Source organism: Rutidosis leptorrhynchoides, chromosome 2 (assembly GCF_046630445.1).
Source record: "Rutidosis leptorrhynchoides isolate AG116_Rl617_1_P2 chromosome 2, CSIRO_AGI_Rlap_v1, whole genome shotgun sequence".
In the NCBI taxonomy this organism is placed as follows: Eukaryota; Viridiplantae; Streptophyta; class Magnoliopsida; order Asterales; family Asteraceae; genus Rutidosis; species Rutidosis leptorrhynchoides.
The window spans coordinates 58,608,312-58,680,400 of NC_092334.1; the positions used below are offsets into that span (position 1 = coordinate 58,608,312).

The 72,089-nt window shown below is 35.5% G+C and overlaps 2 protein-coding genes across 2 annotated transcripts; one reads left to right on the forward strand and one right to left on the reverse strand.

The window, feature by feature from the left end:
- Positions 1 to 30,799: 30,799 nt before the first annotated feature.
- LOC139890905 (uncharacterized) lies at positions 30,800 to 33,960 on the forward strand. Its single transcript, XM_071873830.1, has 4 exons — positions 30,800 to 31,078; positions 32,382 to 32,605; positions 32,692 to 32,799; positions 33,631 to 33,960. The coding sequence occupies exons 1-4, from the start codon at positions 30,895 to 30,897 to the stop codon at positions 33,757 to 33,759; spliced, it is 645 nt and encodes a 214-aa protein (XP_071729931.1). The 5' UTR covers positions 30,800 to 30,894; the 3' UTR covers positions 33,760 to 33,960.
- Positions 33,657 to 39,260, reverse strand: LOC139890904 (amino acid permease 6-like). Its single transcript, XM_071873829.1, has 7 exons — positions 39,131 to 39,260; positions 38,799 to 39,032; positions 35,677 to 35,770; positions 35,371 to 35,585; positions 35,128 to 35,270; positions 34,508 to 34,735; positions 33,657 to 34,423 (listed from the first exon to the last, which is right to left on the reverse strand). The coding sequence occupies exons 1-7, from the start codon at positions 39,216 to 39,218 to the stop codon at positions 34,013 to 34,015; spliced, it is 1,413 nt and encodes a 470-aa protein (XP_071729930.1). The 5' UTR covers positions 39,219 to 39,260; the 3' UTR covers positions 33,657 to 34,012.
- Between the last annotated feature and the right edge of the window lie 32,829 nt (positions 39,261 to 72,089).

The following is a 72,089-nucleotide window of genomic DNA, read 5'->3' on the forward strand; positions in this document are numbered from 1 at the left end:
CGAGGTTGAGTGAGTTCATAGGTTTGTCATAAATAATGATTTCAGTAATAATGTTAGACCACAAGATTTGTTTTCATAAGTAGATCACTCAGATCCAGTCAAGCTGATCTCTCGCAGGATCAAAAAGTTATGCCAAAGCGTGATATTTAGACTAAACGTTCAAGTTTGCCCCATGACAAGTTGTGTCTGTCCTTGTCAGTTTAATTTCATTATCAAGTAATACAAAGACTTAGTCAAATGTATCGGGGACGTTACTCCCGATAGGCCTATCCTCAATAATTAAGAATGCCGCATCAATTAAAAATATCACTGTAGGGACTTAGTCGGACATAGCCGGGTATAGCATAGTTTAACAGTTGGTACTGATATTTAGACTAGACTTTCAAGTTTACCCCGTACAAGTTATCGTTTATACTTGTCGGTTGGGGACTTGCTGGTCATAGCCCAACATATCACAGTTTAATAGTGGGTACTGATATTTAGACTAGACTTTCAAGTTTACCTCGTACAAGTTATCGTTTATACTTGTCGGTTGGGGACTTGCTGGTCATAGCCCAACATATCACAGTTTAATAGTTGGTACTGATATTTAGACTAGACTTTCAAGTTTGCCCCGTACAAGTTATCATTTATACTTATCGGTTGGGGACTTGCTGGTCATAGCCCAACATATCACAGTTTAATAGTTGATACGTGTAAAACAGTTATAAAAGTTGCGCATGTATTCTCAGCCCAAAAATATATAAAAAGGGAGCAGATGAACTCACATTAAATAGAGTTGAAGTATTCCACGCAAGAAGGAAAGTAAAGCAAGTAAGTGATCTGGATATCAACCTTGAGGTATAACGTTTGATTAGTTAATGTCTAACTTGACATAAAGTATGTTTATTAATATAGCAACTATATTGACAGTGACGGTTTTCGAGAAAAGTTCCTATTTCTCAAAAGTTTCTATTTTTAGAAACCTACTATTTATGAAAAACTTTCACTTATAGTAAGCTTCTAGTTTAAGAATGTTCGGGTTATAATTATTAACAAAGATGTTGTACAATCTCGCCCAAACTTCGTCGCTAACATGCAAGTCACTCGAATGATCTATTGTTACCGAGCGACCCAGGATCTCTTGACCAGAATCTAAGTCTTGGCATTCGAGATCCACAAGCGTCCTATAATGGTAACAAGGATCACCCTAGGCCACAAGTAGCGGTGATGGTTGTAGTCTTTGTACGCTATCTTTAATTATAACCTTCACGTTAGGTGCGAATATACATATATATTCATTAATTCGATTTTAATTATAACTCCTATATATTAATTCATAAAAATACTTTTATAATTTTTAGTAACATATATTACTAATTATAACATGTTATTTATTTTAATTTTAATTGCATATAATTTATAACATTATTTACATGTTTCGGAAAAAAATAATAAACCGAAGTAAAAAGTAAAAAGTAAAAAGTAAAAAGTAAAAAGTAAGAAAAGAATACTTACTAGTAGTAATTCTTCAAAGAGAGAATGAGAGAAATTTTGGTGTGAGTTTGAATGAGAAATTAGGGGTATTTATACTTGAAAAAATTAGGTAAAAAGAATAAAATAATTAAAAGAAAAAGAAATATTTTAATTTTTAATGTGATTTTAAAATTCAAAAGTATTAAATGTTAGGTCATGGGATAATGCACAAAATAAAATAATAAAAGTAGTTTTCCATTATAATTTTTAATTAAAATGTAATTTATTTATTTATTTATTTATTTTATTAAAAAAACCATTTATTTTAAGGATTTTTTTATATATATATATTTTTAAAATAAACAAATTGATTTACTACTTTTCCAAGAATATTTGTCAATATTTTTTTATTCATAATAACAATACTGATAATAAAGATATTAATTATTGATATCTTGTTTAAAAAGGATATTTGTGATGACCCGAAAAATTTCGACTTATTTAAACCAATTCTCTATATGATTTAATATTTTCGACATAATAAGCAATGAATTTTGACAAGTTTTAAAACTTTTGAAAATGATTTTTTATATAACGGTTGACCACCCTGTTTGTCCAACGATTCATGAACTTCATAACATGTATTATATACATATTTTAATAGATATAAGAGTTTTCGATATATACGGAATCATGCGAATAATATTTATATACGAAATGATTAAAAATTTACTATTAAACGATGCTATTTCAAATTAAAAATTTTACTTATTAAGTCATTTTATTTTTATGATATAATTTTTGTATTTTTTTTAAGAAACGAAGTTAAATTAATAATGTACAATTTGTAAAGCACAACGTACAAAGTGTAGCTTAAATAGTTGAATTTAAATTAATTCATTTACTATTCACATGAAAACGACATGATAGAAATTATTAATTATAAGTTACATAGAATACCCCTGAAGTATTTAATAAATACGACTTTTTAAAATTTTAAATTCGATTGACGTATTATATTATTATGTCGACAAGCGTAGGAAAAAAAATGATGTGAGGTTTAAAATGAAGCCATGCGATCGAATGGCCTACACACTAAAACCCCATGCTATCGCATGTGGACTGATTCCACAAAACATCTATAAAGTCGATCAGTTTTGGCTTCGAGACACATATACAAATACATCTATCTCTCTCTGTAAACATATATATATATATATATATATATATATATATATATATATATATATATATATATATATATATATATATATATATATATATATATATATATATATATATATATATATATATATATATATATATTATTTATATTATTATTAAGATTAATATTATTATTAATCTTATCATTATTAGTAGTATTAGTATTATTATTATTTATACATAAAATACTACGACGAGGTTATGAGCGTGTCATTTTCAAAATGGGTTTTCAAACGGGATAGAGCTAAGGAAATTATGGGTTATAACTATGGAAGTTATGGGTAATATTCATGGGTATTGTTTGCAAATCAAACCTAGCGTTTATCATCTCTGTTGCGTCTACGTACTTTCCTGGAATATTGAATCACAATATTGATACGTAAGCACTCATATTTTATCTTTTATATATTAATTGTGTATCCATGTCTAGTGTTCGAGTATATATATTTATGCATGCTAGTATGCTAAATTTCGTCGTTAAACAGGTTATGATGAATCACAAATTAAATACATATATTACTGATAAAAGGTATATGATATGCATGTTTTTGGAAAGCTGGTGAAAAATCAATAACTTTTCATTTAGAAATCGCGTAATTTCGATGAACAAATCAAAAGATATGGTCAACTGAATTATGATTGACGTTAATCGGAATTGCTTTTGAATCTGCAATTAATATTTAAACAACTTGTTTGTAAGATTGATAAATTGGATTTTTGAATATTACCAACCGAGTAAATGAATCCTTATATAAGGTACGTCTCGTTTTGTTAAACAACTTTCAAAATTGACTTTTTGAAACGACTTTGGATAACTTTTGTATGTCGTGTAACAACCTAACCCGTTAACCAACCAAAAACGCGAAAAAAAAAAAATTTAAAACTGATCTGGAGGGTGCGCGGCGCGCACCACTGCCTATGCGCGGTGGGCACAAGGCCTGAGACAGTTCTGACCAAAATGTCCATTTTTCGCGAAAAGATCTTCGACTTCCCGACACTTTTAGACCGAACGCTTTTCACAATAAACTTATATATGTAAAACTAACACGAATCAAACATAAAAACGATGTTTTACAAGCGGGGCCCACACGACCCAAAATACAAGTTTAATACAAGTTTAGAGTTTCGCCCACCAAAAAGTTTAAGTTCCAAACTACACAAAGAGCATGACGTTTGGGATTAAACTACCCAACTACCAGTCAAACTCCAAGAGCTACTAGAGCCAAAAGTGTCCCCTAGTATCAAGCGGGATCTCTAGTCCAAAACAATGCCCTTACCCTTGTCTAAAACCGAACCTATAAAATGGTAAACAATGAGAGGGTAAGCAAAGCTTAGTGAATGCAATAATTATACGAATACATATATAATTATACCTACTTGCATACACATACACAAACCGCAAACATGCTAGCAACACAATTAGCTTATCGTCATATTAACAAGCTATAATCTCCAATACCACAAGCTAGCAACAACCGCATAATAATATAACTCGAAATGATATAATATGCTTACAACACAAGTAACCATGGTCGACCAATAGTACAAGGGAACGGCGCTCGCAAAAACGCCATCGGTGTTCATAACACCCATTAGGGCACTTAACACCTCGCACCACTAACCCCTAGGGTGGCACCTTAACACCTCGGCACATCACCCCGAGTGGCATCTTAACACCTTGATGCAACACTCATTATTTTACGGAGTGGTGTCTTAACACCTCGACACTATACTCCTAGGTGGCATCTTAACACCTCGATGCTACACCCGAGTGGCATCTTAACACCTGGATGCTACACTCTTCACGTGAAACGTGGTGTCTTAACACCTCGACACTACACCTTTCACGCTACAACAAATAGATACATTATATACATACGCATATAATTATTCCACTCACCTCAAAGTCTTGTGAAAAGATACCCGAGCTTGCAAGACCTCAAAGTAACGTACCTATCATATTATACACATAATCAAATGCAAACTCAAGTCGGTCTACCAAACCCTTTCACCATTCTAAGCCATTTTGACCCAATGGTGCAATTTCAACCCATTTGCACCCTTAACCCTAAATTGGGTCAACACACACCAAAACCCTAATCATTCGTCAAGATGGGTTTAAAACACATTTAGGTCACAAGGCTAACTCGTTTTCATAATTGCTAGGCCACTTAGGTCATTAAAGACTCATTTGACCCATTTCAAGGTCAACACACCCATTTGGGTCATCCATACCCAATAACACCCATTTACATATTATTAAAGTGTTCTAGCACTAACTAACTAAATTTAAGACTCAAAAGTCCAATTAACACATTCAAACCCTAGGTTAGTCATCAATGAGCCTTCATAACCCATATTCACCCAAAATCCCCAACATACTAACAAAATGGGTCTTTGGTTCATCACTAGCCCAAACCCTAACCCTTAAAGCAATTAAAGTAAGAAATTGGGTTTTATAACTTACCAACACAATCACCACGTAGCTATCGACTAGATGAACGACTTTATAACTTGCACCAAGACCCGATTCAACCTCTTTCACCCTTCAATAGAGCTTTCTCTCTCAAGGATTGCACTCTCTCTCTAGTGTTTAATTGGAGAAGATGAGGTTGTTGTGGGAGTAGTAAATGAGCTCCCCAAAACTGATCTAGGATATTAAATTCGGCCCCAAAGTGAAATTACACAATTGCCCTCAAAATATCTCATTAAAACAGCAAAAACCCGGCTACAGTAAGGAGTGCGCGGCGCGCTCCCTTTGGTGTGCGCGGCGCGCACTAAGCTCAGATTGCTCTCTGACTTCTGTTTAACTGCACAATCATTCCCACACTTTATGTACTCTATATACTCTGCTGTACAATGAAGATTAGGGTCTTACAACTCTCCCCCACTTGAATCGGAGCGCGTCCTCGCGCTCCAAGCCGCATGACAAGAGGGAAGATAAACTAACACGAATTCTTCGGGCTCCCAAGTAAACTCGGAACCCTTACTACGAAGCCATTGAACTTTAAAAGTCCTAACCTCTTTATTCCTCGACCTTTTGACCTTCTCATCGAGTATGGCAATCGGCTCCTCAATATACTCTAACTTATTGTTTAGCTCAATTTCGTCTAACGGCACCCATGATGAATCATCCGCAAGACACTTACGGAGATGGGAAACATGAAATGTATTATGAATCCCCGCAAGCTCTTCGGGTAATTCCAAATGATACGCGACTTCACCAACACGAGCTAAAACCTTAAATGGCCCAATAAACCGAGGAGCTAACTTTCCCCGTTTTCGAAACCGAATAACACCTTTCCATGGTGAAACCTTAAGCATCACCATGTCACCTTCTTGGAATTCGATCATTCGCCTACTTTTGTCGGCATACGAATTTTGTCTATCTTGAGCCTTTTTCAAATGATCCCGAATAATATCAATCTTGTTATTCGTCTCTAAAACCAAATCGGTACTCCCGATTTCTCTTTGGCCCACTTCTCCCCAACAAATGGGAGTTCGACACCTCCTCCCGTAAAGCATCTCATAAGGTGGCATCCCGATACTAGTATGATAACTATTATTGTACGAGAATTCCACCAAAGGCAAATGCTCATCCCAACTACCACCGAAATCAATAATGCACGCCCGTAACATATCTTCCAAACTTTGGTTCGTACGTTCGGTTTGACCGTCCGTTTGAGGATGATACGCCATGCTCAACTTCAATTGTGTACCCATATCCTCATGAAACTTTTCCCAAAATCGAGATGTAAAACGGGTATCTCGATCCGAAATAATAGATATAGGAACCCCATGTCGAGCGACCACTTCCTTGATAAACAACTTAGCCAAGGTCTCAGACGATATCGCTTCTTTAATGGGAAGAAACAAAGCACTTTTCGTCAACCGGTCAACTATCACCCAAATCGTATCAAATTGGGTTCTCGCCGTCTTAGGTAACTTTGTTATGAAATCCATGGTAATGTGCTCCCATTTCCATTTCGGAATTTCTAACGGTTGCAATTTACCATACGGCTTTTGGTGTTCGGCTTTTACTTGCAAACACGTGACGCATTGCTCAACATACTTCACAACATCACGCTTCATGCCCGGTCACCAATAATCTTTCTTCAAGTCAAGATACATTTTCGTCGCGCCCGGATTAATGGAATATTTTGACTTATGTGCTTCATCAAGTAGCACTCATCGGTAATCACCCATCTTAGGCACCCACACCCTTCCTTGGAAAGACAACAACCCACGCGGACCCATAGTAATAAACTCCGATTGGCCCACGATTCGCTCCGTATGCTTGTTGTGAACATAAGCCTCTATTTGAATCTCACCAAGTTTTTCAAGAAAATCGTTGGTAATAATCAAACGTAACGATCCAACTCGTATCGCCGGATGTTGACTCTTTCGACTCAACGCATCCGCGACCACATTCTCCTTACCCGGATGATAAATTATTTCACAATCGTAGTCTTTCACCACATCCATCCACCTACGTTGGCGATAATTCAAATCTCGTTGATTAAAGAGATGTTTCAAACTCTTATGATCCGAATAAATCGTACACTTGACACCATACAAGTAATGGCGCCAAATTTTCAACGCATGCACAACCGCCGCCAACTCAAGATCATGAGTCGGATACCTCGTTTCATGTTCCTTTAATTGTCGAGAGGCATAAGCGATGACTTTACCTCTTTGCATTAGAACACACCCGAGACCATTTAAGGAAGCATCACAATAAACCACCATGTCTTCAACACCTTCCGGTAACACTAACACCGGAGCTTGACACAACTTCTCTTTTAACAATTGAAAAGCAATTTCTTGCTCGTTCTCCCAAACAAACCTCGCATTCTTCCTTGTCAATTTCGTCAACGAAGAAGCGATCTTAGAAAAATCTTGGATAAACCGACGATAATAACCGGCCAATCCGAGAAAACTTCGGATTTCCGTAGGCGTAGTCGGTCGTCCCCAACTCTTCACCGTTTCGATCTTCCCCGGATCTACTTGAATACCATTTTCATTCACAATATGACCAAGGAATTGAACTTCCCTTAGCCAAAATTCACATTTGGTGAACTTTGCATACAACTTCTCCTTTCGTAGCGTCTTCAATACTTCACGCAAATGATGTTCATGTCCGTTCATACTTTTCGAGTAGACTAGTATGTCGTCAATGAACACTATTACCGACTTGTCCAACATAGGTTGGCACACTCGGTTCATAAGATCCATGAATGCCGCCGGTGCATTCGTAAGACCAAAGGGCATAACTACAAACTCATAATGCCCGTAACGCGTTCGAAAAGCCGTTTTCTCTATGTCTTCCTCACGGACCCGCATTTGGTGATAGCCGGACCGTAGGTCGATCTTAGAGAAATACGTTGCACCTTGAAGTTGATCAAATAAATCGTCAATCCTAGGTAATGGATAACGATTCTTGATCGTCACTTTATTCAACTCACGGTAATCAATGCACATACGCATACTACCATCTCTCTTCTTCACAAATAACACCGGAACGCCCCATGGCGAAGCACTCGGTCGAATAAAACCCTTCTCGAGCAACTCTTGGGTTTGATTTAATAACTCATGCATTTCCGTTGGTGCTAAACGATAAGGAGTTTTAGCAATGGGAGTAGCTCCCGAAACCAACTCAATACGAAACTCAACTTGTCTTTCCGCCGGAACACCCGGTAATTCGTCCGGAAAAACGTCTTCGAATTCACTAACAACCGGAATTTCACGAATGGGTGGTGGCTCATTGCGAGTATCAACAACATGAGCAAGGAAAGCCATGCCACCGGTAACAACAAAACGACGTGCCCGCGCAAAAGTGCATATCGGCACCGGTCTCCTTCGCTTATCACCATGAATAATTAACTCTCCCCCACTTAGGGTCTTCACACGAATAAACTTATCATGGCATGCAATATCGGCTCTATAACGATCGAGCCAATCCATACCAACGACAATATCAAAGTCGCCCAAGGTCATTGGAATAAGATCAATTTTAAACGTTTCGGCACCAAAAACAACATCACAATTTTCACACACATCAACCACTAGCACCGTCTTGCCGTCCGCTATTTCGACTTCTATCGGATGACTTAACTTAGCTAACGGTCTATTAAGTTTAGGCACAAATTTAGGAGACACAAACAACAAATTTGCACCGCTATCGAAAAGAATCCTTGCCGGATTAGAATTAACCATGTAAGTACCTGAGACAACTTCGTGCGATTGTTTGGCTTCATCATTTGTCATCAAATAGTTGCGACCCCTAGCCGTACCCGCCGCCTTCTCTAACCGCTTCACATTGTCATTTCGCAAGTCGGGACACTCCGACTTCTTATGCCCTTCTTTGCCGCAATTAAAACAAGTGACTTTGTTTCCGGAAGATGGTTTCGGACACTCACGAGCCATATGACCCGGTTGCCCACAATTGTAGCACGTATAAGAAAACCCACCGGTAGTGCCCTTCTTTGCACTATTGACACTTTCGGCCCCCCTCTTGCCCTTGCTCTTCTTGCTTGAGGCGTTAGAGTAACTAAAACCTTCAAACTTTCTTTTGGAAAACATGAAATCACTCTTTCTTGGAACCTCCGGCTCAAAACCCCGAGCCAACTCAAACAATTCATCAAAAGTCTTAGCCATACCCCAACTAATCTTCCCCTTGTACTCATCATTCAAAGTACGGTAGAAATCCTTCATGAGCTTATGATCATCACCCACATATTCCGGGCAAAAACGAGTCTTTGCCAAGAATGTAGACTTGAGGGTAACCAAATCCATGGAACCTTGTTGCAAATGGTGCAACTCGTCCCGGATTCTATCGAGGTCGGAAGAAGTTCAGTATTCTTTGAAAAACTCTTTCTTGAAGTCTTCCCAAGTCAAACCCATACATTGTTCTTCACCATACAAGTTGATTTTATCGTCCCACCACAACTTAGCTTCTTCGCGTAACATGCTCGAACTATACCTCGTCTTCTTTTCGGGAGGACATTCCGCGGTACGGAAAGCTCCCTCAATATCGGAGATCCAACATGTACTTTTCAAGGGATCTCGCACCCCATTAAACATCGGGGGTTGAGCATCCTTGAAGTTCTTGTAGTGGAAGTCCCGCCTTCCTTCGCCTCCTTCACCGCGAGGATAGATATTCCTAGCGTCAAGGGCCTCTTCGATAGTGGCCTTCATTCGTTCATTTATCAAATCGGTCACCTGCCCATCGACCAAATCTTGAAAGACCTTTCGGACGTCCGTAAGAAAATCCGCTTTTAACTTTTTAAAGACGGCCTAAACCTTGGCCGAAAACTCGGCGTCCTCGCTTGTACTTCCGTTATCATGATCGGGACCGTTTCTCGTCTTCATTCTATAAAACGAAATAGGTTAAACCACAAAAACGAAAGGACAATTACATGTGTATATACATATATGCCACACTACTCCATCTCGCACAACAATCGTCGTACATTACTTGTTTGACACGATTTGCGCCCGTAACAATGGTAGCTAATCATTGTTACGCGAGCACGTCGCATTAACTTGCTAGTACAACGTCCATCTCGCTCGATGCTCGCTAAACATACATAACAAATAGCGCATGATTAGTTTACATAAACCTATGTACAAACTAATCCCGATCCGACCCAAGGTCCTACAAGTCCCGCATAGCGCACACACAAAAAGTCTAAGTCTAGGCGCCTATCTCAAGTCACCTAAATCCCTTAGACCATGCTCTGATACCACTTGTAACAACCCAACCCGTTAACCAACCAAAAAAGCGAAATAAAAAAAAAATTTAAAACTGATCTGGAGGGTGCGCGGCGCGCACCACTGCCTATGCGCGGCGCGCACAAGGCCTGAGACAGTTCTGACCAAAATGTCCATTTTTCGCGAAAAGATCTTCGACTTCCCGACACTTTTAGACCGAACGCTTTTCACAACAAACTTATATATGTAAAACTAACACGAATCAAACATAAAAACGATGTTTTACAAGCGGGGCCCACACGACCCAAAATACAAGTTTAATACAAGTTTAGAGTTTCGACCACCAAAAAGTTTAAGTTCCAAACTACACAAAGAGCATGGCGTTTCGGATTAAACTACCCAACTACTGGTCAAACTCCAAGAGCTACTAGAGCCAAAAGCGTCCCCTAGTATCAAGCGGGATCTCTAGTCCAAAACGATGCCCTTACCCTTGTCCAAAACCGAACCTATAAAATGGTAAACAATGAGAGGGTAAGCAAAGTTTAGTGAATGCAATAATTATACGAATACATATATAATTATACCTACTTGCATACACTTACACAAACCGCAAACATGCTAGCAACACAATTAGCTTATCGTCACATTAACAAGCTATAATCTTCAATACCACAAGCTAGCAACAACCGCATAATAATATAACTCGAAATGATATAATATGCTTACAACACAAGTAACCATGGTCGACCAATAGTACAAGGGAACGGCGCTCGCGAAAACGCCATCGGTATTCATAACATCCATTAGGGCACTTAACACCTCGCACCACTAACCCCTAGGGTGGCACCTTAACACCTCGGCACATCACCCCGAGTGGCATCTTAACACCTCGATGCAACACTCATTATTTTACGGAGTGGTGTCTTAACACCTCGACACTACACTCCTAGGTGGCATCTTAACACCTCGATGCTACACCCGAGTGGCATCTTAACACCTCGATGCTACACTCTTCACGTGAAACGTGGTGTCTTAACACCTCGACACTACACCTTTCACGCTACAACAAATAGATACATTATATACATACGCATATAATTATTCCACTCACCTCAAAGTCTTGTGAAAAGATACCCGAGCTTGCAAGACCTCAAAGTAACGTACCTATCATATTATACACATCATCAAACACAAACTCAAGTCGGTCTACCAAACCCTTTCACCATTCTAAGTCATTTTGACCCAATGGTGCAATTTCAACCCATTTGCACCCTTAACCCTAAATTGGGTCAACGCACACCAAAACCCTAATCATTCGTCAAGATGGGTTTAAAACACATTTAGGTCACAAGGCTAACTCGTTTTCATAATTGCTAGGCCACTTAGGTCATTAAAGACTCATTTGACCCATTTCAAGGTCAACACACCCATTTGGGTCATCCATACCCAATAACACCCATTTACATATTATTAAAGTGTTCTAGCACTAACTAACTAAATTTAAGACTCAAAAGTCCAATTAACACATTCAAACCCTAGGTTAGTCATCAATGAGCCTTCATAACCCATATTCACCCAAAATCCCCAACATACTAACAAAATGGGTCTTTGGTTCATCACTAGCCCAAACCCTAACCCTTAAAGCAATTAAAGTAAGAAATTGGGTTTTATAACTTACCAACACAATCACCACGTAGCTATCGACTAGATGAACGACTTTATAACTTGCACCAAGACCCGATTCAACCTCTTTCACCCTTCAATGGAGCTTTCTCTCTCAAGGATTGCACTCTCTCTCTAGTGTTTAATTGGAGAAGATGAGGTTGTTGTGGGAGTAGTAAATGAGCTCCCCAAAATTGATCTAGGATATTAAATTCGGCCCCAAAGTGAAATTACACAATTGCCCTCAAAATATCTCATTAAAACAGCAAAAACCCGGCTACAGTAAGGAGTGCGCGGCGCGCTCCCTTTGGTGTGTGCGGCGCGCACTAAGCTCAGATTGCTCTCTGACTTCTGTTTAACTGCACAATCATTCCCACACTTTATGTACTCTATATACTCTGCTGTACAATGAAGATTAGGGTCTTACAACTCTCCCCCACTTGAATCGGAGCGCGTCCTCGCGATCCAAGCCGCATGACAAGAGGGAAGATAAACCAACACGAATTCTTCGGGCTCCCAAGTAAACTCGGAACCCTTACTACGACGCCATTGAACTTTAAAAGTCCTAACCTCTTTATACCTCAACCTTTTGACCTTCTCATCGAGTATGGCAATCGACTCCTCAATATACTCTAACTTATTGTTTAGCTCAATTTCGTCTAACAGCACCCATGATGAATCATCTGCAAGATACTTACGGAGATGGGAAACATGAAATGTATTATGAATCCCCGCAAGCTCTTCGGGTAATTCCAAACGATATTCGACTTCACCAACACGAGCTAAAACCTTAAATGGCCCAATAAACCGAGGAGCTAACTTTCCCCGTTTTCGAAACCGAATAACACCTTTCCATGGTGAAACCTTAAGCATCACCATGTCACCTTCTTGAAATTCGATCATTCGCCTACGTTTGTCGGCATACGACTTTTGTCTATCTTGAGCCTTTTTCAAATGATCCCGAATAATATCAATCTTGTTATTCATTTCTAAAACCAAATCGGTACTCCCGATTTCTCTTTGACCCACTTCTCCCCAACAAATGGGAGTTCGACACCTCCTCCCGTAAAGCATCTCATAAGGTGGCATCCCGATACTAGTATGATAACTATTATTGTACGAGAATTCCACCAAAGGCAAATGCTCATCCCAACTACCACCGAAATAAATAATGCACGCCCGTAACATATCTTCCAAACTTTAGTTCGTACGTTCGGTTTGACCGTCCGTTTGAGGATGATACGCCGTGCTCAACTTCAATTGTGTACCCATATCCTCATGAAACTTTTCCCAAAATCGAGATGTAAAACGGGTATCTCGATCCGAAATAATAGATATAGGAACCCCATGTCGAGCGACCACTTCCTTGATAAACAACTTAGCCAAGGTCTCCGACGATATCGCTTCTTTAATGGGAAGAAACAAAGCACTTTTCGTCAACCGGTCAACTATCACCCAAATCGTATCAAATTGGGTTCTCGCCGTCTTAGGTAACTTTGTTATGAAATCCATGGTAATGTGCTCCCATTTCCATTTCGGAATTTCTAACGGTTGCACTTTACCATACGGCTTTTGGTGTTCGGCTTTTACTTGCAAACACGTGACGCATTGCTCAACATACTTCACAACATCACGCTTCATGCCCGGCCACCAATAATCTTTCTTCAAGTCAAGATACATTTTCGTCGCGCCCGGATGAATGGAATATTTTGACTTATGTGCTTCATCAAGTAGCACTCGTCGGTAATCACCCATCTTAGGCACCCACACCCTTCCTTGGAAAGACAACAACCCACGCAGACCCATAGTAATAAACTCCGATTGGCCCACGATTCGCTCCGTATGCTTGTTGTGAACATAAGCCTCTATTTGAATCTCACCAAGTTTTTCAAGAAAATCGTTGGTAATAATCAAACGTAATGATACAACTCGTATCGCCAGATGTTGACTCTTTCGAATCAATGCATCCGCGACCACATTCGCCTTACCCGGATGATAAAGTATTTCACAATCGTAGTCTTTCACCACATCCATCCACCTACGTTGGCGATAATTCAAATCTCGTTGATTAAAGAGATGTTTCAAACTCTTATGATCCGAATAAATCGTACACTTGACACCATACAAGTAATGGCGCCAAATTTTCAACGCATGCACAACCGCCGCCAACTCAAGATCATGAGTCGGATACCTCGTTTCATGTTCCTTTAATTGTCGAGAGGCATAAGCGATGACTTTACCTCTTTGCATTAGAACACACCCGAGACCATTTAAGGAAGCATCACAATAAACCACCATGTCTTCAACACCTTCCGGTAACACTAACACCGGAGCTTGACACAACTTCTCTTTTAACAATTGAAAAGCAATTTCTTGCTCGTTCTCCCAAACAAACCTCGCATTCTTCCTTGTCAATTTCGTCAACGAAGAAGCGATCTTAGAAAAATCTTGGATAAACCGACGATAATAACCGGCCAATCCGAGAAAACTTCGGATTTCCGTAGGCGTAGTCGGTCGTCCCCAACTCTTCACCGTTTTGATCTTCCCCGGATCTACTTGAATACCGTTTTCGTTCACAATATGACCAAGGAATTGAACTTCCCTTAGCCAAAATTCACATTTGGTGAACTTTGCATACAACTTCTCCTTTCGTAGCGTCTTCAATACTTCACGCAAATGATGTTCATGTCCGTTCATACTTTTCGAGTAGACTAGTATGTCGTCAATGAACACTATTACCGACTTGTCCAACATAGGTTGGCACACTCGGTTCATAAGATCCATGAATGCCGCCGGTGCATTCGTAAGACCAAAGGGCATAACTACAAACTCATAATGCCCGTAACGCGTTCGAAAAGCCGTTTTCTCTTTGTCTTCCTCACGGACCCGCATTTGGTGATAGCCGGACCGTAGGTCGATCTTAGAGAAATACGTTGCACCTTGAAGTTGATCAAATAAATCGTCAATCCTAGGTAATGGATAACGATTCTTGATCGTCACTTTATTCAACTCACGGTAATCAATGCACATACGCATACTACCATCTCTCTTCTTCATAAATAACACCGAAACGCCCCATGGCGAAGCACTCGGTCGAATAAAACCCTTCTCGAGCAACTCTTGAGTTTGATTTAACAACTCATGCATTTCCGTTGGTGCTAAACGATAAGGAGTTTTAGCAATGGGAGTAGCTCCCGGAACCAACTCAATACGAAACTCAACTTGTCTTTCCGCCGGAACACCCGTTAATTCGTCCGGAAAAACGTCTTCGAATTCACTAACAACCGGAATTTCACGAATGGCTGGTGGCTCATTGCGAGTATCAACAACATGAGCAAGGAAAGCCATGCCACCGGTAACAACAAAACGACGTGCCCGCGCAAAAGTGCATATCGGCACCGCTCTCCTTCGCTTATCACCATGAATAATTAACTCTCCCCCACTTAGGGTCTTCACACGAATAAACTTATCATGGCATGCAATATCGGCTCTATAACGATCGAGCCAATCCATACCAACGACAATATCAAAGTCGCCCAAGGTCATTGGAATAAGATCAATTTTAAAGGTTTCGGCACCAAAAACAACATCACAATTTTCACACACATCAACCACTAGCACCGTCTTGCCGTCCGCTATTTCGACTTCTATCGGACGACTTAACTTAGCTAACGGTCTATTAAGTTTAGGCACAAATTTAGGAGACACAAACGACAAATTTGCACCGCTATCGAAAAGAATCCTTGCCGGATTAGAATTAACCATGTAAGTACCTGAGACAACTTCGTGCGATTGTTTGGCTTCATCATTGGTCATCAAATAGTTGCGACCCTTAGCCGTACCTGCCGCCTTCTCTAACCGCTTCACATTGTCGTTTCGCAAGTCGGGACACTCCGGCTTCTTATGCCCTTCTTTGCCGCAATTAAAACAAGTGACTTTGTTTCCGGAAGATGGTTTCGGACACTCACGAGCCATATGACCCGGTTGCTCACAATTGTAGCACGTATAAGAAAACCCACCGGTAGTGCCCTTCTTTGCACTATTGACACTTTCGGCCCCCCTCTTGCCCTTGCTCTTCTTGATTGAGGCGTTAGAGTAACTAAAACCTTCAAACATTCTTTTGGAAAACATGAAATCACTCTTTCTTGGAACCTCCGGCTCAAAACCCCGAGCCAACTCAAACAATTCATCAAAAGTCTTAGCCATACCCCGACTAATCTTCCCCTTGTACTCATCATTCAAAGTACGGTAGAAATCCTTCATGAGCTTATGATCATCACCCACATATTCCGGGCAAAAACGAGTCTTTGCCAAGAATGTAGACTTGAGGGTAACCAAATCCATGGAACCTTGTTGCAAATGGTGCAACTCGTCCCGGATTCTATCGAGGTCGGAAGAAGTTCGGTATTCTTTGAAAAACTCTTTCTTGAAGTCTTCCCAAGTCAAACCCATACATTGTTCTTCACCATACAAGTTGATTTTATCGTCCCACCACAACTTAGCTTCTTCGCGTAACATGCTCGAACCATACCTCGTCTTCTTTTCGGGAGGATATTCCGTGGTACGGAAAGCTCCCTCAATATCGGAGATCCAACATGTACTTTTCAAGGGATCTCGCACCCCATTAAACATCGGGGGTTGAGCATCCTTGAAGTTCTTGTAGTGGAAGTCCCGCCTTCCTTCGCCTCCTTCACCGCGAGGATAGATATTCCTAGCGTCAAGGGCCTCTTCGATAGTGGCCTTCATTCGTTCATTTATCAAATCGGTCACCTGCCCATCGACCGAATCTTGAAAGACCTTTCGGACGTCCGTAAGAAAATCCGCTTTTAACTTTTTAAAGACGGCCTCAACCTTGGCCGAAAACTCGGCGTCCTCGCTTGTACTTCCGTTATCATGATCGGGACCGTTTCTCGTCTTCATTCTATAAAAAGAAATAGGTTAAACCACAAAAACGAAAGGACAATTACATGTGTATATACATATATGCCACACTACTCCATCTCGCACAACAATCGTCGTACATTACTTGTTTGACACGATTTGCGCCCGTAACAATGGTAGCTAATCATTGTTACGCGAGCACGTCGCATTAACTTGCTAGTACAACGTCCATCTCGCTCGATGCTCGCTAAACATACATAACAAATAGCGCATGATTAGTTTACATAAACCTATGTACAAACTAATCCCGATCCGACCCAAGGTCCTACAAGTCCCGCATAGCGCACACACAAAAAGTCTAAGTCTAGGCGCCTATCTCAAGTCACCTAAATCCCTTAGACCATGCTCTGATACCACTTGTAACAACCCAACCCGTTAACCAACCAAAAACGCGAAATAAAAAAAAAATTTAAAACTGATCTGGAGGGTGCGCGGCGCGCACCACTGCCTATGCGCGGCGCGCACAAGGCCTGAGACAGTTCTGACCAAAATGTCCATTTTTCGCGAAAAGATCTTCGACTTCCCGACACTTTTAGACCGAACGCTTTTCACAACAAACTTATATATGTAAAACTAACACGAATCAAACATAAAAACGATGTTTTACAAGCGGGGCCCACACGACCCAAAATACAAGTTTAATACAAGTTTAGAGTTTCGACCACCAAAAAGTTTAAGTTCCAAACTACACAAAGAGCATGGCGTTTGGGATTAAACTACCCAACTACCGGTCAAACTCCAAGAGCTACTAGAGCCAAAAGCGTCCCCTAGTATCAAGCGGGATCTCTAGTCCAAAATGATGCCCTTACCCTTGTCCAAAACCGAACCTATAAAATGGTAAAGAATGACAGGGTAAGCAAAGCTTAGTGAATGCAATAATTATACGAATACATATATAATTATACCTACTTGCATACACTTACACAAACCGCAAACATGCTAGCAACACAATTAGCTTATCGCCACATTAACAAGCTATAATCTCCAATACCACAAGCTAGCAACAACCGCATAATAATATAACTCGAAATGATATAATATGCTTACAACACAAGTAACCATGGTCGACCAATAGTACAAGGGAACGGCGCTCGCGAAAACGCCATCGGTGTTCATAACATCCATTAGGGCACTTAACACCTCACACCACTAACCCCTAGGGTGGCACCTTAACACCTCGGCACATCACCCCGAGTGGCATCTTAACACCTCGATGTAACACTCATTATTTTACGGAGTGGTGTCTTAACACCTCGACACTACACTCCTAAGTGGCATCTTAACACCTCGATGCTACACCCGAGTGGCATCTTAACACCTCGATGCTACACTCTTCACGTGAAACGTGGTGTCTTAACACCTCGACACTACACCTTTCACGCTACAACAAATAGATACATTATATACATACGCATATAATTATTCCACTCACCTCAAAGTCTTGTGAAAAGATACCCGAGCTTGCAAGACCTCAAAGTAACGTACCTATCATATTATACACATCATCAAACGCAAACTCAAGTCAGTCTACCAAACCATTTCACCATTCTAAGCCATTTTGACCCAATGGTGCAATTTCAACCCATTTGCACCCTTAACCCTAAATTGGGTCAACACACACCAAAACCCTAATCATTCGTCAAGATGGGTTTAAAACACATTTAGGTCACAAGGCTAACTCGTTTTCATAATTGCTAGGCCACTTAGGTCATTAAAGACTCATTTGACCCATTTCAAGGTCAACACACCCATTTGGGTCATCCATACCCAATAACACCCATTTACATATTATTAAAGTGTTCTAGCACTAACTAACTAAATTTAAGACTCAAAAGTCCAATTAACACATTCAAACCCTAGGTTAGTCATCAATGAGCCTTCATAACCCATATTCACCCAAAATCCCCAACATACTAACAAAATGGGTCTTTGGTTCATCACTAGCCCAAACCCTAACCCTTAAAGCAATTAAAATAAGAAATTGGGTTTTATAACTTACCAACACAATCACCACGTAGCTATCGACTAGATGAACGACTTTATAACTTGCACCAAGACCTGATTCAACCTCTTTCACCCTTCAATGGAGCTTTCTCTCTCAAGGATTGCACTCTCTCTCTAGTGTTTAATTGGAGAAGATGAGGTTGTTGTGGGAGTAGTAAATGAGCTCTGTAAAACTGATCTAGGATATTAAATTCGGCCTCAAAGTGAAATTACACAATTGCCCTCAAAATATCTCATTAAAACAGCAAAAACCCGGCTACAGTAAGGAGTGCGCGGCGCGCACTAAGCTCAGATTGCTCTCTGACTTCTGTTTAACTGCACAATCATTCCCACACTTTATGTACTCTATATACTCTGCTGTACAATGAAGATTAGGGTCTTACATGTCGATATCGAGCATTAGGATTGTGATACACTATGACCAAACCTAGCTGGATAAGACATTTATTGACCAACATATGTTCTCTAGGTTGAGATCTACGGTTAATTGGTATTCCGAGTTTCGGTCACGTTTCGGTGAACGACTTTATATGCTCCTAAGGTGAGTTTCATTTGCTCCCTTTTTAATTGCTTTTGCAATCTATATTTTGGGCTGAGAATACATGCACTTTATTTTAAACGCAATGGATACAAGTACATACTAAATTCTACACTGAGTTTGAACCGAAAATCCCTTAGCTTTGGTAACTAGTAACTGCCAGTTATAAGAACTGGTGGGCGCGAGTAGTAGTATATGGATCCATAGGGCTTGATATCCCCGTCCGAGCTAGAGCGCTAGCCTTTTAACGGACGTATACTATTTGAGAAGCGTACACGTTGGTTTGCGTGTATTATTAAGATGATTATACAAAGGGTATAAATTACATATACGTTAAGTTTAGTTACCAGGGTGCTCAATTTCGTAGAATATTTTGATAAACGTTTCTGGATGAAACAACTAAAGTCTTGTGATCCACCTTTATGTACAGATTATGCAAAACATTAAAACTATGAACTCACCAACCTTTGTGTTGACACTTGTTAGCATGTTTATTCTCAGGTTCCCTAGAAGTCTTCCGCTGTTTGCTTATATGTTAGACAAGCTATGTACATGGAGTCTTACATGGCATATTTTTCAAGGAAACGTTGCATTCACCAAATCATCACCATGTATCTTATTTTGACTGCATTGTCAACGGAAATACTATTGTAAACTATTATTTACGGTGATTGTCTATATGTAGAAATCATCAGATATCAAAAACCTTTGATTTAAATATTCATTTATGGTGAGCCTTTTCAAAAGAATGCAATGTTTACAAAACGTATCATATAGAGGTCAAATACCTCGCTATGAAATCGATGAATGACGTGTTCGTCCATATGAATTTGAAGCGATCATCATAGTTGGTATCAGAGCGTTGGTCCTAGCGAACCAGGTCTTGTATGAGTGTGTCTAACTGATAGTTATTAGGATGCATCAGTAAGTATGGACTTCGACCTTGTCTGCATGTTAAAAGTTTTGCTTATCATTTCTTGTCGGAAATTACATGCTTATCATTCTTAAGTCTAGACACGTTTTCCTGCATTTATTGCATAAATAGTGTTTAGACAAAAATTCATATCTTAGCGTATCTGTTACTATAAACTTTTCCTGACATCTTTCGAAATTTTTTTCCGTAATTTATGGAATTTGGTATTATATATACATATGTAAATTATGTATTGAAGAATACCAAACTAAATTCTATAATCTAATTCATATCAAAAAATACTATAATCTAATTCATATCAAAAATCATCTCCCTAATTATACAAGATGGATCCCGTATCTAGTTCAAATTCCTTAAACTCTTACAGCTATTCCGATATGGATATTCACCTGAATTCCGAAGACAGTGTAACCAGAATGGATAAACCAATTAGCCATCATCTATTCTGGATGAATTGGGGATGGGTTCGTAGCCTACTTAATTATTGGAGACAAGAAGAAGGCGATCCCTTCCATCCACCACATTGCCCTCTTGGCGAAGAACCTAAAGCACTTACCAGCGAACCTGTTCGAGACACCATTTTCTCTCTCATTTCCAGAGTATCTCGTCACGATAATATACTATCTCAAATTCTGAATCTTATTCATCCGCTCGTCCGAACCGCCAATCATCCCGGTGTAGTAGAATAAGTCAACGAGCTTCGCGCTCGAGTAGTGGCTTTGGAGAATATGGTGCAAAGGTTACAAGCACCAGCAGAATCACCGGCATCAACAGTACCACCAACAACAACACCAACAGTACCATTATTACCACCAACAACATCTGCATCGCAAACCTCAACTTCACAATCTGTTCCACGAGCATCAACGTCATACGCACCGTAGTTACCAAGAAATACCAGCAACAATAACCGATGAAGTATTAACTCCTTTCCTCTGAAGAAATTTTATGTATATTTAATATATATGAATTTTGAAATCAAAATAAATCTTTTCGTACTGAGCTATTACATGTGAATCTTAACTGGTAGGTACTACTCGGTTAGTTCATATTACTAATATGCAATGATGTACATCCTTCCTTAACAACTTAACCATTGTTAACTACAATCTCTGTTTCAATCCAATGAATTCGATTTCATAATAAACCAAGTGTATTAATCAATTACATAATTGATTTTACATTTTCAATTTCGATATACTCGAAACTTTCCAGAAAACATCATCTGTGTCTTGTAAGGTTCACAAAAATTCCATGAGCACCAACATCCTTCACCGAGGAATATCAATAAGAATAAATAATAAAATGTTGATTTCATTAGTGAAAAACTCCGCAAAGATTATGTAATCTTTAATGTTTTAGAGATTAATCATTTCTAAGTCAAGCCGAAAATCAAATGAGCTTAATATGATATTAACTCATTAAATCCGTATTACATCTGAAGAAATATACATACATATATTTTCATAAAGACTGTAATGAAAATTCTTTTGTACAAAATATTACTTATGAAATCTTTAACGGGTAGGTAATTCCCGGGAAATATATAAGTTCACAATTAATATGTTATACTGTACATTCTTCAACTTTGAAAAAAAAAATTATTAACTATGCTCACAGCGATATACAATCGTTTTCATACAAATTCAATTACATATTCTGATATTGACGGATCAGAATCCAAGTCAAGATTTAACAGGTAACATCATTCTTAGATTCCTACATCTTTCGAAGCTATACTTTGACTTCAAAACTGTGCTAGAACATCATAGAACCAAGAAAAGTATTTGTATCATTCAAATTCCTAGAATATCATATGAATATTAACGATTACAATCTATGTTCAAATCCCTCGAAATTTCTAAAGACACTTCAAATAATGAATCATCGAGATAATGATCCAACCACATGTTACCACAGTCTTGTACCTGAAAAACCCTCAAAATCAAAGTCATAGTTTAACACGTATCCATGTCAGACCATTTGACATTTATTAGCTAAAATAACTTTTCAATCACTTTTTAAAATAGACAGTTTTGTCACCACTCCAGCAAAATCACCTTCAATTGTTCATTCGAATAAGTCTTATTATAACGATTAACCCTTCATCATTGTTACCGGGGAACCTTTCATATTCCACCACATTAGCAGTAAACTTATCAACAACTTCATTGATCATTAAGCCTCTCCGAAAAATCACGATAATTATTCATTGAAACTCTATCAAGTACCCATATACAACTTGTAACAACAATTGTAATACCAACTACTGAGAATTAGCAAATCAGTATTTCGAATTTCACAGCAATTCTACGCCAACAGTTATATATAAACATATAATGTCTATCTCCTAGACTTATTTACTCCGAATGTGAAGTTTCTGAAAAACATCCCAAACTATGAACTAGTTCTCTGAAATTGGAACAATGCTGATGAAGCAGCAAAAACTGTAAACGACCTTAACAATCAAAAGTTTGATGATAAAGAATAGTATGGTGGTAAAGCTGAGAAAAAGAGAAGGTTTGAAACTGGAAAATGGATTGAGAAAACCATGACGGAGGCTGTGGACAAATCACAAGGACGAAATCTACCTTCAAAGGATCCAAATGAATCAGTGTCTGCCAAAGTCGTTAGCAAACACCTTACTCCTCATTCTAAACCTTCACAGACAGATTTTCCGCATCATCCTCTGATATTAGAAATTCTAAGATATCATCGTATCTTTCATTATAAATATCCTCGATATTTCTGGAGATATCTTTATAACTATTCTTATCTGAAATCATTCATCTCTTCGCGCTATCTGTATTACATCATAAAAGAAACTATTTTAGTTTCTAAATTCTGAAACCTTCAAGTTTAAAATATGAATGTTTTGAAGTAGTGTTGGGAACTGAAGCATGAATTAGTATAATATAATGACACTTGATCAACGTGATTATATTACAGTAATTCATGCTGAGTTTCTAATAGAATGTGATAAAGGTTCACAGATCCCACCCTCATTATGAACCATGTTACATAACTCTTTTATTCTATATAATCTCTAAATATATCAAGAAAATATATTTCTTGATGATTCGGTTGTCATAACCCGACCTTAACCATAAGGACGAATACAATAACATATGATTTCATCGCGAGGTATTGACCTCTATATGCGACATTTTCCAAAAACTGCATTCGTTTTTACAATACAAACCATAGCTTTTATTACAAATACAAGGTTTAAACAACTTAATAATGATTATCGTTTAGCGATAATCTTAGACTTACAAACTTTACATGTGATAATAACAATACGACCTCCAACATATTTTACATTACAAATCCTCCGATATGCAGTTTTATTTTTGACACAAATATGCATACTCAAGATCTTGCTTAAATTCAACATGTTGCAGCGGAAGCTTTTAGTTATCACCTGAGAATAAACATGCTTAAAACGTCAACATAAAGTTGGTGAGATATAGGTTTAAAGCCGGCAGCGTTATGAATATAGACCACAAGATTTCATATATAAACGTTTTAATAAAAATATTCTAAGTTGTTGAGCACTTGATAACCATACTTAACATTTAATCAACGTCGCATATTCCCTTTATTATGAAATCTTACTACACCGTACCAAGTGTAGTCACCGAAACGAAGTACTGTGCAACCGTTGAATACTGGTCGTCCAGTCCGGTTGGGGTTGTCAGGCCCGATAGATCTATCAACAGGATTCGCGTTTACAATACCTCATGTAAATAGTAGTTACCAAGTTACAGGGAAGTATGCCAGTGGTACAACTCAACGTAGAATATATTTTTTTAATCACTTGTGTCCATAACGTAAATCATAAAATGCATGTATTCTCATCCCGAAATATTTAGAGTTTAAAAGTGGGACTATATACTCAGTTTTGTCTTGAAGGTATTTAACTCGACTTGGTCTCCGATAGATATCACGAACCTAACCATATATATAATATATCAACATATTTTCTTTTCAAGTAATCGTTACATATATATATATATATATATATATATATATATATATATATATATATATATATATATATATATATATATATATATATATATATATATATATATATATATATATATATATATATATATATATATATACTTTTAATACTTTTAATATTTTTTTAGTCCGTAGTTAGCAGTCCGATGTTAGTGGTCCACAATTAGTTGCTTAAATAAAATAAATAAAGACCCCATCGTATTCGTGTTGATCAGAATTAATCTTGACCCATGGTACCATGTTGTCAAATGACGTGTTACGTACATAAAGTACCGTGTTGTCAAATGATGTGTTGCGTACAATCATGAGGTCTTATGATTAATCTTCTCGTGTTGTTTACGGGTGGTCCTGAAATATATAAAATAAAATCATAAGTAAATATATATTAAATATTATGTTAATTAGCCAAGATATGATTAACCCGATTTTGTCATAATATGATATATTACAGGTCTTGAAGTGTTTTTTAAAAATCAAATTAGAAGGATCTATTTAGTTTGCGAACAAGTTTGAAATCACTCAAACTATGTTCTTGTTGTTAAAATTTTATAACACAAAATAAAATAGCTATATAAATATGAATCGAATAAGGTTATGAATAAGGTTACTACCTCAAGTTACTTGGACAAAGCTACTGGAAAAGGTAAGAAAAATCTTGGAATCAAAAGAGTGGTGGAGTGGGATTGAAAGATTGGAAGTAATCTCCTTGAAATCGGATGACTATATTGATACGTTCTTGAGTAGGTAAATGAAGAGAGATTAGGGAGTGAATTAACTTGAAAGAAAATTGGAAATGAAATTGTATGTGTGTGTGTGCAGAATAGCATGATTATGAGATGGATATATAGGAGATTTAGTTTGTTTTCTTGCACAAAAGTCACACATGAGGTTAAATGGCTGGTTCCCACATGTAACATCATGTCTAGTGGCTGATCATTGAAGTTTATTGTTGGTATATACCAATAGTAAATACGTATAGAAACTATGTATGTTACGGTTACATATACCCTTGATATACTTGTAGAAATTTTGAGGAATCGGAACGAGAATTCAAATATGGACGGGTTTATAACTGTAAAAGAGGCTCAAAACTGGGCTTTTATTTTTGGCTCTGCCCCTTGGACCCCGCCAGGGGTTGCCACCCCTTGGACCCCGCTTATCTGGGGCGCTGCCCCCGAACCCCCGTCATAATCAAGATAAGTTCAAACAAGTGTGCACTCCACACTTCCCCAAACTTGTTCGATATTTATCAAGATTATTTTGGTTACAAATTAATCGCATTACACTTAAATCATATTGGTGACATAGATCACCAACACATTATATATTGTAAGTATATATGTCAAAGAATGTTACATATAGTTATTGTTTTGATAACTTAAGTTAGTGGTCTCAAAGTATACTTATAACTCATTGTTGTTAGTTCACAATGAAATGTTAAACCATCCTTAAATCATGTTAAATATGTATAGATATGTACATATACATAATCGTATAATTATCGTGTGTTATATAGTTCGTGATATCATCGGTCAAATTGGACGGTCAAACGTTGTGTGAAACTCTTTTCAAAAACATAAGTCTCAACAGTTTGGATTGCTTATCATGTTGGTAAGGTTTATTTTATGTAAATATTAATCTCATAAGTATAAAACGATCGGAAAAATCCGGGTCGTTACATCGGTCTTTTCCGGATATTCTAGTAATTTGACAAATCAAGATCGTGCCATTACAATTCCCTTCTTAGAACATTAACTATGTTCATTTCAAAATCCATACCTACGAATTCTGGACCATTATTCGCTTGACTTGAAGGCGGGAAGAGAGAACGAAAGCATGAAGCTTCGAAATATAACGGAGAATATAAAGCCCGATAAAAATACATAAATTACAAACCATAAATATCAATAAGTATTGCAATGTAAAGACACGGGAGAACTAAAAACACTATAAAGCCAAGAGTATAGTAAAAGTGAATAGATTCCTCCGGCGGCAGATGAAAAAGAAGAATGATAGATATGAAAGTTAGGAGTATATCAAGAATCAGAACTGGATGAAGCATTTACACAATCTATTAAGAAGTATTAAATAAGGAAGAAGATTATAGGAGTAGTGAAAATAAATGAAACGGAAGAGGTCAATTTATAGTGAAATATCATACATAGCAATCGAGGCAGATTACGCATTTAAAGAAAATCTTAATTTCCGCAAATTCCGAAGAATCAAATTTTATTTAGATTATGAAGATTTTCTATTCTTTAAATTCCGAAAATCAATCGTTACTACGTCAAGAGATAAGACGCATCTCTATTCTTCATTTCACTCTTTTACGATAACTTCCCCTCATACGCTTCGAGTAATTGGATTGTTTTATCCATATTATTCATCAGTGATAGAAATTCTATTTATCAACTCATATTCGTCATAAAAACATTTTTATTGTTAACCATGACGACCTCACTCAAATTTCGAGACGAAATTTCTTTAACGGGGAGGTACTGTGATGACCCGAAAAATTTCGACTTATTTAAACCAATTCTCTATATGATTTAATATTTTCGACATGATAAGCAATGAATTTTGACAAGTTATAAAACTTTTGAAAATGATTTTTTATATAACGGTTTACCACCCTGTTTGTCCAACGATTCATGAACTTCATAACATGTATTATATACATATTTTAATAAATATAAGAGTTTTCGATATATACGGAATCATGCGAATAATATTTATATACGAAATGATTAAAAATTTACTATTAAACGATGCTATTTCAAATTAAATTTTTTACTTATTAAGTCATTTTATTTTTATGATATAATTTTTGTATTTTTTTTTTAAGAAACGAAGTTAAATTAATAATGTACAATTTGTAAAGCACAACGTACAACGTGTAGCTTAAATAGTTGAATTTAAATTAATTCATTTACTATTCACATGAAAACGACATGATAGAAATTATTAATTATAAGTTACATAGAATACTCCTGAAGTATTTAATAAATATGACTTTTTAAAATTTTAAATTCGATTTACGTATTATATTATTATGTCGACAAGCGTAGGAAAAAAAATGATGTGAGCTGTAAAATGAAGCCATGCGATCGAATGGCCTACACACTAAAATCCCATGCTATCGCATGTGGACTGATTCCACAAAACATCTATAAAGTCGATCAGTTTTGGCTTCGAGATACATACACAAATACATCTATCTCTCTCTGTAAACATATATATATATATATATATATATATATTATTTATATTATTATTAAGATTAATATTATTATTAATCTTATCATTATTAGTAGTATTAGTATTATTATTATTTATAAATAAAATACTACGGCGAGGTTATGAGCGTGTCACTTTCAAAATGGGTTTTCAAACGGGATAGAGCTAAGGAAATTATGGGTTATAACTATGGAAGTTATGGGTAATATTCATGGGTATTGTTTGCAAATCAAACCTAGCGTTTATCATCTCTGTTGCGTCTACGTACTTTCCTGCAATATTGAATCACAATATTGATACGTAAGCACTCATATTTTATCTTTTATATATTAATTGTGTATCCATGTCTAGTGTTCGAGTATATATATTTATGCATGCTAGTATGCTAAATTTCGTCGTTAAACAGTTTATGATGAATCACGAATTAAATACATATATTACTGATAAAAGGTATATGATATGCATGTTTTTGGAAAGCTGGTGAAAAATCAATAACTTTTCATTTAGAAATCGCGTAATTTCGATGAACGAATCAAAAGATATGGTCAACTGAATTATGATTGACGTTAATCGGAATTGCTTTTGAATCTGCAATTAATATTTAAACAACTTGTTTGTAAGATTGATAAATTAGATTTTTGAATATTACCAACCGAGTAAATGAATCCTTATATAAGGTACGTCTCGTTTTGTTAAACAACTTTCAAAATTGACTTTTTGAAACGACTTTGGATAACTTTTGTATGTCGATATCGAGCATTAGGATTGTGATACACTATGACCAAACCTAGCTGGATAAGACATTTATTGACCAACATATGTTCTCTAGGTTGAGATCTACGGTTAATTGGTATTCCGAGTTTCGGTCACGTTTCGGTGAACGACTTTATGTGCTCCTAAGGTGAGTTTCATTTGCTCCCTTTTTAATTGCTTTTGCAATCTATATTTTGGGATGAGAATACATGCACTTTATTTTAAACGCAATGGATACAAGTACATACTAAATTCTACACTGAGTTTGAACCGAAAATCCCTTAGCTTTGGTAACTAGTAACTGCCAGTTATAAGAACTGGTGGGCGCGAGTAGTAGTATATGGATCCATAGGGCTTGATATCCCCGTCCGAGCTAGAGCGCTAGCCTTTTAACGGACGTATACTATTTGAGAAGCGTACACGTTGGTTTGCGTGTATTATTAAGATGATTATACAAAGGGTATAAATTACATATACGTTAAGTTTAGTTACCAGGGTGCTCAATTTCGTAGAATATTTTGATAAACGTTTCTGGATGAAACAACTGAAATCTTGTGATCCACCTTTATGTACAGATTATGCAAAACATTAAAACTATGAACTCACCAACCTTTGTGTTGACACTTGTTAGCATGTTTATTCTCAGGTTCCCTAGAAGTCTTCCGCTGTTTGCTTATATGTTAGACAAGCTATGTGCATGGAGTCTTACATGGCATATTTTTCAAGGAAACGTTGCATTCACCAAATCATCACCATGTATCTTATTTTGACTGCATTGTCAATGGAAGTACTATTGTAAACTATTATTTACGGTGATTGTCTATATGTAGAAATCATCAGATATCGAAAACCTTTGATTTAAATATTCATTTATGGTGAGCCTTTTCAAAAGAATGCAATGTTTACAAAACGTATCATATAGAGGTCAAATACCTCGCTATGAAATCGATGAATGACGTGTTCGTCCATATGAATTTGGAGCGATCGTCACAATATTAATAATAATAATATTAATATATCAAATTAATGCGTAATTATTTACAAATAATTGTTCGTGAATCGTCGGAATTAGTCGAGGTTAAATGAAATCATATAAAGATTTTTGTTTAAATTTTGCCGGAAATTTACGGATTGTCACATAACTCGCGGTGAGAGGGAAGATAAGTCCTGTTGAAAATTGGGGTGAAATTTGTTTAATAAAATAAGGGAAGATAAGTCCTGTTGAAAATAAGGGCTGTAGTTTAGTATATATGTAAAAAACTAGTGAAATGACCCGTGGAATCACGGGTTTGTTTAAACGAAATAATTTAATGATATGTTTTAGGTATTAAGTGAACGTAAATGCTAAAGTTATTTAGTCTAATCTCCCGTGGAATCATAGAGTCCGACTAAGAAACTCGTGAGCTGAGCATTTTATCGAACACCTAAAATGCATATTAAACAATCAACATCCAAGCATAGGAGATAATATTGATTGTTATTTTATTTTAAAAGTGTAAATTAAAATATAAATTTAGAATTAGTTTCCTTCTGTCTAGATTTTATACCTTTTCGTACTCAATTCAAAATAATTAATTAAAATAATTTAATTTTAATAATTAAAATAATTATTAATAAGATTTGATAATAATAATAATAATAATTAATTAATAAGATTTAATTTTAATTTAAAATTATTTAGATTAATGACATCACCCACCATGCTTAGATTTTTTACTTTTTCTTTTTAATTTTTTCTTAACAAAGAAATTAGCCTAATAATGACATCATCATTTTAGCAATATAATAGAAACTATAGATAGATGTAAATGTAAATGTAAATGTAAATAATATCTTTTGCTTTTCAAAAAAATAATAACGTACAATCAGCCGATTGATTAAAAAATATATATATAATTTTGAGATCTTAAAATGAATAAACAATTGTACTACAATATTTATAATTTAATAAACCCTAAAATAAAATATAAAAGTAAAATCTTATATTAAATACATAAGTTAAGCATACATACAATTCCGTTACAATTTACATTTACAATCTATCTATTAGTAAAATTTCATTCAATTCAACTTAAAATAATAAAGGAACCAATAATAAAAAATAAAATAATCTTGCCAAGACACATTTCAACGGATGATATTTTATATTGACAAGCAAACCATACGATCACCAAATCCTAACGGTGTTACTTGTATCCACGAAACACCAACCACATAATACATCCACGCATACGGCGCACAGCAGCATTCTTGTACCCAAATTTCCTAACATACGCCACCATTCACTGTTATACGACATTGCTTCACTGCCACTTGCTTCATTCTCTCTCTACAACCCAAACACTTGAACAATTTTTGATCAGTTATATTTAATTTATCATATTTTCAAACCTTAGATACATAAATGGCTTCAATTCAGATACTGAAATCCGGTTTATATCCGTTTACAGCTTCACAATCATATTCGAACGAACGGTTAATTTGTTACGATAACAGACGAGTCCCTAAATTCAGGTCAAACTTATCGATTAACAAACGGTTTACTGTTTCGTGTAAATCTCTGAATACTGATGATAATGAAAGCAAAGGTATTATATATGTGTGTATATATATTTTATATAATCATATATAGCGCTGTTATCTAATTGGTGTGGAAATTAGCTGAATTATTTGATTCAGAGTATAGTGATTGCAATTAAAATTTTGTTTTAGTGTGATTATTTTGGTTTTTAAATCATAAAATAGGTTCTTAGTAGTTTGACTTTTAGTATAGGACCTGTAAGATGTAAGAGGTGTTTAAATGGTATATATGTATGGTGTCTGGGAGTTTTAACAAAACTTACAAAACACCAGTAGGAAGATGATTAATCTGATAAGAAGCATATTAACGAAAGTAGTATTTTATGATATTCATTGTCCAGTTAATTTAATAGAATGCCAAATGCAGGCTGCATGCTGATGTATTAAGTTTATTCTTGTAAATGATTTATATACACCGAGTAGGAGTATCAACCAAGTACACTATTGAAATATAAATCTATATCCACCTGCTTCATCTTGTTTCCGCATTTATGAGTTTTTATAATATGTTCAAACATGTTATAAGAGTTTGAATTATTAAATTGAAATGTTATGGAGTAACGTATTTTATACGACCAAAAACGGAAAGTATGGATAGGACCACGTTATAAGCACAAGGGGAAAGTTGAAAGCAGCTTGTTTGTTTACTTTGTAATTTCAATAATAGTTTTTATCTGTTTTACATTATTAATCCTTACTTATCATTTTGGGAATTTACGTTCCTGATCCGTAACCCAATGTTGGTGCATGAACGTAAGTCCCGAGTTCATTATAGCTATTCGTGTGTATTAAGACAAAGTAAGTACTTGGATAATCGATTGTACGCGTTTCAAGTTAAATTGCTTACTGTCTGTGTAACCGCACGGATGCAAGTTGCATCCGTACGTGTACAAGTGCAACTGCACGGTTGCATCCTGCAACCGCACGGTTGCCCGTGCAGACCTTATTTATTGAAGATTTCGGGTTCATTGTTAGGGTTACGAACCTAAGCAATACCCTAGCCGTGATTTCGATTCTTTGCAGGTGTACCACTTCTGGTTATTGATCTACAACATCTAAAAGTCGTTTATATTGTTTAGATCATTCGTGTTCGAGTCGTTTTTGATATAAAACCCAATATCGAGTAATTCCACACTCGATATTGAAGATTAGATCGATTAATACCGTTTAATCGTTCCTACACCCATTAATGGACTGAATCAATGTGTGCTGATTGTTGTGGTTATTGTTTTATTATCGGCTCGTCTATGTGTCCATTGGATGTAATCTAAAGAATCCAACTTGGTATTCTGATGAGTTCATCGTCTACAGGTGAAGAACCTGCAGAATCATTGTTCATGAAAGAACTAAAGAGGCGTGGCATGACTCCCACTTCATTATTAGAGGAAAGTTGGAGTACTTTAAAAGACGAGAATATTACATATAAGGAAGAAGATGGAGGTTTTACAAATAGAAACTCTGTATCAACTGATTATGAAAAAAGTTTATCTAATCAAAGGGAAACGTCTATGGCTTTAAACAGTGAAGGTCTTGAGGTTGAAAACTTCTTACCTTAGTAGTTTTTTCTTAGTTATTTATAAATAATAGTATATGTTACTTACGTGTGTGATACATACGTCAGGGTTTGATTCCACGTGGTAAAGTTTTGTTAACCCTTGGAGGAACATTCTTCTTAGCATTTTGGCCATTGATCCTTGTAACGGTTGCATCATTTTCTGCTGTTTACCTTGTAAGCTTTCTTCATCTATAGACTTCTACAAGTATTCTAACTTCTTCCAAGTTTTAGTTTCTAATTTTATTTACTAATATGCAATAGGTATTAGAGTATAGTCACTAGTAACGCTAAAAGTTCTAATTGTGCAAGTAGAATCATGGTTGCAAATGGTGTTCGTTGCGAGTGCGGCGTTTTGGTGACTAGCCCCTCTCGACCCCGTCTCGGTGTTTAGTAAGTCGGTCAACGGTCATAAGTCGGGTCAAAGGCAGGAAAGATTGGGTCAACGTCTGTCAAAAGTCAAAAGTGCGGTTAAAGTCTGTCAAAGACTCAAAGGTCGGTCAAATTGTTCAAAATGGACGTAGTTTAGTGTTACGTTTTGTATTATATTAGCGGTAATAGTGATTATAGGTACAAACGGGTCAACTAAACTTTTTTGGCTTTAATATATGTATATATATTTAAAAGTCAATGCCAGCCAATGTCCTTCTCGACCCCCGTCTCGACCTTTTAAGGTCCCGACCGTCTCGATACCATCTCGCGTCTTTTTCAACCTTGAGTATAATATTATGATAATGCCTTGTATAAGTGTTTTGTAATTGGTGGTTACATATGTAAAGATTGAGGGTTCTGTAGAACTTGAATTGATGTAGTTTGGATCTTTAATCACTGCTTTATAAAGTAGTGTGTACCAGTCTTTAGTAATTATCCATATTTTAAATGTTTATGATGATAGGGGTTTAAATTCACTATAATTTAATAATAGAGTTGGAGTTTTTTAATTATTTTTTTTTTTAATTCTTGAGCTCCTGAAATTTATAACCAATTTCAACATGTCTCCATTTGCAGTATTTTGGACCCAAATTTGTTCATGATGCTACCACAAGACAAGTATACATACCCCAGTATGTTGACCCATATGCACTTCTTGAAGACCAGCGGATCTCGGATACCGAAACCGCACCAAGGCTGAATTAATGGTACAAGTCTTCATAATCCATATACATCATAAAAACATCAATAGCTAGACTTTTCGTCATTATCATTCTACCAAATGTTCTGTAAATGTAACCAAGAACTCTCGTTATAACGAGACTTCTTTCATTCAGACACCTGTAAATACAAATTCCTACTTGTACAATTAAAGTCACCTCTAGTAACTTTTGTTTAAACTTCCTTTATCCTGAATAAAGTCTACTGAAATACATAATTCATAACCCCTTTGGGTTGCTTAGGATTCAGATTGAAACGGTTTGAACGATTGGACCGAAGTGATGAGCCCGCGGGTCGACCCGACTGCGGCCACTAGTGATACAATCAAGCATGCTAGACTCAAGATTTGCATCCAAATCCAAGTGAACGAGTATTTCTGGATCTTGGCTTGCGCGATGTACATTTGTATCGGGAAATAAACCGATAATGGCCAAAACGTGCCCGCACCAAGTAAGCCAACAAAGTCGTTAAAAAACGGGAATATCATTGCTATTATTGTCGTTACTATCACATAACTTGTCCGCCAAACAAATCTGAACGCATTCATATCGAATCCACATAATGAAAACTCTTTTGTGACGAGTTCTTTTTGTGGCCATTTCTTTTTACTCCAAGTCTCAACAAACCCGAAAAATGGCTGTGCCAAAACCTGAATAATTTATGACAAAACAACTCCTAGGTTAGTTACAATTTTTTGGCATTAATGTTGTTACCGAAAAGGTTATGACTTTACCTGATAAGCACCAAGAAGATGAACAACAATGCAAATATTAGCAAAATCAATCAACCAAAACGGGTCGTAAAACCCGAATCCTGTCAAGAAGTTTCCCGGTGCATCGTTCCCGAATGCTGCGTATCCAAGCACACCACACAGTAGATAGAATATAGTTGATGCCATGATTCCTATGGCTGTTGCCTTCTTCATTTGTTTGTTTTCTGCTGGACTTGATTTTAATGTATCCTGCATTTTATTGACATATAATTCCTTAAAATTTTATCTACTGTTGTAAAAGTCAACCGAGTCGGGTGACACGTCCGTTGCTCAAGAACGCCTTAAAAGTCGCTCGACGCCAAAAATTCGGGTGAAAATCGGTCAAAGTCAGGCTCAGTTGGCCGAGTCGGGTCTGAGTCGGTCAAAGTTAGGTAAAAATATTTTTAAAGTTTTTGAAATCTGATTTTGTGTCATATATCTATTTTTGAAATATTTACGTTTGATGTTTGAAATATTTATGTTTGATTATCAACGCCCGACTCGTCTCGTTCCCGAATCGACCGACTCATCCCTCCAAGGTCCCAACCAACTCGTCCCGACTCGCGAATTTTACTATCTTGATTTTATTAGTTACAACTTGCCTGAATTTCAATGAGGACGAAACAAAACGAATAGGCGAAAGCAATATCTCCAAGAGCTGAAAAAGTTTTCCACATTTTCTCCATGCCTGAAAAATCTTTACTAACTGGTACTCCTGTTAGAGTAGTCTTCCCAATTCCTTCACCTGTTTACACACCCAAAAATAAATAAATAAATAAACTCAAAACTTTATATAAAGGTCGGATAATTTGTATATGACCAAGTAGATATGACAATTTACTGACCTGCGATTTTAGCAATTGAGAGACCGATTCCAATTAGCGAATAGGTAAAGGACATAATCGCAGCAATGACTGATAGTGGTGATAGCTTATGGAAGTTAGGAACTTGACTTAGAACAATTTGAATGACCGCAAAAATCACCATAAATGAGTTGTTACGCACACGACAATCAGCTTCATGCCCATGTTTATGGAAACAGTTGGATTTGTTGATAGCACTGATGAATTGAAATGAATTTAAACAACACATTAAATTTAAATCGACACCGATAAATGAAAAGGGAAAAATAGAAACTGTTACGAACTTACGCCATGCTGATGGCGGTGGTGGTGGTGTATCCGATGGTTATTCCGGTTAGAACACCATATTGAGCTATGCCACAAAGCTTATATTGAAATGTTCCTGCATGTCATACACACAAACACTCTATTAAAATTAATTTATGAATTTAAAACTACAACCATTTAACAGACTATATGTGAAGCAACTAGTTAGTTTGTATGTATATTTCCGAATTTCAATTTAATAATTAAAGGATCAAAGAAATATTATAAGGACACAAACATGGTGCTAAAAGGAACGGATACTAAAGCTCTAATTATTTTTGAAATGTAATAATTTAATGTAAATTTATGTATAAATATTTATAATTATGAGAAAAAATATTTTAGTTGAAAAGTTTAATCAATGGTGAAATTTAAAGTAAATGTTAAAATTCTAATAAAAATATATGTCATTATGTATTTGTAATTATTATTATTTATGTACGAATCATTCATGCTCTTACATATTTTTTATGTAACACCACTAAAATAAGTCATCTAATAGAAAAAAATTTGAGACTTTAACCACTGACACCATTGAGACCATATATAATGGGGTAGCACCCCACCTCTCTCACGCCCCTAAATATCTAGGTGGCATCTCACTTGACACTTCTCTGACGCCCCTGACGCCCGTAACGGGGCGTCACCCGTGACGCGTTCGGGGCGTCAGTCATCAATCTGACGGAAAAAAGTAGGCGTCAAAATTTTGTGGACCAATCAGATTTCTCCATTAATTTTTATATATTATTAAATTATATATTTTTGGGGCGGGTCCGATTCGGGTTCTAAATTGTCCTGGTAAAATGAGATAATGTTCTTTCTTCATATGAACATGGGGGGTTAAATGTTGGCTTTTTAAAATTCAAAAATTTGGCCTTATTAGGAAAATGGTGGTGGAGATTCTTCTCTGAAACCGACTCCCTATGGGCTTGTGTTATCAAAAGTATCTATGGTTCGTGTGGTGGTTTGGATTTAGGGCTCGATGAAATTCGTGCCTTAAAACCAAGCATTTGGCGTTCTATTGTTTTAGCAGGTCACGATGTCAAGATCTTGGAGTACAATTTGTCAACTCGTTCGTGAAAAAGATTAGTGTTGATTCTTCGATCTCGTTTTGGAATGAGTCATGGGTCAGTGGTGCTAAGCTTAAAACGTTGTGTCCAAGGCTATTTCAACTTGAAATTGACAAGAATGTGGCGGTAAAGGATAGGTTAAAAGTCAAAAATGCTGCTGTGATTTTTTCTGGTTGCTGGTCGCGGCCTCCAACTGGGAGAACAGGTGACGAATTGCAGCTGCTGAGCGGCCTGATTGCTGATTACAGTTTCGCTGAGGCTGGGCAGAATTCGGTTTCATGGAGCTTGGGTAACGAAAAATTCGCAGTCAAAGATTTATGTAATTTCATCGAGGATCAAGTTATTTCGGGTAATGTCAACGGTGAGGAAACGCTTCGTAATAATTTAGTCCCTAAAAAAAATTGAAATCTTTGTTTGGTGATCCCTCAAAAGACGTCTCCCAACTTTGACCGAACTAGACAAAAAGGGTATTGAGTTACATAGCATTAGGTGCCCCTTGTGTGATGATGATCTTGAGTCGATTGAACATACGTTGGTGTTTTGTAAACATGCCTTTGATCTTTGGAGTCGAGTGTTTTCATGGTGGGGTTTCGACCATGTCTCCAATCTTAACATGTCTGAAATCCTCCGTGGTAACTCTTCGAGTCCATCTTCGGGTTTGGGAAAGAAGATTTGGCAAGGGGTCGAATGGGTTTGCGCATACATGATATGGAAGAATAGGAACAACAAAGTGTTTCGTGGCAAATGTTGGAATACATTGGTTGCTTTTAACGAGGTTCGAGTTAAATCGTACGAGTGGATTTCTCTTCGTCTAAAAAAGAAGAAGATCGAGTGGTTATCGTGGTTAAATGATCCAAGCGTTTATTTGAAATTAGTGTAATAGTATACAATGTATATAGCTTTTTGGTTTGCTAGCTTTGCAACCAAGTGTCGTGTTGGATTATAACCCTCTTATTTGGGTTATCATGTTGTATTTGTATTTGTGATTTAATAATATTTTTCTTGTTTTAAAAAAAAATAAATAAAAAATAAATACTCAACTTCCAATAATATTTTACCACATCACCTATCACAAATTTAATACTCCTCATTAAAAAAAACTTCACTTTTGACCTTGCCACATCACCATATTTGCCTTTGATGTCAAAATGAGGGCTAAAAATGATCTGACTACTATTCCTAAATACGCCACTCCACCGGATTTTTATAGATATTTATAGACTTTGAGAAAATGGACGGTGGAACTCTTATACTCCGTAGATGTTTATACCGGGTATATAAATGTCTGTAACGTATATTTATTACACTTAACCGATAAATGAATTTGGTTTCCCCATATGTAGACATCTTGGCTTTTACCATTTATACTTCGTTCTAACTTGTAACACATCATATTTTTCACCAAACGCACACTTTACTTTCATTGATAAATAAATAAGAAATTGAAAGTTAAAGAATTGAAAGAGTAGAGAATGAAATTAATAGAAAGTTAGAGGAAAAAAATTAAAAAACAAAGAATTAGAATAAACTAATAAAAAGTTCAAGAAACAATTTGTAAAATAAAAAATTAAAAGGGTGAAGAATATTTTTTTTTGGAGAATGATCATTTGTTGCAAAGTGTTAAATTGTTAGTTTTTCATATTATAACGTAATTTTTGTAATTTATGAAGTTAGTTTATTCATGAAAATATATAAGTTTATATTGAAAATATTAACTTTCTAATTAATGTCTAGCTCTTATTAAAGCTATGGTTATTATTTTTTTTTTTTTATAAAAAAAAAAAAAAAAAAAAAAAAAAAAAAAAAAGGAAGAATGTAGAAGTGTAGAACTCGAATCTAAGTCCCACAAATACCCAAACACCATACCAGCGAAACCAAATAGAGTTTTAGATTGTAGTACGAATAAAAATTATATAACACAAAATAAAGACACTTGTAAACAAATACTGACATTTACTTTCCCCTTTTACCATACAGGGTAATACTGATATGCTTAAGTGGAGTAAATCATAGTAGTAAGAAGAATGAAATTACCAAGATTAGATTTTACTGCATCCATGTAAGTATAGTTTCTGGTACCGGTTACAGGATCAGGTGACCGGTAACAGTCGGTCAGCAAAATGGAGTTGTACATAGTAATGACCGAAAACAAGATTAGAGTTATGGTGCCCGCAATCCAACCTAACTGAGCAAAACACCATGCTAATGATAACACTCCTGACCCGATTACTGCTGTTATGATATGTGCACTTGCACTTTTCCAATCACCTAAACATACAAACATATTTATACAAACAAATTACCATTACCATCAAACATAATAACGAATAGGTAACAAACTAACAATTAAGTTAAAATGTACTTACCGGTTCGTTTTATTCTACCATCGTCGTCAAATTTTTCACTAGGGAGGTACCCGTTTTCGACACCCGAAAAGCTCGAACCGTTTTGCATTTTGTTAAAAGGATTTGCAACAAATAGGGATATGTTTTTCTTTGAATTTGATCCCTCATTTGGGAGGAGTCTTCATCTATATTTATAGTGTGTCAATAAGTGTGTTGAGAGTCTTCGGTCTATGGGCCCCATTCATTAATGTAATAAATAAATTCTGAAATTTTAATTGAAATAATAATGTAAATAGCTAGATTCTAAATCTATAAATGATAAATATGTTATTTTATTTTTACGTTTTATATGTGTATAATAAGGGTAGATTAAAATTAATTAAACCATAAATTACGGGGCAACGAAAAAGATTGAGGATTATGTGAATATTTTGACGACGTCAATCACTACAACAAAGGAGCCCTTTCCAGACGACATTTTGCGACGACAAATCGTCTAGAAAGCATTTTGGCGACATGTCGTCACTTATATGTTGTCCCTAAAGCCTCGTCGCGAAAAGGTTTTCCCGACGCCTATTTGCGTCTATCCCGACGATAGTGGGACCTACTTTGACTAACACAGTCAAAGATCAAGTGGCTCTTTTGCGACGACACGTCTTTAGAAACTAAAAAAGTCAAATGTTGACAACTTTGACCTTTTTGGTCAAAGTTATTATTCGCAACGACTTTTGCGACGACATGTCATCTCTATTCGAAAAAGACAATTGTTGACCATTTTGACTTCTTTAGTCAGTTTTATCTTAGCTGACGATAAAATGGTAATTTGGTCAGTAATCCCGACAACATGTCATCGGGAAAGCCTCTACAATATTTTTTACCACAATTTGAAAACAGATGCTTTCCAGCCAAATACTTCATACAAAATATACAATTTCTGCCCAGATTTTTAAAACAATCAACTTACAATCCTAAACGTTTAAAATAACATTCAACATCATCCAAAAGATTACAAATTGTTCAAACATTCAAATACAATCCTAAACATTAACATGATCCAAACATTTAAACATTATCTAAACATTTCAAACATAATCCAAGCTTAAAATCGACTAACGTTGTGACGCCCCGTACAAAATTAACGTGTACGGATCATCAACAACAGGTCCATTACACGGTTACAATACTATATGCTGTTTTAAAACAAGTTTGCATTCATGGAAAGATAACGTTTTACAAAAGATAGCGTGCTTCTACGAATAGAAAGCATTAACATAAGTACGTGACACAAAGGTCATTACAAAGTCATTGTTCAATGTAACATAAGTTATGAATGCAAAGTGAAAGTTTCGTAATTGAGACATCTCTAAGCAATGCAGCGGTAATCTAACACCGAGAGTCTAATACAGCGGAAGCGACAAACGTCTAAGCACCTGAGAAATAACATGCTTAAAAAGTCAACACGAATGTTGGTGAGCTATAGTTTAATTGTAACAATAATGTAATGTAGGCCACGAGATTTCGTATTCAAAACAGTATGAAAAGTATATGCTTAACCGTGGGCACTTGGTAACTAACTTAACGTAAATATCACCCCCTAAAAGTACACTTGGCGAGTGCGTAAGTTTACGAAGTATTAAACACCCGTTAAATGCTAGCGCGACTAGCCCGAGTGGGGATGTCAAACCCTATGGATCCATATCTAAGATTCACGTTCACCGGTTCAAAAATCAATGACTAAACGTTACCGAGCTAAGGGGAAAGTTTATGGCGTTATATCACCCACACATATATAAAGTTTAAGTACTCGTGCCTAGTAACTAAAACATAAAAAGCGCATGTATTCTCAGTCCCAAAAATAGTTGAAGTAAAAAGGGAGCTATAACTCACAGTGATAGTGCAGTAAAATCGGTACGAATAAGTAAGCAAGTAAGTCGGTCCGAAAGGTCCTCAACCTAGGTCAAAAGTTACTAAGTCAGTAAATTGTCCCAAAAGGGTTTAAAAGTACGTAAGTTAAGTCGTAAGTATCATCATCATCAACATCATACGTAAAAAGTAAAGTAAGTTTTCAATCAAGAATAGAGACCGAAACAAAGGCTAACTTCGTTCAGCTTCTACGACCTCTATACAAACTGAAATGATGTGAGACCAGTGGCCAAGGCTCCGTATATGAGTCCTATAACCTCTGACTAATTTTCAGAACCTAACTCGTCTTCGTTTGACCGTGGCGACGGTTTAAGTGCGAGTAGGTCAAAAATTTCAGCACAACGTTACAAGGGCGTAGTGACTTTCGGAAGGCTATAAATCCTAAACCGTACATCGGATTTAGGCGAGGCCTAAATGAAAAGTCATCTACTCGAACCGAAATATCTAGAAATAAACTTTTCCATAAGCCCAGGAGCCTGATCAGACCCTGAAAACAGAAAGAAAGTGCTCCAGTGGGTTTCTTGGTGCTTGATGCTCATCACGGTTCTCATCCTTGATGCGTATAAGCCTCAAGTGTACAACTCTTGATGTTTTAGCATCACTTTAACCAAGGTTTAACCATCAATCACACAAAGTTAAGACTAGGAAAAAAATACAACTCATGTAAGAGTTTGAGCAAGATGATGACCCAAAGTTACATCAATTTCCTAGTTTCAACACAATCACAAGTTCTATTAAGCTATAAACTTTGAATCAAACTAAATAAGCAAGACCATAAGCTATAGAACTTAGATCTTAGCTAAATATTAAAGACCTTAGACTACAAAGTATAGATCTCATGTTCTTGGTGAATGTGACTACCCGGGAATTTTCGACCAAATTTAAACTTAATCTTTATATAATCTCGACACGATAAGCTAAGTCTGTAAAGTTGAGTCTCAAAATTTTTGAACTACTTTATAAAATCGTTTACCTTCGACCATTTAAATAGATACATATATATTTAAATGTATATATATATATATATATATATATATATATATATATATATATATATATATATATATATATATATATATAGGTATATATAATGATTTGAAATAAAATACTATTTAAAGTGTTAGAAATAAAAACGTAAAATAAAACTAATTAAGATATAATAAAGTTAAATTATCAAAAATAAATCTATAGATATATATATATAGTTTCTATATATAAGTATTATTAATATCAAATTGGTACATTTGAATTGTTATTGTTATCATTGTTAATATTAGTATTATTAGTAGATATTATTATTACCCTTACTATTAATAATTATTAGTATTAGTATTATTTTGAAATTATTATTAATTCTATTATTATTATTATTAGTAATTTTCTAAATTATAATATTAATAACTGTATCAATATTATTAGTGAATTTATATTTACCTATCATTACTATTAAACATCAGATACATATTTATATGCATTATTATTAATATCTATATCTAATCTATTTTTTTCCTTTTTGGTGACCTGTGAATGATTGTCAACAGCCTTTGGCTTAAAACAAACGAATACAGCTTATATTTTCACACTACTCTCATCACTATCACCTTTATGCTTAAACTTTCATCCGTGATATTATGTCGACTAATTTAATGGATGAGCTGGAAGTTATTAAATCGAACACCTGCTCCATCCTATCTATCTCTTAGAAACATATACGCACATACACACTACTCTCATCACTATCACCTTTATGCTTAAACTTTCATCCTATCTATAACTACTCTCATCACTATCACCTTTATGCTTAAACTTTCATCCGTGATATTATGTCGACTAATTTAATGGATGAGCTGGAAGTTATTAAATCGAACACCTGCTCCATCCTATCTATCTCTTAGAAACATATTCTCACATACACACATTACACTACCATAACCAAGGACCCCTTAAACTTCACCACCACAATCAAACCGCCACCATCAAGTACTCGTTTTATTTTTCTGTTTAAACTGAAAACCATACACACATACCTTAACACAGAACCCACACTACCTATTTTGTTTCTTGATCAATCGAAACTAGAAACCCACTTCACCCATGATCACTATCAATCTTCACCACTTAACCACCTTATTCTAGTCGACCATCACCATCCGAAGCACAACCACCTTTGACTATCTCCCACCACAACCATCTTCCACTCGTCACCATCACAACCGACACCATCAATCACTATGAACAACCTTCATCGCTAAACCCACTTTGACAACCATTATCGAACACCTTATGAGCAACCACCTTACACCACTACTACCATCGACCATAATCTACCACCATCTTGTTTACTCCTTCCTCCTTTACAGCTGCAAACATCAAGTTTCCACCACCACCAACTGTCATTATCGAACCAACATCAACCCCTAAATCTTCTATTTCTTCTCGCTGATAAAACATTAACCATCATCATCTTCATTAAACGAAACCACCCTCTTCTAACATCACCCTACTATGAACCATCTTGATCACCAAACCATTATCATCACCACTTACTGTTTTTGTTTCAATCGAAGACCACTATAAACAATCAATCGTCGCAAACATCATCACCATGATTATATATGTGTTCCTATCTTCTGTTCTTCATGACACCACTAAACCCATCACCACTTAGCCGCCACTTGAAACCATCACAAATATCATCATCCTCGATCACTGATATGCTAATATTCAGGTTACCAAGGCTGCTATTCGATGGTGATTAATGTCAAAGCTAAGGGGTATAAAATACTATTAAATTTTAGCAGGAAATACTATTAAATACGATATAATTTTACACAAGATATTTATTTATTTATAGAATGGATATACTTAAACCTTGCTACAACACTTATAGGCAGTGTACCTAATCGTACAGTAGTGTAGTTTTTAGTAAGTCCGATTCGTTCCACAGGGAATCTTTAATTAAAGCTTAACGCTATATTAGTTTAAATTTATAAAAATACAAATATATATATATATATATATAAGTAATATTATTATTATAAAGGGGGGTTTTTACCGTTTAATGACCGGTTTGTCGATTTTAAAACTTAGTCGCAGTTAAAACCAAATGTAAAATATGAAATAAATAAAAGACTTAATTTAAAGCGTAAAGTAAATAATGATAATGAAATTGCGATAAATAAAAGTGCGATAAAATAAACTTGCGATAATTAAAAAGTACGATAATTAAAAGTGCAATTAAATACAATAACAATAAATAAAAGTGCGATAATTAGAAGTGCAATTAAATATAAAATAAAGGAAATTAAATATGAAATAAAATAATTATGCTTATTTAAACTTCCGTAATCATGATGTTTGACGTGTTGATTTTAGTTTTATGCCCATGGGTTAATTGTCCTTTGTCCTGGATTACTTAATATGTCCGTCTGGTTTTTGTCCATAACAGTCATCAGTCATAAATATAAAGTGCGAGTATCCTCGTCAAATTATCCTTATACCCGAAGTTAAATATTCCAACTAATTGGGGACTTAAACTGTAACAAGGTTTTAATACTTTGTTTAATAATTACACCAGGTTATTGACTGTGTGTAACTCAAGGTTTTAATACTTTGTTATCAATTATGCCAAGTGTCCTTGTACATAATTTCACCCCTATTTTAATAATTCTAGTGGCTATTAATCCATTCCCGTATCCGGTTAAATGAACGATTATTCATACATATAAATACCCCGCCCATCGTGTCCGATTGAGTGTATATGGTTATTTATAGGGACGTCCAATTGTAAATCTTTATATTAAAATTAACAAACTATCATTTAGTTAAACAAATATAAAGCCCATTAATAGCCCATAGTCTAATTTCCACAAGTGTCGTTCTTTTGTCCAAACCCCAATTATGGTACAAAGCCCAATTACCCAATTTTAGTAATTAGCCCAACATCATGATTACTTAGTTTTAAATAAGCATAATTATAACTTAGCTACGAGACATTAAATTAAAAAGGTTGAACATAACTTACAATGATTAAAAATAGCGTAGCGTTACACGGACAGAATTTTGACTTACACCCTTACAACATTCGCTAACATACCCTTATTATTAGAATTAAAATTAAAATTAAAATTAAAATTAAAATTAAAATATATATATATATATATATATATATATATATATATATATATATATATATATATATATATATATATATATATATATATATATATATATATATATATATATATATATATATATATATTACGTTTACATATAGAGAAAAAGAGATTTTATGGATATTTTTACTCGTCGAACTGCGTTGCTTTTATAGGCTGTTTCAAAATTGGGGGCTCCGCGAGTCGCGGCCCATTTGGTCTTCGAACTCCGCAAGTCGCGGAGTTCCATTTTACAGCTCACTCAACTTTGGCTCTTTGTTTGCCGACGATTATATAAATAAATATAATATATAAATAATTTTAGTAATTATTTAAATATTATATTATATTTATGTGCATAGTTGACTTGTAATTTTTAGTCCGTTGCGTCGAGCGTTGAGAGTTGACTCTGGTCCCGGTTCCGGATTTTCGAACGTCCTTGCGAATAATTTAATATCTTGTACTTTGCGTTTTGAATCTTGTACTCTTGTAATTTTGAGACGTTTCTTATCAATAATTGGAACCTCATTGATTGTATTTTGTACTTTTGAGCTTTTTGGTCGTTTGCGTCTTCAATTCGTTGAATCTATCTTTTGTCTTCACCTTTTATTATTTAAACGAATATCACTTGTAAATAGAACAATTGCAACTAAAAGCTTGTCTTTCTTGAGGAATAATACTATGAAATATATGTTCGTTTTTAGCATTATCATATATTCCCACACTTGAGCGTTGCTTGTCCTCAAGCAATATAGTCTTGAAATACAAGAATCACTTCTTTATTCTTCACACTTTGTACATTAGTGACTTCTTTACGGCGGTATAAACAATGGTAGTAACGATGTGGTTTACAGTCCCACATGACTATAAAAATTTAGATCCTTTAAGAAATTGGATCTTTATGAAAACATTTGATCTTTTGAAAATTAAATCTAGTTTTTACCCTAGATAAGTTTTCCGGAATAACCCTTCACCGGTGTTTGCAAATTATTTTTGTGGGTTTGGTGGGTTTCAGATTTGAAAACTTTAGCTCAAAACTTGTGGTTTTGTGTCACCCACTTGCTAACCTTGTATTAGGAAAGCAACACGTCCAGTATACTTGCTCCGTATATTACCTTTCGGTAAACTACCGTTCGATTGTAAAGGAAAGCGTTGAACAAGCAACTGTTAATGCAATGTCCCCTGACATGCTTTTAATTATGGTCTATAACGTGTCGGACGCAATTACCATCCTTTGTAGGAGCAATAGTAAAGCTCACCCTTATGATTTTTCGGTCTGGCACAAGGTCCTGTCTTTGACCATACTATGCAACCACCGTTCTTACGGTTGACACCCGATTTGGTTCAGGTGACCTAATGAATTCCAGGTGAATTCTTAGGATTTTACGTTCAATGGTAATGAACGCATTGAAAATGGGTTTTCAGAAAACAAATCGGTTTGTAATTTTGATCAAAATATTTTCTCGTTCAAGCTCGAGTTTAGATATCATTGAATTCCATGAATTTGAATTTCTCAATCTTTAAGGTCAATCTCTAGGATTGAGTAATATCAGTCTTAAAAGCTGATTTTTAATCTTTAAGGAGATTATCATTTCTGGGGATCTATTCATTAGTCTTATCCAGCTAATTTGCACGGTGCCCCCCCATTTTACGAGATAAATCCTTCTCATGGTTAGGATAAATCTGACCACTTGGCGACCCTGTTTTATGCTGAGGTCCGTGGATTTCCTGCTGATTTTAGTGATGACTTTTCTAGATTTTTCGTCAACCTACAGCTGGTCTGGACGACAACTTCATGACCTAAATCAAGAAGCGCGTTTCTTTTTCGGAAGACTTTACTTCCTTTTAATGATGGAATTGATTCATCGTGTAGATCCATCTTTCTTACAGTAAATCAGGTAAAACTTTTTAGTTTAGTCCAAAGCAAAAGTATTTTCAGTTATTTGTACAAAAATATGTGACATATGTTTAAAATATCTTGGTAAATTTTCCCACACTTGGCTTTTATTTTCCTTTTTATTGTCCTCTATTCCATTTTAAATGAATTTTAACATTTTGGTTTGTTTCTCAATTTATGTCCTTTCCGAGGTAACAATAATTTCGGTGTTAAAACCTAGTTTTATCGTTCATAAATATGTATAAACATGATTTTGAGTTCATTTAATTGAAAATTTTGAAAATTTTTACTAGAATTGGGTAGTCAGTATATAAGACTAGGGCTGTTCTTTATTATCAGAGAGCACTAGATTCTAATACAACTACTGCTTTACTAGTATTTCTAATGGTAACCAAGTGTTTAAGATAAAATTTTTTAAAAATCCGAAAGAATTTAACCCCTTCCCACACTTAAGATCTTGCAATGCCCTCATTTGCAAGAAATCAGTAACAATTTAAATTATTGAGGGTGATTTGTGTGAAAATGATTAAATTTTATAAAAGTTTCCAAACATATTTGTGTTTGTGTTGAATGATAAATGTTGCACATCATTTGTTCATTCCGTCTTGTTGTTATTTCACATATATTTTACATCTTGTCGTCAAAATTAGTTGCTTTTGCTGAACTTAATGCCAGTCTTTGAAAATGCGTTGTTTTACCCTGTTGTGTACATAAGATAAACTGCAAACATATATACATATTTTTGAAGTTTGGTATATTACCCCACATTCAAAAATTATTAAAATCTAATAATAAAAGTTAGAAAATTATAAAAACTATTACAATATTAACATAAGTATTAAATGTATTACAAATAATAAAATAAATAAAACTAAGTAGACTAGGGATGATACTGATACCAGTAGGGGTTCCATGCATAACCGTATGTGTTATAGAATGCTTCGGCTGGGTTATACGTAGGATACGGTGGTTGCATCTCTATAGACCAGGGAGGAAATACGGGCAATGGAGTAGGAATATAGTTTCTACCTACATGTTGGCAATGAGCTATGATTTGGTTTTGATGAACTTGCCAATCTTCAAATGCTCGATGTCTAGCATTTTCATACTCTTGTGAAGCTATAAACCTTTGCATTTCTGTCATTTCATTTCCTCCTCCCACATTACCTGGCTATTGGTTTCTCTCAACCCGTGGATGTCTACCATGGTATTGTACTGCGGCGTTATTTCGCCTCTTCAAAACCTTCACACCATGGTATACATTTAAACCTATTGTATCGCGGGGTTCTGGTTCTTCGACTAATAATCCCCCCCGACTTATATCCACACCGAGATATTCAGCAATCAAAGTAATAAATATACCACCTCCTATTATGCTATGCGGTCTCATCCCCCTAACCATAGCTGATAAATAATAACCCACACAATAAGGTATACTTACAGCGCTTTGTGGGTCTCGAATACACATGTGGTAAAACAAATCCTGTTCATTTACCTTTTCCTTGTTCTTACCTCGTTGTGTAATCGAATTGGCTAAAAACCTATGAATTACTCTTAACTCTACTCTATCTATATCCAAATAAGAGTAATTTCCCCCTTTAAATCGGTGATGGCTAGTCATTTGACTCCATACACCATGCGTATAAAAATTTTCGTCTATCTTTCTACCATTTAGTATCAACCCTCTACAATCGGCAGATGCTAACTCCTCAGGCGTATATATACGTAAAGCCTGAGCCATGTATAGTAAAGACATGTGGCGCATCGAACCTCCTAACAAAAATCTAATAAAAGGTCGATCGGTTAAACTAACTACCCGATCATTTATTTCTATACTACACAATAATTCTTCACACCATACTTTATATACAGGTCTACGCATGTTGAATAAACATACCCAATCGTTAAAAGTAGAATTACCATACCTCTGTGTAAGTAATTCCCTAATTGGCCCGGCTAATTCTACAGCTTCTAACGGTTCCCATTCTATTACCCTAGGTACTTCAACAGCTTTAGAATGAAGAGTATGCAAACCCCTTTGGTATTTTGGATAATCTATCCAACGTCTGTCAAATCTCAAGTTCGGGTGCAAATCTTCCAAGTGCATATCTGAAAATGTCATGACTGGATGAGGTATATCTTGTTTGTAGTAGTTATCCACCTCCTGTTGTTCTGTATTCTCAGCAGGAGCATTGCGAGCTTGGGATGAAGATTCACCCCTTTCAGTCTGCAAAACACATCAAACACAATTTTTGTGCATCCAAATATGCATTAGTGTCAGCAAAATCATCAATCAAAATAATTACAATGACATGTTCAATTTATATCAAACATAAGCTCATTTTCATATTTTTATCAAATCTACACTTTTTCAAATAAGCATATACGAAAATGTTCACCAAGTTCATAAACATTCAACTCAAATAACATGTCAAAATAATCATTACTAGCAATTAAACAAGTTTCAAATGGCATTATCTCTCAAAAATCAAGTTCATGAATTTTAGACTTGAAAAAGTCCACTTTAATTCTCAAAATCATGCTTAGGCTCAAAGTTTGGATCATTTAACTACCTAAACATGTTACACTACTTAATTTTGCAATAATTCATGACAAAAATCGGCCATAACCTGTTTATATCAAAAAGCCCCAAATTGCTCAAGAACACAAACCCTAGATTTCTCAAAATTTGAAGTTTAAGGCTTCTAATCATGTTAAATAGCATCAATCTAGGTTATACAAGCATAATACATAAGCAATTTAAGCATAATTACACTAAAAAGCATCAAAATCGAATTGGGTATAAAATTGCTCAAGAACACTAATTTTCGGATTAAATGGTGTTTAGGTGTAGAAATTTACCGTTTTTCTTGAGTAATTCCTTGATAGCATCCTTCTCAACATGATTTTAGTAAAAGATTTGATGATTTTCGCTGAAAAATTCGATTTTGGGAGTAATTTTTCGGTATTTTTCGCAGTTTATGTGGGTGTTGTGTGTGGACTGAGCTGATTCCAGCGTTTTTATTTTTTTCTGTAATTTCTGAACTCCGCGAGTCGCGGTGATTTTGCCCATCAAACTCCGCGAGTCGCGGTGCTTTTTTTTTTATTTTATAAATCTTAACTTATAAAACAAATATAAAATAAATTTAAAATTTTGTTTTTCTTTGTTTTAGGACGAGGTCGTTTCGGATCGATGTCCTAGTCCGTCCTTCGACAAAATTTTAAAATTTGTCTTTTTGTAGCGATTGTTTTAAAAGCTAAGATTTTTGGGTTTTTTTAATGTTTTTGGCATACTTTAATTCAATAAGATTAAAAATAATGATAATAATAGTTCTCGTCCCTCCCTCGGGTAAAGCAATTTCGGTTCAAAGACCTAGTCTTCAACTTACGACGAATTTTAAAAATCATATTTTTAACTTAGCGACATAAAGTAAATTTTTGCTTTTAAATTCACACCAAACTTAAATTTAAAATGCATAAAATTAAAAATTCACACCAAACTTAATTAAAAATTCATATTATAAATTCACACCAAAGTTATATTATATTTTTGTTTTTATACATACAAACTTATATTAAAAAGATTAATTTTTCAAATATTTACAATTTTAAATATATTGATTTAAAAAGTTTACAATATTATTTTAATTTTTATATATTAATTTTAAAACATGGTAAAAATAAAATTAAAAATCTTTTTGGCTTTTTATCCCACTTTAATCAATCAAATATTATCAAAAACATACGCCCCTCTTTTCGGTAAAGTAATTTCGGTTCCATGACCTAATTTAACTCATGACGAATTTTTGAAATATTTTGGGTTGATTGATGAAAGATATTTATACCTTAAGAATAAAGGTTAAATTTCGCCGTGATGTAATAAATTTTTGAATGATATCAATAATTTCGGTCGCCAAACCTAATTTTATTCAATACCAATTTAATACTTTATAGCGAACAAATTAGCGTTTATTATCAAAAGGTTAAAAATAAAAATAAAAAAATAAAAACTGTACAGACTTACCTGTGAGATAGTATTCTTAGTTATATGATCTATCCCATTCATAAGATAGTCGGTTTAATTGGTTTTCCATGGCTACATAGGCGTAACCTCGAGCATTCAGTATTTTTTCTTCTAAACATATGAACGGTCCGTCTCTGCATAAAGTAACAAATTCGGTGTTTGAATATGTTTGATTATTTGAACATTTACCTCCATGTGACCATTTTCCGCATTTGTGACATCTTTCTAGGTGTCGTGCTCTTCTTTTCGCTGCGGATTTTGATTTTCCTTTTCCAAATTGTAACTTATTATCTTCGCATCTGGATTCTTTTCTTACTCCGTCCAATCTTTCTCTGATTACTGATACTATTTCACTCGGAAGTGTGTCATTATTACGTTTAGTGATCAAAGCGTGTAGCATTAGACCATGGTTTAGTTCGCAGGAAGTCTTCATTTCGTAAAAACCTAAAAAAAATAAAAATTCAGAATGGGGGGAGAAGACTAGTTCTTTAGGGTCTGCTAGGGAAAGACCATTCAGGTTCCATTTTCGAGAACTACACAAAAACAGACAATCTAACTCTAACAGAAATACATATTATCCTTTAAAGACTTGATTCTCCCCACACTTAGTTAGCCGTGGTATCGAAATTGTGATTAACTTCATTGTCAACTTCCATTGGACTATCTATGTAATGTTTAACTCTGTGACCATTAACCTTAAATTCAATCTCATTTGAATTTATTAATTCTATCGTTCCGTATGGGAAAACTCGTTTGACTATGAATGGTCCAGACCATCTTGATTTCAATTTTCCAGGAAATAGCTTGAATCGTGAATTGAAAAGAAGAACTCTGTCTCCTTCTTTAAATTCTTTTAAACTTCTGATTCTTTTATCATGCCATTTCTTCGTTCTTTCCTTATAGATTAACGAATTTTCGTATGCTTCATGTCTTAATTCTTCTAATTCGTTTAGTTGACTTAATCGTAGACGTCCAGCTTCATGTAAATCAAGATTACATGTCTCCAAAGCCCAAAATGCTTTGTGTTCAATTTTTACTGGAAGATGACATGCTTTTCCGTAGACAAGTCTAAAAGGTGTGGTTCCAATTGGAGTTTCGTAGGCTGTTCTAAAAGCCCAGAGTGCATCCTCCAATTTAATGGACCATTCCTTCGGATTTGATCCTACGGTTTTTTCTAGAATATGTTTTAAAGCTCGGTTGGTATTTTCAACTTGTCCACTTGTTTGTGGATGATATGCGGTGGAGATTTTATGAGTTACTCTATATCTTTTGAGAACTTTCTCAAGTTGATTATTACAGAAATGAGTACCCCGATCACTTATTAAAGCTTTCGGTGTTCCAAACCTTGCAAAAAGACGTTTTAAAAAGTTGACTACAACTCGTGCATCGTTAGTTGGGAGAGCTTGTGCTTCCGCCCATTTAGATACATAATCAATGGCTACGAGAATATAGAGATTATTATGAGATTTTGGAAATGGACCCATAAAGTCAATACCCCAAATGTCAAATACTTCGCATACTTGAATGACATTTTGTGGCATTTCATCACGTTGACTTATTTTTCCGGCCCTTTGACAAGCATCACAGGATTTGCAAAGAAGGTGTGCGTCTTTGTAAATTGTAGGCCAATAGAATCCAGCATCATAAACTTTTCTTACTATTAGTTGAGGCCCATAATGCCCTCCTGTTGGTCCTGTGTGACAATGGTTTAAAATTTTACTAGCTTCATCTCCGAATACACATCGGCGTATTATTCCATCTGGACAACTTTTAAATAGATGTGGATCTTCCCAGAAATAGTGTTTTATATCATTGAAGAATTTCTTTCGTTTTTGGTACGATAATCCTTTTTCAAGGAATCCACATACTAAATAGTTTGCATAGTCTGCAAACCATGGAATTTCATTATAATCTATCTTCAATAGATATTCATAAGGAAAGTTGTCTTGTATGGCAGATTCATTTAGAACTTCTAATTCGGGATTTTCAAGACGAGAAAGATGATCAGCGGCGAGATTTTCTGCTCCTCTTTTATCTCGGATTTCAATATCGAACTCTTGTAAGAGTAAGATCCAACGGATTAATCTTGGTTTGGCATCTTGTTTTGAAAATAGGTATCTAAGAGCAGAATGGTCGGTATAGACCGCCGTTTTTGCTAGAACGAGATATGAACGAAATTTGTCAAAAGCAAAGACAATAGCAAGGAGTTCTTTTTCAGTAGTTGTGTAATTTGTTTGTGCTCCTTGTAACGTCTTACTAGCATAATATATAGGTTGAAATCGTTTTTCAATCCTTTGTCCTAAAACGGCTCCCATTGCAAAATCACTTGCATCGCACATAAGTTCAAACGGTAGATTCCAATTTGGTGTTATCATGATCGGCGCATTAGTAAGTTTCTTTTTAAGAATATTAAAAGATTTGATACATTCATCTGAAAAGATGAATGGAGCATCTTTTTCTAGGAGTTTATTCATAGGAGTGGCAATTTTAGAAATATCTTTTATGAAACGTCGGTAAAAACCGGCATGCCCTAGAAAACTCCTAACTCCTCTAACATTGGTGGGATGTGGAAGTTTAGAAATTACATCTACTTTAGCTCTATCCACTTCAATTCCTTCTTTTGAAATTTTATGACCAAGAACGATGCCTTCTTTAACCATGAAATGGCATTTCTCCCATTTAAGTACTAGATTTGATTGTTCGCATCTAATAAGCATTCGTTCCAGATTAGCTAGACATGTTTCAAATGTATCACCGAAGACTGAAAAGTCATCCATGAAAACTTCCATGCATTCTTCTATTATGTCGTGAAAAATCGCCATCATGCACCTTTGAAAGGTTGCAGGGGCGTTGCAAAGTCCAAATGGCATGCTTTTGTAAGCAAAAGTACCATAAGGGCATGTGAATGTGGTTTTCTCTTGGTCTTCGGGTGCTATTGGAATTTGAAAATATCCGGAAAATCCATCAAGAAAGCAATAGTAACTATTTCCGTCTAATCTTTCCAACATTTGATCAATAAAAGGTAAGGGAAAGTGATCTTTTCTGGTGGCGTCATTTAATTTTCTATAATCAATACAAACACGCCATCCTGTTACAGTCCTAGTAGGAATAAGCTCATTTTTTTCATTTGTAATGACAGTCATGCCACCCTTCTTAGGCACGCATTGAACTGGGCTTACCCATGGGCTATCAGAAATTGGATAAATTAAACCTGCATCTAGCAGTTTAATAATTTCTTTTTTAACAACATCTTGCATATTCGGATTTAGTCTTCGTTGGCGTTGCACATACGTTTTATGACCTTCTTCCATAAGAATTTTATGTGTGCAATACGAAGGACTTATTCCTTTAATATCATGAATCTTCCATGCAATGGCTGGTTTATGAGCTTTCAACACAGAAATGAGTTGTGATTTCTCATTTTCAGTAAGAGAAGACGATATTATTACAGGTAATTCAGATTCACCATGTAAATATGCGTATTCCAAATGGTTTGGAAGTGGCTTTAACTCTAATGTCGGTGGTTCTTCTAACGATGATTTATATCTATATCTGTCTTCTTCTTTTAGCATTTGAATTTCTTCTGTTGTTGGTTCATATCCATTAGCTATTAGTGTAGCTAACATTTCAGCTTCATCAATTGGTTCATTACCTTCTCCTAAAGAACATTCTCCTGTTCCTTGTAATTCTGGAAATTCTTCTAACAATTCTGCATGTGAGTCTATAGTTTGAATATAATAACATGTATCATCTGCAGATTGCGGTTGTTGCATTGCTCTATCAACTGAAAAGGTAACACTCTCGTCCTCTATACTTAGGGTCAATTTCTTACCGAACACGTCTATCATTGCTTTAGCCGTGTTTAAGAATGGTCTTCCTAATATGAGAGGAACTTGAGAATCTTCTTCTATGTCCAGAACAACAAAATCTACTGGAAATACTAAAGTACCAACTTTAACTAGCATGTTCTTCATTATCCCTCTAGGATATTTTATTGACCGATCGGCTAGTTGTATGCTTATTCTTGTTGGTTTCAATTCTCCAAGGTCTAGTTTAGCGTATAGTGAATACGGCATTAAATTTATAGTAGCACCTAAGTCTGCCAATGCTTCTATTGAACTAAGACTACCCAGAAAACATGGAATTGTGAAACTTCCTGGATCAGATAGTTTTTCTGGTATCTTATTCAACAGCACTGCTGAACAATTAGCATTCATAGTAACAGCCGAGAGTTCTTCCATTTTCTTTCTATTCGAGATCAGATCTTTCAAGAATTTAGCATATCTAGGCATTCCTGAAATCACATCAATGAAAGGAAGATTTACATTTATCTGTTTAAACATATCCAAGAATTTGGATTGCTAGGCTTTAAGTTTCTCTTTTTTCATTTTACTTGGGTAAGGAAGTGGTGGTTGGTATGGTTAAACATAAGGTTTATCCTTAACTGTGTTATCTTCATTAACCTTTTCAACTACCGGTTCTTTTTCCTTATCTTGATCAGGTTGTGGTTCTTGTGGAGTAGGAATAGCTTCATCAGAAGTTACAGGTATTTCAGGTGGTTTAAGTGTTGTACCACTTCTTGTGGTAATGGCTTTAGCTGTTTCATTCCGGGGGTTAGCATTTGTATCAATAGGTAAATTTCCCGGTTTTCTTTCACCTATTAACCTTGCTAGGTTACTTACTTCTTGCTCCAAATTTTGAATAGAAGCTTGTTGATTTCTAAATGCTTGAGCATTTTGTTCATTAGTTTGTTTCTGAGATGTGAAAAACTGCGTTTGAGTTTCAACTAGCTTCGTCATCATATCTTCTAAATTCGGCTTTTTATCATCGGTTTGTGGTGGTTTGTTTTGAAAATTAGGTCTTTGCTGGTTGTAAGTATTGTTAGATACTTGTTGATTGCTAGGACCTTGTTGGTTGTTGTATGGAATATTTCGGTTATAATTCTGATTTTGATTGTAAATCGGTCTTGGCTGTTGATAATTATTTTGATAATTATTTCCAGGCCTTTGGTTTAGATATGAAACATTCTCTCTTTGTTCCATTGTTAGTTCAATACTGAGACAATCTTTTGTCAAATGTGGTCCTCCACACTGCTCACAACTAATTCGTATTGAGTGAATATCTTTAGTCATCTTTTCCATTCGTCTCTCGACAGCATCTATCTTTGCGGAAATGGAATCTAAGTCATGGCTAGAATCGGCTCTAGCTGCTTTAGATGATCTAATGATATCTTTTTCTTGGTGCCACTCATGTGAGTGGGAAGCAGTGTTATCAATAATTTTATAAGCATCAGTTTCGGTTTTCTTCATAATGGAACCACCAGCTGCTATATCGATGTCTTTTCTTGTAGTGATGTCGCATCCTTGGTAGAATATTTGTACTATTTGGCAGGTGTCTAAACCATGTTGCGGACATCCTCTTAATAACTTTCCAAATCTTGTCCACGCCTCATATAGAGTTTCATTTGGTTTCTGTGTAAACGTAACAATTTCTGCTTGAAGTCTTACGGCTTTAGATGCCGGAAAGAATTGTCTAAGAAATTTTTCAACTAAAACATCCCATGTATCAATCGCCCCTTCAGGTAACGATTCCAACCAATCTTTGGCTTCTCCCTTTAAAGTCCAGGGAAATAACATGAGATATATTTGTTCATCTTCCACTTCTCTTATTTTAAATAGAGTGTAGATCCTATTAAAGGTACGAAGATGTTCATTTGGATCTTCCTTCGGCGCACCACTAAATTGGCATTGATTAGTCATCATGTGTAGAATTTGTCCTTTGATTTCATAATCTGGCGCATTAATGTCTGGATGAGTAATTGCGTGACCTTGGCCAGTGCGTTTAGCTCTCATTCGGTCTTCCATACTTAAAGGTTCCAGATTCTTCATAATTGAATTTGTTGAATCGGAATCACTAGAGGATTCTAATTTAATGGTTCGTTCCTCAACAATCTCTGTTTGAATGATTGGTGGTTTTGGAGGAAAATTTAATGGTTCAGGATCTATGAATCATCCCTGAATATTCTCCGGATTCTCAATTGTGAGGTCGGGTTCAAAAAATGGATTATCGGAAATTTGAATTGGAGTACTTGGTCGACTGGATGACGATTCTAAAGAAAAATCAACGGCGGTAATATTTGCTAAATGTCTTGATCTAGTTATAGGTGGTGAACGTACAAAAGGTGGTGAACGTCTTGCTCGGTGCATTCACTGAATATCCTATTAGTTTTTAAAAAGAAAAGAAAAATTATATAAGTTATCCAATTAATAGACTTTTCTGATTTTGCCCACGTTTCGAATAGCCAAAATATGCAGCAGAGGGGCAGGATTCGTTTGGTCTCAATATAATTGAGGACTGTTTGGCTCCAATAACCCGGTCCACGTACAAATCCAACTATTACTACGAACCAGAAAATTTTGATGTCTATCAATTTAACCACTTAAAATAAATTTTCGTAATTTTAAGAAATTTAGATAAGAAGTAGAATAAAAATCTATGTCCTAAAAACTAGAATAGCGAGAAATAAGAAAGAAAAAGAGCGCGTCGAAAAAGGTCGAAAAAAAAAACTTAAAAACACTCGACTAACCCAACCTTATTACTATCACTAACTTAAAATTATAATCGCAAATTGAGATTACTAATTGGAATAATAATTGATACATAGGTAAAAGGCGTCGAAAAATATTAAAGCTTACAAGTAAAACTATATCCCAAATGGCAATAACTTAAAAAAAAAAAAAAAAACTAAAATTTACAAAGGCGTCGCAAAATTCTAAAGCACCTAAATCTTAGTATAAAGAAAAAACACTTAAGGGATTTTACGGCAAAGCCTAAAAATCTAGAAGTAAAAATAACTATGGCAAAAGCTAAGTTTAAAACTAAAAACGAGCGAAAAATACAAAAATTACGCTAAAACAATTAAAAAGGGACAAAATATAAAAATATACTAAAAGTTGTAAAAAGTACAATTTTTATAAAAATATTATTTTTATATTATTTATTTTATAAAACTATTAATTTTGTAATTTAAATAATCTAAATAAACTAAAATACAAATTAAATAAAAAGTAAAACTAAATAATATTAAAATCTAAACCTAATTAGGGTTTAAAATTAATTATAATTAATAACTATCCGTAATTAATGCGAATTAGGGCTTCTGTGTGGCCCGTGTCAGACAGCTCTGCGATTCGCGGTGCCTCGTGGCTACAAACGCCGCAAGTCGTGGGGTTTGGAATTTCAGTTGACAGGCTGATTTAAATTCGACGTTTTACTTTTTTTTTATATTTTCTGTTTAAATATTTAAATAAAATATTTATAAAAACTTATGTTTTAAAAACTAAAATAAAAATAGAAATACTTTATAATAAAAATCTTAAAACTAGATTTATATATTTATTTATTTATTTTTTTTTGATTTTTAATTTTATGTTCTAAATAAACACAAAATATTTAAATAAAACTTATATTTTTATAAAATAAAAATAAAGAAACTTTATAAAACTTAAATATTTAATAAACTCTTAAAAATATTTATATTTTTGTTTTTCTTTTCTATGTTTTCGAATATTTAAAACGTATTTTTACAAAAACGTATTTTTATAAAAGTAAACTAAAAATAAATTTTTTTTTTAATTAGCGTTGCGCTTCCGGCTTTTAAGCTAGATTGTTCCCCGGCAGCGGCGCCAAAAATACTTGATGTCAAAGCTAAGGGGTATAAAATACTATTAAATTTTAGCAGGAAATACTATTAAATACGATACAATTTTACACAATATATTTATTTATTTATAGAATGGATATACTTAAACCTTGCTACAACACTTATAGGCAGTGTACCTAATCGTACAGTAGTGTAGTTTTTAGTAAGTCCGGTTCGTTCCACAGGGAATCTTTAATTAAAGCTTAACGCTATATTAGTTTAAATTTATAAAAATACAAATATATATATATATATATATATATATATATATATATATATATATATATATATATATATATATATATATATATATATATATATATATATATATATATATATATATATAAGTAATATTATTATTATAAAGGGGGGTTTTTACCGTTTAATGACCGGTTTGTCGATTTTAAAATTTAGTCGCAGTTAAAACCAAATGTAAAATATGAAATAAATAAAAGACTTAATTTAAAGCGTAAAGTAAATAATGATAATGAAATTGTGATAAATAAAAGTGCGATAAAATAAACTTGCGATAATTAAAAAGTACGATAATTAAAAGTGCAATTAAATACAATAACAATAAATAAAAGTGCGATAATTAGAAGTGCAATTAAATATAAAATAAAGGAAATTAAATATGAAATAAAATAATTATGCTTATTTAAACTTCCGTAATCATGATGTTTGACGTGTTGATTTTAGTTTTATGCCCATGGGTTAATTGTCCTTTGTCCTGGATTATTTAATATGTCCGTCTGGTTTTTGTCCATAACAGTCCATCAGTCATAAATATAAAGTGCGAGTATCCTCGTCAAATTATCCTTATACCCGAAGTTAAATATTCCAACTAATTGGGGACTTAAACTGTAACAAGGTTTTAATACTTTGTTTAATAATTACACCAGGTTATTGACTGTGTGTAACTCAAGGTTTTAATACTTTGTTATCAATTATGCCAAGTGTCCTTGTACATAATTTCACCCCTGTTTTAATAATTCTAGTGGCTATTAATCCATTCCCGTGTCCGGTTAAATGAACGATTATTCGTACATATAAATACCCCGCCCATCGTGTCCGATTGAGTGTATATGGTTATTTATAGGGACGTCCAATTGTAAATCTTTATATTAAAATTAACAAACTATCATTTAGTTAAACAAATATAAAGCCCATTAATAGCCCATAGTCTAATTTTCACAAGTGTCGTTCTTTTGTCCAAACCCCAATTATGGTACAAAGCCCAATTATGGTACAAAGCCCAATTACCCAATTTTAGTAATTAGCCCAACATCATGATTACTTGGTTTTAAATAAGCATAATTATAACTTAGCTACGAGATATTAAATTAAAAAGGTTGAACATAACTTACAATGATTAAAAATAGCGTAGCGTTACACGGACAGAATTTCGACTTACACCCTTACAACATTCGCTAACATACCCTTATTATTAGAATTAAAATTAAAATTAAAATTAAAATATAAATATATATATATATATATATATATATATATATATATATATATATATATATATACGTTTACATATAGAGAAAAAGAGATTTTATGGATATTTTTACTCGTCGAAATGCGTTGCTTTTATAGGCTGTTTCAAAATTGGGGGCTCCGCGAGTCGCGGCCCATTTGGTCTTCGAACTCCGCAAGTCGCGGAGTTCCATTTTACAGCTCACTCAACTTTGGCTCTTTGTTTGCCGACGATTAAATAAATAAATATATTATATAAATAATTTTAGTAATTATTTAAATATTATATTATATTTATGTGCATAGTTGACTTGTAATTTTTAGTCCGTCGTGTCGAGCGTTGAGAGTTGACTCTGGTCCCGGTTCCGGATTTTCGAACGTCCTTGCGAATAATTTAATATCTTGTACTTTGCGTTTTGAATCTTATACTCTTGTAATTTTGAGACATTTCTTATCAATAATTGGAACCTCATTGATTGTATTTTGTACTTTTGAGCTTTTTGGTCGTTTGCGTCTTCAATTCGTCGAATCTATCTTTTGTCTTCACCTTTTATTATTTAAACGAATATCACTTGTAAATAGAACAATTGCAACTAAAAGCTTGTCTTTCTTGAGGAATAATGCTATGAAATATATGTTCATTTTTAGCGTTATCAGTGATGAACCAATGATGATAAAGATGACGATGAACTGAAGCTATCCAGGTTTCTGTTTTGTGCTGATACGCGATTAAGAATCGATGGAGATGATGATACATTCCTAATTATGCCTGCATACGGTTGCTGTAATGATTATGATGGTGATTTCGAGATAGTGATATAATGAGCTGTAAACCTAATATGTCAAATATATTGATAAAAAAATAAATAAATAAACCTCGTGGCGGTATCAATATCAGATACAAATTAGGTTTCTATAATTGGGCCGTAAATCTTGGGCTAGGATCCTTGTTGCTACTTGGGCCGAATTCTTCTTGGCATTTTAGGGTCGAGACAGAAGACTGGGTTAAATAAAATAGAGAAGGGAATAAAATCAGAAATGTTAAGCAGAGTGGATGGTTGGGCGCTTGGTTAGGGAGTGAGAGGTCACGGGTTCGAGTCCCGTTTCGGACATTTCTTTTTGCAAGCTAGTTTTTAAGGTAGATTTCAATTCCAAACTTTATTATTATTATTATTATTATTATTATTATTATTATTATTATTATTATTATTATTATTATTATTATGATTATGATTATGATTATGATTATGATTATGATTATGATTATGATTATGATTATGATTATGATTATGATTATGATTATGATTATGATTATGATTATGATTATGATTATGATTATGATTACGATTATGATTGTTATTGTTATTATTGTTATTGTTATTATTATTACTACTAGTGTTAAAATTATTAATATTATTATCATATGTAAAAGTATTATAATCATTATCATTAATATAAGTATTAGTAATATTATTATTAGTAGTAAACTTATCATTTTAGTATTATTATTATCATTATGATTATTAATATGATTATCATTATCTATACTGTTATTATTAAAATTTACTATCATTACTATCAATTTCACTAAAGCTATCAATAAAACTATCAGTATTATTATTATAATTATTATCAATAATATCATTATTACTATTAGTATTATTGTTATTAGTAATATCATTAAGTTAACAAACAAAATATGTCTATAAAATAGATATAGATATACAAATATATATATACATACATATTTAATACAAAACTTAACTATATAAAATTGACTATTTACCTAATATATATATATATATATATATATATATATATATATATATATATATATATATATATATATATATATATATATATATATATAATGACATATATAGGTTAATAACATAAAAATTATATCACTAATAATAAATACATATATATATATTTGTTCGATTACAAATTAAGTATATTAATAAATATATAAATGATATAGGTTCGTGAATCCGAGGCCAACCCTACAATTGTTGAATATCGTCATATGTATTTTTACTACAAAATACATTAGGTGAGTTCATTTGCTCCCTTTTTCTCTTTACGTTTTTGGACTGAGAATACATGCAAATGCTTTAATAACTGTTTTACAATATTTATATGCGTGAGTTCATTTGATTCTCTTTTACTCTTTACATTTTTGGGACTGAGAATACATGCGCTAACTTTTACAACTGCTTTATTAAATGCTTTTGAAATACATTTTGAACTGCGAATACATGAAATGCTTTTATAAATGTTTGACGAGATAGACACAAGCAAAATATTCCTCGCATGAATTATGTGGACGTGACAATTGCCACCATTGAATTATGTGGACGTGATAATTGCCACAATTGATATGAATATTTTTCCCCTGATTATTATTGCTTGGTAACCTAAGAATTAGGAAACATCACTAATTTTGAGAATTAGTGCACGCCTAATTGACGCGAATCCTAAAGGTAGCTACCGGGTTTAACACCCCCACCCAGAATGTTTACTAGACGGAAGGGCTAGTGGGCGTGGTGTTTAGTACTTCAAAGTTTATATGATTATTATACAGAGGAGATGTTCTGTTTTGAGGATATTATTATGCGCATTATATGTTAAGGTCGGTTACCAAGCCAAGCTATGAAAGAAATGAAAAGTGAATGTTATGTATCGAGAGAATGATTTTATGCACATGTTATGTGTATGTTAATTTTGTGCACGAGATATGTGTACGGTTATTAAGATTCATGAAAGATGATTTCGTACACGAAAAGGAGTACTGTATTTAAAAGATATCGCATGTACATTACAGGTGGGTATAGAATTTGGGCTCATTTGTACCATGCATCATTTAAATCTTGTGGTCTATCAAAATGATGAATTTTATTGTTTTAAGATAAACTTATGAACTCACCAACCTTTTGGTTGACACTTTAAAGCATGTTTATTCTCAGGTATGAAAGAAATCTTCCGCTGTCATTTGCTCATTTTAGAGATATTACTTGGAGTCATTCATGACATATTTCAAAAGACGTTGCATTCGAGTCATTGAGTTCATCAAGATTATTATTAAGTCAGTGATAGTTTGATATATTATGAAATGGTATGCATGTCTGTCAACTTTCGATGTAATGAAAGTTTGTCTTTTAAAAACGAATGCAATGTTTGTAAAATGTATCATATAGAGGTCAAGTACCTCGTGATGTAACCAAATGTAATGTATTCATCCAGATGGATTAGGACGGGTCATCACAGTGAAACCCTAAGTCATAATACTTAGACTTTCAACTTTTACACAACCATAAGTTATGAAACTTAGATCTTGTAAAGTAAGATCAACATAATCAAATGAACTTTTGTTTAAACAAAGTAGAAGATCATAAGTTACACAACTTAGATCAAACACAAAAATGAAACCCTAAGCTAAAAATCTTGGATTCCTAACAACACTTATGAGATCTCAAGCTAGTAAGCTTGTATCTTTTGTTTCAAGAAAACACAAGTCACAAATCTAAAGTACACAAACTAAAGTAGATCATAAGTTAGTAAACTTTTGATCTTAACTAACTTTTTGTAGAAACATCAAGCTAGTAAGCTTGTATTTCAAACTTTCTTGAAGATCCATAAAGTAAAGTGTTGGATCTACAAGTTACATGAAGATCATAAACATGAGTTTTGATCTTTTAACACAATTAAAGAGATCTTAAGTTAGTAACTTAGATCTAACAAGATTATGAAGATTCAAAGCTAAAAAGCTTGAATCCTTCATGTTCTTGAAGATTCTTCAAAACAAAGTTAAATCTTACAAGAGTAATGAAGATTCAAGTTACAAAAGTTGAATCTTTGTTCATGATGATGATGATTCATGAATTAAAGTAAGAAAAGAAAGAAAAAGAGATCAAGAACTTATAAGTTCTTCAAGTAACTTAGAGAGAAAAAGTTAGAGAGAAAAACTAGAAAAATGTTGTGTGTGTTTTTGAACGGAATGAAATGTGGCTATTTAACAAAGAAAGAAAAAGAAAAAAAAATATAAAATGGTGGTGGTGGATGGGGTGGCCGACAGTTTGGGTTGGGTGAGGGGAGGGGACCATTTGCTTTTCCATGGTGGTGGTACAATGGTGATAGTGATATGTTAGGTGGCATGGGATATTAAGTTAAAATGTGTAAGTATGGTACACAAGCATGCTAGTAATCTTGTCTTATAAATTTCATGGGCTAATTATTAATTACATGGGTTAATTAATCCATTAAGTAGCCCACTAGGTTAAGTAGGTTGGGCCATGGAAGTCCATTAAGGTGTTAAGTCCATTAAGGTAACTAGTAAGCATTAGCAAGCACTAAGCATGATTAAGGAACCATAAAGCCAAGTAATTGTCATAAATAAATAACAATTACGTTTACTTAGTCATAATATTCCAATTATGACAAAAGTTTAACGTGTACCAAGTACGTAGCTCATTTTAAACGATAAGTGACACTAACGATCGTAAATGCATTCAAGGATCATGCTAAGCAACTAAGTACTTAAAAACACGTTGTAAGGCATTAACGAAAGTAATTAACATAATTAATGATCCCATAATACAATCTAAATTAGTACGCACAAATACGCAGTTTCGTGAAAGTAATAAATAAAATTAAGAGTCGAAAAAGTCGGGTCGTTACATTACCACCTGTTAAAGAAAATTTCGTCCCGAAATTTAATCTGAGGTAGATGGTGGAGTCGGGAAAAGGTGAGGATACTTCTGCATCATCTGATCCTCTCGCTTCCAAGTAAACTCAGGTCCTCGTTTTGCATTCCATCAGACTCGGACGATCGAAATCTTGTTACATTTCAAGGTCTTGACCTCACGGTCCATAATTTCAATGGGTTCTTCCATGAAGTGGAGTTTGTCATCAATCGTAAGCTCATCGAGAGGGATGACAAGTTCTGGTTCAGTAAGACATTTCTTCAGATTCGACACGTGAAAAGTAGGATGAATGGAGCTCAATTGTGTCGAAAGATCCAAACGGTAAGCAACAGGTCCAATACGCTCCAAGATTTCAAAAGGACCAATGTATCGCGGATTTAACTTTCCACGTTTTCCGAAACGGATTACACCTTTCCAAGGTGCTACTTTCAACATCACGTGGTCACCCACTTGAAATTCGAAATCTTTACGTTTAAGGTCGGCATAGCTCTTTTGGCGATCACGGGCCGTCTTGAGCCTCGCTTGAATTTGAACAATCTTCTCGGTTGTTTCATGAACGAGTTCGGGTCCGGTGATTTGCTTTTCACCCACTTCGGCCCAACAAATAGGAGAATGGCACTTACGGCCATACAATGCTTCGAAAGGTGCGGCATTAATACTCGAATGATAGCTGTTGTTGTAAGAAAATTCGGCTAGCGGTAAATGCGTCTCCCAAGATTTTTCAAAATCAATAACACATGCACGCAACATGTCCTCCAAAGTTTGAATCGTACGTTCACTTTGTCCGTCGGTTTGCAGGTGATATGCGATACTCATGTCGAGACGTGTTCCCAAAGCTTCTTGTAAGGAACGCCAAAATCTAGAGGCGAAACGGGCATCTCGGTCTGAAATAATCGATAAGGGCACACCATGACGAGATACAATTTCCTTTATGTATAGCTGACCGAGTTTTTCCATCGTATCAGTTTCTTTCATGGCTAGGAAGTGTGCAGATTTGGTAAGACACTCAATGATAACCCAGATGGTATCGTATCCGCCCACCGTCTTTGGTAGTTTCGTGATGAAGTCCATCGTTATCCTTTCCCACTTCCATTGCGGGATTTCTAGTTGTTGAAGTAACCCGGATGACCTTTGATGTTCGGCCTTAACCTTTGAACAAGTCAAACACTTCCCAACGTAAGTAGCAACATCCTTCTTAAGATTTGGCCACCAATACTGTTCCTTGAGATCGTGGTACATTTTACCGGCTCCTGGATGAATCGAATATCTTGACTTGTGGGCTTCGTCTAGAATAAGGCTTCGTAAATCCCCATAACTAGGCACCCAAATTCTTCCGGAGAAATATCAGAGTCCAGTCTCCTTAACTTCGAATTGAGAGACGAGAATGTTCAAGTGCTCATGAGAAATATTCTCCTTTTTGAGAGCCTCATCTTGGGCTACTCGGATTTGGCTATTGAGATTCGAATGGATGGTGATGTTCAAGGCTCGAACACGAAGAGGTATCATTCTTTCCTTTCGGCTCAAAGCATCGGCTACAACATTTGCCTTGCCAGGATGGTAACGAAGTTCACAATCATAGTCGTTCAGCATCTCAATCCACCGTCGCTGTCTCATGTTCAGTTGTTTCTGATCGAAAATGTGTTGGAGGCTTTTGTGGTCAGTGAAGATAGTACTTTTGGTTCCATAAAGATAGTGTCTCCATAGTTTGAGCGCAAAGATGACAGCTCCAAGTTCGAGATCGTGCATTGTGTAATTTCGCTCGTGAATCTTCAGTTGACGAGAGGCATAAGCAATAACCTTTGTTCGTTGCATCAATACACAACCAAAACCATGTTTTGAGGCGTCGCAATACACAACGAAGTCGTCACTGCCTTCGGGAAGTGATAAGATAGGTGCGGTGGTTAACTTCTGCTTCAGGGTTTGAAACGCCGACTCTTGTTCGGTTGCCCAAACGAACTTCTTCCTTTGGTGAGTCAATGCAGTTAATGGACGTGCAATCAGAGAGAAACCTTCAATGAACCTTTGATAGTAACCGGCGAGACCTAAAAATTGGCGGATATGAGTAGGAGTAGTGGGAGTTTCCCACTTGCTGATGGCTTCGATCTTTGCGGGATCGACTTTGATACCTTGATCACTTACGACATGGCCAAGAAATTGAACTTCCTTCAACCAAAATTCACACTTGGAGAATTTGGCATAGAGTTGCTCTTGTCTTAAGAGCTCAAGCACGAGTCGAAGATGTTGCTCAAGTTCTTTTTCGCTCTTTGAATAGATTAGGATATCATCTATGAAGACGATAATGAACTTGTCTAGGTACGGCTTGCATACGCGATTCATGAGATCCATAAATACTGCAGGTGTGTTGGTTAAACTGAATGGCATCACAAGAAACTCATAATAACCATAACGGGTTCGGAACGCAGTCTTAAGTACATCACTCTCCTTCACCCTCAGCTGGTGATAACCTGATCGTAAATCGATCTTAGAGTAAACGCTGGATCCTTGCAGCTGATCAAATAGGTCGTCAATTTTGGGAAGTGGATACCGATTCTTGATTGTCAACTTGTTGAGTTCACGGTAATCAATACACATGCGAAAAGATCCATCCTTCTTCTTTACAAACAAAACAGGTGCGCCCCAAGGCGAAGAGCTTGGTTGGATGAATCCATGGTCTAGCAGTTCTTGTAGTTGACTCTGCAACTCTTGCATTTCGAAAGGTGCAAGTCGATAAGGAGTGCGAGATACAGGTGTGGCTCCTAGTACTAGATCAATGTGAAACTCTACTGATCTCGGTGGGGGTAATCCTGACAATTCTTCCGGAAATACGTCGAGAAATTCGTTCACAATTCGTACATCATCTACGCTTTTCTGCTCCGTTTCTAACTTCTTTACATGCGCCAGAACAGCAAAACGCCCCTTTTTCATAATCTTTTGTGCCTTCATACAGCTAATAAGGTTCAACTTTGGGCTACATCTCTCCCCGTATACAATTAATGGCACACCGTCTTCGTGAGGTATACGAATAATCTTTTCTTCACAGATGACTTCTGCTTGTACTTTGGACAACCAGTCCATGCCAACTATCACATCAAAGCTTCCCAACTTAATGGGTATCAAATCTATCACAAATTCCACTCCAGCTAAGTTTATAATACCTCCTCGGCTAATTTGGTCAACTTTCTCAAGTTTCCCATTGGCTACTTCAACAAGCATACTCTCCTTCAAAGGTACTAACGACCAATCTATCTTAGAGCAAAAATGTCTATCTACATAACTTTTATCGGCACCAGTATCAAACAAGACAGAAGCTAATCGTTTATTAATAGTGAATGTACCTGTGACCAAGTCAGGATCCTCACTGGCATCCACGGTGTTCATGTTGAAGACTCTCCCACGTGCTGGCCCGCCATCCTTTTTCTTGTTAGGACATTCATTCTTGAAGTGACCCTGCTGGCCGCATTCAAAGCACTTCTTTGGCCCATTCGAATTTGTTCTCACAGCTGAGGTGTTGATCTTGCAATCTTTGCCGATATGTCCAGTCTGCTTGCACTTTTAACATACCACGTTGCAGTACCTAGTATGATGCTTGTAGCATTTCTTGCACTACGGGAGGCTACCTTTGTAGTTAGGGTTCGAGCTAGGGTTCGGGTTAGGGTTCCTCCAGTCGTTGTTTCCCTTGAAATTCTCATACCTCTTAGTTGGGTTTTGATCAAAGACCCTTCTCTTGTTTCCGTCCCACTTACGTTTTCCATTACTAGCTCCCAATTCTGATTTCCCCTTTTCTGGCTCTTTTTGGGTAATTTGATTCATCAGGGTGTGCGCCATGCGCATAGCTTCCGGGACATCTGCTGGTTTCGAAGAGGTGACGTTTCCCTGAATGGTCTTGGGAAGTCCCCACAAATACCGTTCTATTCGCTTAAATTCAGGAGTAACCATCGTGAGGCACATCAAAGCTAACTCCAAGTACCTTCGGTTATAGTGATCAAGATCAGTCCCTACAACTTTCAGTTCCTAAAACTCCGCTTCCATCTTCTGAATCTCGGTTCTGGGGCAGTACTCCTCGATCATAGCACTCTTAAACTCCTCCCATGGTGTAGCATAAGCCTCGTCAATTCCCTTAGCCTGGGCAAGTGTGTTCCACCAGGTTAAAGCGCCGTCCGACAGCGTGCAGGAGGCGTACTTAGTTTTGTTCTCTTCGGAACAGTTACTCATGCGGAAAACAGCTTCCAACTTTTCAAACCATCTCGTCAGCCCAACGGGCCCTTCAGTACCACTGAAATTGTGGGGCTTGCAGCTCCAGAATTCCTTATAAGTGCACCCGTTATGAATGTTCTGGTTAGCCGGTGAAGCTTGGGGGTTGATATCCGCCATAGCCACGGCTACTCGAGCAGCTATCATCTCCTTAATCTGTGCCGCTGTGGGCGTTTCCCTTGGAACTCTTCCGTTTACCTTTGATCTTCTAAACAAAATTTCGACTTAAGTCAAAATCCAGCATTCAATAAGTCATAATATTATAGTATATGGTAACCAATATGGAACCAACACAAACACGATAAATAAGCATGGCAAACAGCAGCAGATAGCACAAAAGCCAACATGCAATAACTTAAATAAACATCGTACAATAATTAAACAACATTAAGTTCCATTCATTAATAAGAAAGTTGCATACATCTCCGTAAGGTTCGTACAATACATGAATAAAACAAGAAACTACTAACGGGATTACATAATGAAATCTAATACAATAGCCCTATGGTGATGGTGGGTAAATGATGTCCATCAGGTGGGTCATCTGGTCCTCGAGCTCAGTTACCCGAGCACGGAGGGTATGCACTTCCCTCGTCAGTTCCTCGACGGTGGGAGATGCTGGTGGGGCAGGTGGTGCAGATGGTGCAAGTGGCACCAGTGGTGCAGTGCCAGAAGTAGAAGGCGCATCACGAGCGACCTTATGTACGAATGAATCAGCAGGATATGGCACAACCCGCTTACGGGCGGTGACCTTAACCAACAGTTCACGTGCATTCATGAACTGCTTACCTCCATTAACCCCTGGAATAAAAGTACCATCGAAGCGGTAGCGCTTCTTTGGCGGGGTAGAGGGTGGCTGCACGGGCTCCTCCTCGGAATCCTCCTCAGAATCCTCCTCGGGATCCTCCTCGCTGGTGTCATCGGATGATGAATCGTCCGAATCATCTGAGGGTGGATGTGCCTGGCCGGTGGTCATAAGTCTATATCTGCCAGGTGGAATCGGCACGACACGTACATCAGCGGTGCGTCTGACCCAATGTCCACGCTCATTACGAAAAGGACTGTCTCCGTCTCTCCCAGGGATCACAGTACCACCGGGATAGTGCTGTGGCCCCGGGAGCCTAGGGCTGGGTGGAGCTGGAATCTCATCTAGATCCTCGTCTCCGTCCGAGACGTCCATCAGGTCAAGCGCGTGTCCACTATCTCCAGAAAACGAATCGCCAGAGTCGTCGGAGGGTAGCTGTGAATCAGCAACAATAGTAGGCGAAGCAGCAGATGAAAATGAGTCACTCTCTAAATCAACGATAATAGACGGTATGTCCGACATCTGAACAAGGAAAAAAATAACTTTTTCCATTTCAGTAAGACTTATAGCAATCACGTAATTAGGCACTACAACATCCTAGGAGTAAATAGCATGGCAATATTAACAGGATTAAACAAAGGTAACATACAATCAAAGGCATATAGTAGCATGCAGTAGTGAGAATAAATAGTAGCATACAGTAAGTCCACATGGTAGTAAAAGTAAGCAGTAGCATGCAGCAAGTTCCGCAGTTACTAGTAAACAAGAAAGTTGTAGATTAGTCCTATTAGCGAATCCTACTCGGCTCGGTCAAGAATCACTAATGCAACCTACTTCCCTACATCCAATGCTCTGATACCAAATGTGACGCCCCGTACAAAATTAACGTGTACGGATCATCATTAACAGGTCCATTACACGGTTACAATACTATATGCTATTTTAAAACTGCGACGATCGCTCCAAATCCATATGGACGAATATGTCATTCATCAATTTCATTGCGAGGTATTTGACCTCTATATGATACATTTTATAAACATTGCATTCTTTGGAAAAGGTATACCATAATGAATATTTAAATCTAAGGTTTTCGACATCTGATGATTTCTACATATAGACAATCACCGTAAATAATAGTTTACAATAATACTTTCGTTGACAATGTAGTCAAAATAGATACATGATGATGGTTTTGTGAATGCAACGTTTTCTTGAATAAAGCATGTATGACTCCATGCACAAAGCTTGTCTAACATATAAGCAAACAGCGGAAGACTTCTAGGGAACCTGAGATTAAACATGCTAACAAGTGTCAACACAAAAGTTGGTGAGTTCATAGTTTTAATGTATCGTATAATCTGTATATAAAGGTGGATCACAAGATTTTAGTTGTTTCATCCAGAAACATTTATCAAAATATTCTACAAGATTGAGCACCCTGGTAACTAAACTTAACGTATATATAATTTGTACCCTTTGTATAATCATCTTAATAATACACGCAAACCAACGTGTACGCTTCTCAAATAGCATACATCCGTTAAAAGGCTAGTGCTCTAGCTCGAACGGGGATATCAAGCCCTATGGATCCATATACAACTACTTGCGCCCACCAGTTCTTATAACTGGCAGTTACTAGTTACCAAAGCTAAGGGATTTTCGGTTCAAACTCAGTGTAGAATTAAGTATGTACTTGTATCCATTGCGTTTAAAATAAAGTGCATGTATTCTCAGCCCAAAAATATAGATTGCAAAAGTATTTAAAAATGGAGCAAATGAAACTCACCTTAGCAGCACATAAAGTCGTTCACCGAAATGTGACTGAAACTCGGAATACCAAATAACCGTAGATCTCAACCTAGAGAACATATGTTGGTCAATAGATGTCTATCAAGCTAGGTCTGGTCATAGTGTATCACAATCATAATGCTCGAGATCGACATACAAAAGTTATCAAAAGTCGTTTTAAAAAGTCAATCTGACTCAATACTATAGTTGAATGATCAAGGCAATCGAAACATTTTAACATTTCACAT

Excerpts from the sequence above, each read along its gene's own strand:
- LOC139890905 (XM_071873830.1), top strand. The coding sequence starts at position 30,895 with ATGGCTTCAATTCAGATACTGAAATCCGGTTTATATCCGTTTACAGCT. Across the intron at positions 32,606-32,691 it reads TAAACAGTGAAGGTCTTGAG|GGTTTGATTCCACGTGGTAA; the intron begins GTTGAAAACTTC and ends TACATACGTCAG. Across the intron at positions 32,800-33,630 it reads CATTTTCTGCTGTTTACCTT|TATTTTGGACCCAAATTTGT; the intron begins GTAAGCTTTCTT and ends CTCCATTTGCAG.
- LOC139890904 (XM_071873829.1), bottom strand. The coding sequence starts at position 39,218 with ATGCAAAACGGTTCGAGCTTTTCGGGTGTCGAAAACGGGTACCTCCCT. Across the intron at positions 39,033-39,130 it reads TGGTAGAATAAAACGAACCG|GTGATTGGAAAAGTGCAAGT; the intron begins GTAAGTACATTT and ends TTGTATGTTTAG. Across the intron at positions 34,736-35,127 it reads TCGTCCTCATTGAAATTCAG|GATACATTAAAATCAAGTCC; the intron begins GCAAGTTGTAAC and ends AATAAAATGCAG.